Source organism: Gobio gobio, assembly GCF_949357685.1.
Source record: "Gobio gobio genome assembly, chromosome: 15".
NCBI lineage: Eukaryota > Metazoa > Chordata > Actinopteri > Cypriniformes > Gobionidae > Gobio > Gobio gobio.
Window position 1 is genome coordinate 11,185,643 of NC_137108.1, and position 72,089 is coordinate 11,257,731.

At 39.1% G+C, this 72,089-nt stretch overlaps 2 protein-coding genes across 3 annotated transcripts; one reads left to right on the forward strand and one right to left on the reverse strand.

Annotated features, from left to right (window-relative positions):
• Positions 1–1,110: 1,110 nt before the first annotated feature.
• Positions 1,111–34,325, forward strand: LOC307138640 (doublecortin domain-containing protein 2-like; the record flags this gene model as incomplete). The annotated part of the gene is made up of 9 exons (XM_079837107.1): positions 1,111–1,397; positions 4,890–4,941; positions 9,090–9,166; positions 10,270–10,404; positions 10,725–10,874; positions 11,577–11,631; positions 11,713–11,878; positions 31,290–31,342; positions 33,954–34,325. The coding sequence occupies 9 exons, from the start codon at positions 1,111–1,113 to the stop codon at positions 34,323–34,325; spliced, it is 1,347 nt and encodes a 448-aa protein (XP_079693233.1).
• A 26,241-nt stretch (positions 34,326–60,566) lies between these two features.
• Positions 60,567–71,425, reverse strand: nrsn1 (neurensin 1). Of its 2 annotated transcripts, none has more exons than XM_079836847.1 (3): positions 71,337–71,425; positions 68,100–68,306; positions 60,567–62,584 (listed from the first exon to the last, which is right to left on the reverse strand). In XM_079836847.1, exons 2-3 carry the CDS (start codon positions 68,295–68,297, stop codon positions 62,186–62,188), a joined length of 597 nt encoding a protein of 198 aa, XP_079692973.1. In that variant the 5' UTR covers positions 68,298–68,306; positions 71,337–71,425; the 3' UTR covers positions 60,567–62,185. The 2 variants fall into 2 exon arrangements, with proteins under 2 accessions (XP_079692973.1, XP_079692974.1); XM_079836848.1 differs by having other exon boundaries at positions 71,347–71,419.
• Between the last annotated feature and the right edge of the window lie 664 nt (positions 71,426–72,089).

The window sequence follows — 72,089 nt, forward strand, 5'->3', positions numbered from 1 at the left end:
CTACTAACCTATAAAGCCCTAAATGGTTTAGCTCCAGTGTATCTAACGGATCTTCTATCGCGCTACAATCCATCGCGCTCTTTAAGATCACTAAACTCTAGGCTTCTGGTCATTCCTAGGATATCTAAGTCCACTAAAGGAGGGAGGGCATTTTCACATTTAGCTCCTAAACTCTGGAATAGTCTTCCTGATATTGTTCGAGGTTCAGACTCGCTGTCCCAGTTTAAAACAAGATTAAAGACGCATCTCTTTAGCCAAGGATTCACATTATAATTATCTTTAACTACAGTTAAATCGGATCAAACGCATTAACATAATATTCTGAACAGCAGCTACGCTAATTATTTCCCATCTGCTTTTCTGTTGTTATCTCGGGACACTAGTCCCGAGGTAAATAGTTCATCAGCTCCAGTTTGTATCCAGCCTCTCATGGAGACTTCAGATGCCCCAACACCTGTGATGAGACGACTCCACGCCTGTGAAGAGACGACTCAACGCCAGCGTTGTTATGGCCTAAATTAATACACGATTGATTAACTTTTTGGAACATTATTCTTTAACATTGTCTTTCTAACCTAATTTACTGTACATCTATGAAATGCACTTTCTGTAAAGCTGCTTTGAAACAATGTGTATTGTGAAAAGCGCTATCCAAATAAATTTGAATTGAATTGAATTGAATACTATATAGGCTAAATGTTAAAACGGCTTGCCATACACAATCTTGAGTCTCTTGAGTTAGTGCAGTGTGGTATCAGCGGGTTTTAAGATTGTAATGTCACTATAGAAACCGCTGGAAAGAACACAAGAGTTACCATTACCATTGCGGACAGGCGTTTAGTGCGCGAGAGCATCTTTCTGTTTTGTCTGCGCTTATATCTTTATATCATCATGATATGACTTCACGCGTGAAAGTTTTATTTGCGGAAATTCGGAGAATATTTGCCACTTTTGATTGTTGATTTATTGCTGCGTAATCGAATGTTAATTTGTTAATCAAACATATGTCGCTTCGACCATGAGGATGATATGCACTTCAGCGCTACACTGGAGATATAACCGCATTGCGCTATAACTGTTTTCCTTTAGTAACTTTCACCTTTTGTGGCCATGAGTGCGGAGAAGCCAAACTTTCTGTCCCAACCTGAAGTAAAAAATATCTATCTCTATCGGAATGGGGATCCGTATTACGAGCCCAGGCGTTTGGTGATCAATGCAAAGAGGGTTTCGACCTTCGACACGCTGCTGCGGGAGGTGACTGGTGGCGTCCGGGCTCCGTTTGGAGCTGTGAGGAACATCTACACGCCCAAAGCGGGACACCGGGTAGACTCACTGGAGCACCTGAGGAGCGGAGAACAGTATGTGGCTGCTGGACGAGAGAAATTCAAGAAGATAGAGTAAGCATCTATCTATCTATCTATCTATCTATCTATCTATCTATCTATCTATCTATCTATCTATCTATCTATCTATCTATCTATCTATCTATCTATCTATCTATCTGTCTGTCTGTCTGTCTGTCTGTCTGTCTGTCTGTCTGTCTGTCTGTCTGTCTGTCTATCTATCTATCTATCTATCTGTCTGTCTGTCTGTCTGTCTGTCTGTCTGTCTGTCTGTCTGTCTGTCTGTCTGTCTGTGAATGTTCTCAGGATTTAGCTAACGTTAAGGTTCGCTCAAAGTTATCAAACTTTTTCCAGTGACGTGATAGAATGTTCAAAGTTATCTGGTCTTAAATAGCCTAATGTGTTTTCATAACCTTATAAACATTATACATTTATATGGATTTATTTTCTTTCTTTTTGATGAAACTGGACGTTCATAATTTTTTTTATGTTAGGCTACTTGTTTCAGAGAACATTCAACAGTAATATTCCCATAATGTTTGCGAAATTATAAAATGTAATGTTTCCTTAATGCTCGCAAGAAAACAATTTTGTTTTAAACTCGGAAATAACGTTTTCCTAACTTAATATGAACATTAGAAAAACGTTTTTAGGATTGTTGTTTTGTTAGCTGGGGAGGAGGTCCTTACCGTGATCATGGAGGGCGGCAGCCGTTCAAAGCTATCAGGGAACGTTTTCAGAACTTTGGCAAATACTGGTAATGTTCTCTCAACGTTATGAGCAAACATTCTTCCAGTAGCCGTACGTAGCTACGTTAATAATGTTCTCAAAATGCTAGCATAAAAACACTTTTTTATACATCGTTCATGAAACGTTTCTTTCTGAAATGTTTTAGTTGGACTTTCCAATGTTTTTAAAATGTTTCAGAACAAATTAAACAAATGTTATAATTTGTTTCTGTACTTTTCCTTTTGATCCGAGTATCTCAGGTTTACGCCAACGCTTTCAATACGATCGACATTTCATTCGGATTAATTGAGGTATTTTTAACCCTTAAACAGGCACGACAAAATAACAAGCAAAAAAATATTTCATTTCACTTTTTATTTCATCTGGGCTTAAGTAAAAACATATCCAAAGGAATCTTTTAAATATTTGATGTAGTTTGGATTTTATGAGTTTTTTTATGAGTTATGAGCCTGTTTAGGGTATAAAAAAAGGATCATCCACAGCATTGGCAATGAATGGTGTTTCAAGGTAAACTGGGCTCCCTGTACTGGTCATTGCATTATTGCGAATTCCGGGGTGACGAGTGCGTTGTTGGTGGTGGGAGGGCTAGTAGAAATCTTCTCAATCTATGTATTTTGAGTTTTAAAAAAATTTGCAAATGTTTATATTTACATGCAAAACTGATATTATTACTTTTTTGTTGACTACATATTTGCATTTTTAACTACTTGCAGAGATTTTTTTCCCCTTGCAACTCCAACTCCTTGCAAAGCCTTCCAGGAGCAGGGTTGGACACCCATGTTCTACCATAAAATGAGCTGTGTAAAACTCTGCAAGAAAATATCTAGTTAAAACTGCAATGATGTAGTCAACAAAAAGTAATAATATCAGTTTTACATGTGAATATTAACATTTGCTCTTTTTTTTTTTTTTAACTCAAACTACATAGATTGACTAGGGGGACTGTGTACAGTGGGCCCAAAGGCCTGGAGGGCCTATAAGGGTCTTCCCTAGGGGCCCCGGTCCTTGAACGAGATTTCTACTGGCCCTCCCACTACCCACAACCGACCCCGGAATTCACAATAATGCAATGACCATTACAGGGAGCGCAGGTTTACCTTGAAACACCATTCATTGTCAATGTCCTGGATGATACTTTTTTTATACCCTAAACAGCCAGCATAACCTGGGAGTTAAATACCTTTCAAAATGCGGTAAATAACAGCATGAGCAAACAATAATTTAATTTTCTTTTTCAACATCTTAAGACAATGTTCACAATTAATATTAGCAGTTGTTTTGGATCTTTTTCAGAAAAAAAAAATAAGATTAATAAACATTTATTTATCACAAAATTGAAATGTCCTGCACCAATGGTGCCCATGTTTGGTTTAGGACAGGCTGACTAATTGATCACAGAAAACTTGAAACAAATCATTTGACCAGCATACTCAAGACAGACCGGGGGTGCGTTTCCCAAAAGCATCGTTAGCCAACAATGCTCGCACGTTCCGTCGTTATCAACATAGGTCAATGAGTCTGTGTTTCCCGAAACAATCGTCCCGAGTCGACGAACATTTGCAAACAGCATCGCAAAGTTGTGTGGTTGCAACGGCATATCTCAACCTGTGGTTAGAAGCAGAGTTTCTTGTTTGCATGGCATGTGGACTTAATAAATCCTTATCGTGAGAAAATAAGCAAGCTGACATTTAATACAATCTATATCTTTTATTTCGAATACATGTAATTTATGTATTTTAGTTTGTCAAGAGATTTAAAGCACCTTTTTTAAAGAGTGCATGCACGGACGTGCTCTAGTATGTAAGAACGAGCCTATGATTGAATCTGGAAATAAAGCAAAATAACTGAAGAAAAAAATAAGAATTAGTCCTCAGATGCCATGTCCATAATTTATAGCATAAAATCTAGCATGAATTTGATCTCAAACTAATTAATGAAAAGCAGTTATTACTTCTTCCCCACCTGCGTGATATCATTAACCAATGTGGTTGAACGACAGATTTGCGACAATACGTTTTCGGGAAACAGTTGCAACTCTAGTTGATTTCTTCAACGATGCAACGTCCTATGGTAGTTAAGCAGTGAGTATCGCCGTAGTACGGGAAACGCACCCCAGGCAATGATAAAATGATAAAAGGATTTGATGAAAAAATCTTTCTTATGCCCAAAACAAGACACTAAAGAGTATGTAACTCGTGGGTTACATTGCCTGTTTATGAAGCCTTTTCAATCCAACTGAGCCATCCAATTACTAACAGATTATTTAGGTGTATGTTAATGTGTCATACTGTGTCTTAACCTTGCCTCGTCAAACCTAAATATGCCATGAGTACATTTACACTACCTGTCAAACATTTATACACACATCAACTGATTCTTATCTTTATTTTCTATATCTCACAATGATAGCAAAGTTACGAAAACACCACAAATGAAAGTCTGGGAATGATGTAGCGATCAAAGCTCTGACATTTATCAACCAGGTGCATCCTGGGGTGCTTTTTTTTTTTTTAGAAGTTTTCATTTATGGTGTCATCACATGATGATGTTTTGCCTTAAATTTTAGATCCAATTTATTAATTTCAGCAAAATGAAAAAATTGGTTTCAAGTTGTTACAAAAATGCAGATAACTAATTGCACATATTTAAGCATGAACTTTTAGATCAAACACAAATAATTAAACGTTCGACTAGTAGTGTAGCTGTTTAATGGCAACTAGGAACTTCACAAAATCTACAAATAATCTTGTACTTTGCATTGTGAAAGGGGGAAATGTAATTCAGCTTACTTTCTAGTTATTTACAGATAGGAACCAGGAAGAAAAGAATGCTTCCGCTCAATGGAATGGTAAGGACAAATAATTACATTTTATTTGTACAGCAGAAATCTGTGTATGTGTATATATAATGAATACAAGCTCAACTCCTATATAAAACACTGCTGATCATTAATTAAGAACAGTGCACAAACATTCAACTTATAGTCAGTCACTACATTGGTTGTCAATGGAGTCAGCAGGGTATAGGTATATGTTCATCTTTGTGTCCCAGATGACTATGTACCAGAACACTGTAGACCCCAGTAGATTTAGACATTGGCAAACAAAGCAAATTATTTAAGAACATGTTTTTCAAAACCCAATCTCTTTTTCAAGGTATATGTTTAAAGTAACATGCAGATCCCTAGACATGTATGTCTGTACCATTTTCTAGTTCAGCATATCGCACCTGCCTTAGCATTCAAGAAAAACTACCTAAGCGAGGTGTAATGTTTAGACACACACCGTCTGCGTTGTCGTCTGGGAAGAATCACTTTGTTGTCGGCTTATTTGGCAATGAATTATTAACCTGTGAATTATTATCCACCTCCTTGGATGCATATTTAAGTCAATGGCTCTGACCCAGTGTGCAAACAAAGCTCTCCGGAGACAATCTGAATGACACTTCATATACTCCCGCTGTACCCAAGACTAGTTAAAGAAGAGAAGAATGAAAAGAAAGAAAGAAAACGAGCACAGGAACTTTACAACAGTCTTAAAATTTTATGAACTCTCTAAGGCAAAGAGAGTGAGTATCGTCACACTTGCTCAGAGCCCACTTTATTATTGCGGTGAATTAAATGGCTGTTGCCATGGTAATTGGTGATACAATGTCCTAATCATCATTAGGCAAGATTGAACAGGCCAATTTATTTATGATGAGGGCCACACTTTGTTCCTACTGGCTTCTGATTGTCTCAATTAGAGCGGCTGCTTTGGCCTGGCATCGGCCCAAAGACTCACCGTCCCTCTGCTCTTTACACAAGCGCCTGTGGGGTTACCAGGGGATACGGCAGGGGCCTGAGAGACACTGAAACACTAGATGAGAGCAGTTGTCTGTCTGTGTTTGGGTTGAACTGAGCATGGCCCTCGCTTAAACACACTGGTTAATCGAACTCATGTCTGACCCTGACAGCAAGTGAGGAGCTCTCACGTTTCACAGGCTGTGTTTTCTACTGTCTGGAATGCAGTTTCCTATTCATTTTCTTGGATTCATTTTCATTTTGGATTCAAGTTGATTAAGTGTAAAAAAATAAATAAAAAAAAACATGACCTATTAGTTGCAAAATCCGATAAACTAATACAGTTGTGTTTTTGCTGTAATTTATTCAGTTTTTTTTTTCAAAGATTTGGGTAGTGAACTTATTTTTATTTTAACCACCATATGAAACTTGTTAGTAAGTGTGCCTGAAGAAATACAATTTAGCATACTTTTTAAAACTTATTTTCGAAGCCGAGAAGATGGTCCTTCTTGTCCCTCTACCTCCCTGTATGAGGCCTTGGCGGCGAGCATTGAGGGCGATATGAGGGTACCAATGGAAGCATTTCTGCAAGTGTATCTGGGTTTGGCCCAGTGAGCCTCATTGCACAGACAGTGTGCAAGATCAGGGCGAAAGAGGAAAAAGTCCTAATGGTTGGGCCAGTATGGGATTTGGTTCTTGGAGCTCATGCTGATGGCGTCAGCCCCTTCCTGGCAAATTCTCCTGTGGAAGGACCTCCTTTTTTGAGGGACGGGGCACAATTTGTCCATGTCTGGCTCTTGGACGGGACGTGGAAGACTTCAGTGGGCTATCATCAGCAGTGATAGACACTATCTCTCAGGCTAGAGCTCGCTCCACGAGGTGGGCCTATGCTTTGAAGTAGAGTCTGTTCACTAACTGGTGTGCTTCCCGAGGGGAAGACCCACACAGATGCGAAAACTCCATTGTTTGACTGCTACCAGTCGCTGCGTTTGTAGTAGTTCCTTCCTTTTCAGATAGAACCTACCACAGGGACTTACCATGTGTGGTACTTCCCGGGTGTTCCCAGAAGTCCATGTGATGTATTCTCCACATACTACCCTCCCCTTCGGGTAGGATGGGGTCTCTGTAGTGTAACTCCCATCTGGGAAGTAGAGCACTTCCTCAACGCTCTGGTCTGCATCAGCTGTAGATTTTTCCTTGAAAAAAATTAATAACAGAAAAGGTCAGGGAAGTGCACTGTCAGGGCTGTAACCACCACATTGAGGAGGACAAGTCCCCCCAAATAATTAGAAATGGCCAAATTCCACTCGCCAATTCTTATTGGCCTTTTCTGAAGTATCAGAGGTGTTTGGGACTGCCAAGTGAGACCCCTAATGTCAGTACATTGACACAACATCTTGTTCCCTCAGTCAGGCAACGCAGGCTACAATAGTAATCGAGACGTGTTATTTTTATTTAATTTTTTTTTTAACTTTCTTAAGTGTTTAATGTTGCTGTTTGAGCGTGAAAAAGGTCTGCAAAGTTACAAAGCACGAAGTCCAAACTCCAAAGGGTGATTCTCTATATCAATAAGCACTGTTTCTAAACTCCCTTTATGTAGGACTTATGCTATTTCATACTTCTTCTATTGTCTTTGAAATATGCTTAAGGTGTACTGTCGAATATACTGACAAGCATTTATTGTAAACTAAAATATACTTTAATGTCATTTTTATTGAAACTTGTATGTCATGTATTTACATATAATTAATTAATTTACATTTTAATTACACATTTGTAATGATTAAGTTGCAATTTAGTATATTTAAAATATATTAACTTTAAATGTAATATTGAATAAAACACTACAGTTAAATCTTGACACATGGATTAGTATGCAAGTCAACATATCAAAATAAGTGTACTTCTTTAAAGGATTAGTTCACTTCAAAATGAAAATTCCCTGATATTTTACTCACCCCCATTTCATTCAAGATGTTCATGTCTTTCTTTCTTCAGTCGAAAAGAAAATACGTTTTTTGAGGAAAACATTCCAGGATTTTTCTCCAGACCATTGACTTCCATGGCAACCAAAATGTTGAAGGTCCAAATCAATGCAGTTTCAAAGGGCTTTAGAGGCTCTGCATGATCCCAGACGAGGAATAGGGTCTTATCTAGCGAAACAATCAGTCATTTAAAAAAATAAACAAAAATTAATATACTTTTTAACCTAAACTGCTCATCTTGAGCTGCTCTGCGGCTCGCCAGTGATTGCGCAATCACGTCGGAAATGTCACGCTAGACTTAGGCAGAAGTACCGCCCCAAGCGAACGTTTAAGGACTAATACAAACACCCTTTACCAGAAAACACTCCATCTTCAACTTCAAAATAGTTAGACATTGCTGTTTTACCTTTTTCTTTTTTTGCCATCGACGTTTGTATTAGTCTTTGCATGTGTGCTTTGTAAACATGAGGGCGGTACTTCCGCCTACGTCTAGCGTGAACTTTCCGACGTGATCCGACATCATCCGTGGTGTGTCGCAGAGCAGCACAAGATGAGCAATTTAGGTTAAAAAGTATTTATACTTATATATACTCTACTTACATTTTTTTTAAATGACCTATGGTTTTGCTAGATAAGACCCTATTCCTCGTCTGGGATCATGCAAAGCCTCTGAAGCCCTTCGAAGCCCTTTGAAACTGCATTGATTTGGACCCTTCAACACTTTGGTTGCCATGGAAGTCAATGGTGTGGAGAAAAATCCTGGTGTGGAGAAAAATCCAAAAAAATTTAATTTCTTTTTGACTGAAGAAAGAAAGACATCTTGGATGAGATGGGGGTGAGTAAACTATCAGGAAATAAAGTGAAGTGAACTACTATCCATTAAAGCATGACAAAAGATTATTAAAACTATTTAAAAAGATGTAAAAGTAACTTTTAATTTGAAATTACAAAGTGTGCTTTTTAAATGTGTACTTAAGTGTGTTATGAAACATAGTCATGAAAGTGTACTCTCTTTAGGTGCACCTATAAGTGGCCTTTTATTTATCTGTAAGTACAGTTTGTTAATATACTTTTAAGATTTGAAGTACACTACATTACAATTGCGCATTCAATACAATTAAGTACATTTCTTTTTCACAAGGGTAACCAAACATGAGATTCAGAGTACCATGAGTAGATTAAAACGGTTATTGTGTGTACCACACATTAAAGTCTTTTTCCTATGTGCAGTTGAAACCCGTTCCTCAGAGTCGTGTGATAGTGTCTGCCAGATTCCTCAAACCCATCAAAGAACCATGTGCAATATTGTAAGTACTGTTTATTTCCTTTTTTAATAGTCCTGAACTTTAGACACACTTCAACCCATATTTTTTTAGTCAGCATTACTGCAAACCTTTGAAACCTTAGTGTCTAAAAGCAGAATTTGTGTTGTGGTATTTCTTTCCAGATTTAATCAAATATCTTTGTGGTGTACTTAAACATTGGTCTAAGCAGTTCACTCAGAAATGAAAATTCTGCCATTATTTACACTACCTCCTGTTGTTCCAAACCCATTATGCTGTTTTTTTTCCCCCCAGTATATTTGTTTGATGAATTTTGCTGCTTTTGCACCCATATACTGTAAAAAGATGGACAACGCCCTTCATTATCTTCCATCTTCCACAGTAGTGACCTTGGGTCCCGCATCTGCGCAGTAGTGAGCAGGAAGTAGAGCCATGAAATCAAAACCCCGCCCTCACTCCCGCAGTATCTGTTTGCACAGTTTACTGCAGAACAAATCACTATGTCGGAGTGAAATAAACAGTTATGGAAATGAAGAAATTAAAGCTAAAGCTCCAATCTCCTCCCGAAAAAAGTCAGTTGGTGCCTCAGTGACAACTTCGCTCAAATAAATTGTCAATCTCAGCTGTCAATCATGACGTCACACCCAAGTTTTTGTAGCATCAGTAACCACATTAGTCACATTAGTCAAGCTCCGAAAGGGAAAAAACACCAAAAGTAGTAACTGTAAGGAGTCAAACTTTAAGGAGGTTGGATGTTTGGGAAGAATTTTCATTTTGGTGAACTATTCCTTTAAGCCAGTGGTTTTTAAACCTGTCCTGGGGACCCCCAACGAGTGCACATTTTGCATGTCTCCCTCATCTGATACACCTGATTCAAATCATCAGCTCAGTAGAGACTGCAAGACTTGAATTGGGTTTGTCTGGTGAGGGAGACATACAAAATGTGCAGTGGTGAGTGGTCCCCAGGACAGGTTTGAGAACCGCTGCTTTAAGCAGCTAATAAACCAGCATGTATATGTATGTATGAACGAATGTACCGTATTCTTCCATTCTGTTTCTTTGTATACATCTGCATTACAAATGTACATTTGTAATATGAATGTAAATTAGTTTTTCTGTGTCCTCAGGATTGTGGCAAATGGAGACGTCCTGAATCCAGCGGTGAGGCTTCTGATTCCCAGCCGTGTGATTGGGCAGTTTGAGAGGATTCTGGAGATGGTCACAGAGAAAATGGGCCTGCGAATTTTTGGGGGTGTGCGGAGGTACATTATGAATTTAGTTTATATTACTCAGAATTCATGTTCATGCTTCTAAAGGATAGGCTTCTAACCAAGAAACATTTTAAAACGATTAAAAAACTGGATGTTTTGAATGTTCAGATAACATTCAGAAACTTGATGAAAACGTTAGCATAAACCTTCTTAGAACATATTTTTGTTAGATAGACTGTACAAGCCTGAAACACTTTATGAAAAGTCCTTTAGATGATACGTGCCCTTTCCTCTTTTGGGTAAGGAAAGCATTTATATATCATCTGAGCAATATGAATACTTATTTTAACCTTTAACATCTTCTGTTGCAGCCTGTACAACTTTGAAGGGACTCTCGTTGTGGATGGAAAAGAGTTAGAAAATGGACAGTTTTATGTTGCTGTTGGCAGAGAAAAATTTAAAAAGCTTCCATACAGTGACCTCCTGTTCAACAAACCCATAGGCATAAAGCGAGTGAACGGGTAAGAGAAAGATGCAGCATTTTCCCTGCAGATCCCTGTAACACTTTACAATAAGGTCTCATTTTTTAAACATTAGTTCATTTTAAAAATGTATTAGTAACATTAACTAACATTGATAAATGCTGTAGAAGTATTTTTCATTCTTAGTTCATGTTAACTAAAGTAGTTAATTAAATACATAGTTCTGTCATGAAACTCTAGATGGCGCAGGCTGATGGTTCTAACGCAAGCTGATGATAATTACAGCGTTAACTACTTGACACAAGCTGATTGGTCCATGTTGCATCTGCAGCCAATGACCTTATTGCTCAACACATTTAAATGGCTGGTTACATTCACATATAGCACATTGCAGTTTGCAGTGCGCTTCAGAGTTCCTCTAAAACCCCCAACCTTCCCCAGCTCCACCTGTATAGATCTGCTATGGGTTATTGATATATGCTACTTGTGCAGCAGCACTATGTCATACTCGCAGCAGCGTATCTGCGTATGTATTGGCAGTAGCAAGTTCCTGTACTTGCTCTGCAGCAGCAGCAATTCAGCAGCAGATCTATTCCGCCAAGACCACATACATTAACATTGTCATATCCATTACCATGCTAACAATCTTCTGAGAGTTATCATGGTTGAACTAATGTTAATACTGAAACCTAAAAAGTGTTACCATGTTTTCAAAAAGAATGTAATTGAATGTGATTTTAGGTCAAAAGCAGCGTCGCTACCACCTATATACAAATACAGACGACAAAATGGAGATGTGAGTACAAAAACACACAACATTTTTTTTTCATTAGGCATATGTTAAATCGTTGAATATTTCTGTTGTAAGGTGGGGAACCATCATCTCAGTAAGTCTGAGTGTGGACAGGAGAAGAGCAGTCCTCCAGACCAGAACTCCAAAGAACAGCTGTCGTCTATGGTCAGAGAGATCTCTCAGGCCAGACTCATGAACATACGCAAGAAGAGGAGCGAACTTACAGCGTCTCAGGAGGCAGAGGACAATGGTAAGAGACACACGCTTGACCATCAGTAGAAGATCTGAAATCAATGAAAGCACAAACAATGAAAAAAAAAAAATAATAATAATAATATATATATATATATATATATATATATATATATATATATATATATATATATATATATATATATATATATAGTTTTTTAATTTAAAAATATGTATTTATTTATTTATATTTAAATTAGTGCTGCGTCAATCTTGTGCACACATAGAGTTCTCTTTCGCTCTTGAACAAACAATAACAACAACACGGAGAATGTTGCCAAAATGCCAATTTTGTTGAGTTTTCTCATAATAGGAGTCTTAAATTAGTTAAAAAACGTTAAATAACGAGAAAATGTGATGTGCAGGACAGCGCGTGAGATCCACATCATGTTCGGCAGCAGATCTTAAAGTGACAGCAGCACTGATGATGTCTGTCATTAATGTTCATCAAAGAACAACGGGAACAGAGAAAATTGTAGCTTTAATGATGATTAATCTATATTTCATTTATTATTTATGCAGTTAAGAAAGGTGTTGATATCTTTATTCAATTTCTGTGTAGACTATGTCTAACAGGGAAGACCAGGGGTAAATATAACATTTATACATTTTTTTTAAAGCCTAATAAATGTTGAAATTGGGAGCTTTCAGTTATACTGTAATGTAACGTCATTAATGTTTCATAGAGACATCAGTGATACTGGCCTTCATTCATTAAAAGATGCCATTACAACAAATATTTCAAATTTGCTGTCTTTAAATTGTTTCTACATTAATTTGGAGAGTAACTGAAATTAATACAATATCAAAATATTAAAAACTAATTACAGAATAAGAGGACACAGCATGCACAACCACACTAGAATTCTAAAGTTTAGGGTCGGTAAGAAATTTTAAAGTGAAAGAAACCTCTTAAGCTCACCAATGGTTAATTTTTTTTAAACAAAAATACAGTAAAATCAGTAATTTGGTGAAATATTATTACAATTTAAAGTATCTGCTTTTTATGTGAATATTATATTAAAAATCAATTTATTCCTATGATGCAAAGCTGAACTTTCAGCATCATTACTCCAGTCTCCAGTGCCACATGACCCTTCAGAAATCATTCTAATATGCTGATTTGCTGCTCAAGAAACATTTCTTGTTATTATCAATGTTTAAAACAGTTGTTCTGCTTCATATTTTTGTAGAAACCGTGATACATTTTTCTCAAAATTTTTCGATGAATAGAAAGCTTTTGTAACATTATACAGATTTTGTCATTTTTTATCAATTTAATACATCTTTGCTGAATAAAAGTATTAATTTCTATTAAACAAATCTTACTGGCCCTAAATTTGTATAAAAAATAACATAAACAGTAGTACACAACGAATGTATTTTTAAATGTATTTTTATTCTGTTTCATTTCAAGTGCGATGTACTGAATCAATATAAATAGGTTTAACACTGCAAAAGATTTGATGGATGCAGAATCTATCACTATCAAGTTTTTGTTATCTTTGACAACTTTCATCATGTCTTTCTTTGCGTTTTTGTCTGTACCCAAGTGTCTCAGCAGCCACTATTGTCTGGATAACGATGATGTAATTCAGTTATGCTTATATAATGCGCTTCCCTGTGAGTCCAAGAGATGGCACTGGTGCTCTGTTAGTGTGCTGCTCATGCTCTTGCTGTGGCATGAGAGGGATTACATCATCATCATCATCATCATCATGTGTCCTCAGATTGCAGCCGGCGGTGTGCGATCAGCGCCATGCTTGACTGCACGTGTCTCTTTTCAGAACATCTCACCGAATGATGACATTTCAGTGCAAAGAGAGCCCTTGCTGAGATCGCCCGCAAATGCTATTAGTCACGCTCCAGATTATGAACGAAATTTGATTCATACTTAAATTGATGTGGTGAAAATAAAGCTCAGGAATAAGAGGTTTGGTAGTGAGGAGGTGTCACATATTGAGCACCGTCTATAGCTAGTGTAGAAGTGTCTCTCCCTCATTAGCACTCAAGGTCCTGCTGGTACCCAGGTGTCTGAAACAAGCCTATTAAATCTCCATGGCGATGAAGTCAACAAAAGCACATCTTTTCTTCACACTTTCAGGCGAAGCTTCCGTTTCTTGGGCCGAGCAGAATTAATTTCTGTGTGAAAATTGTTCTTTCGTAATCTGTTGCGATTTTACACAGACATTTGTTCCGTTTATTTCATGAATGAAGACTTTAGCCACGACTTTAATGATTTCTAGGAACATATTCACAAAGGTCATTTTAGGTGGTGATTTGAGTGTGTATGACAGATCAAGCCAATAAACAAGTGGTAATAGTGAGTCAGTTCGACCCTATCAAATTGTAAATTTATGAAGTTTCCAATGTCGCAGGATAAATGTTTCAATTGGATTCCTTCATGCAGCATATAGGATTACGGAACCATGGAGTTTAGTTGCCTGATGTAATCATCTTCTGCACTGACTAGTCCCATATTTTAATGGTTCAGGTTATATTAAGTCAGGTAGAGCAAGCATTCTAATCTGCTAATAATTGGTATTCCGGATTTATTATAGTCTGTTATTTGTCATCAGGCAGTGAAAATACAGATCTGTGCTTAAATGTAATGCTGAATCTAATATTAAGGCAAAAGTAAACACCCAAGGTGAAAAAGTCAAAAATCCATTGGTGTCAGAATTGTCTTGACATGGGTTATTTTAGAATAGCAAAATAATTGTAATGGCAACATTGTTACAAATCTGTATAAGAAGCAATGATTTGAATTAAAAGGCAAGAGATCAGAAACACAACATGCTGCTTTTTACACAATGGGGGGCAGAAGTAATTTAAAATAAATATGAAATCAGAATGGACCCTATTCAATATTTATTTTCTTAATACATTTTCCACACAAAGGGCCCTATTATACACCCGGCGCAATGCGACGCCAGATGTGACGCATGTGTTTTTTGCTAGTTTCAGCCGGGCAGTTATCATTTTCACGTACAGCGCCACGTTGTTTAAACAGCAAATGCACTCACGCCCATCTGTTCGCCCATGGGCGTGCTGGTCTGAAAACGAAGTGTGTTCAGGCGCATTGTTGAGGCAACAGGTGCTATTTTGAGGCAACTGAAAACAACTCTATGCAGTATTTTTTGTGTTATTTAAAGGACGCGTTAGTAATATGCATCCTATAGGTTGGTGCACAACGCGTGTACACTCTGCTTATTACGCACAGCAGTGCACAAAAACTAAGGGTACTCCAAGTGATGTGCCACAACAACAGTTTTATTTTAAATGAATGGCTACAACAATAAATAATAAAATATGTGTGAATATGGGGACTCTATGTGCATATTGTGTTTTTTTGTGCATGCACACGTGTGCGTTTGTGTGTGCATATCTGTACGTGCACATTCATGTAGGTGTGTAGGTGTGTGTGTGTGTGTGTGTGTGTGTGTGTGTGTGTGTGTGTGTGTGTGTGTGTGTGTGTGTGTGTGTGTGTGAGTGAGAGCAAATGAACATAAACATAGGCATTCTGTAGAATTGTTAAAATCACACAAATGTTCTTAGTTGTATGTAAGGGGATGGTTGTAACACTTTCAAAACACGTGTTACATTACAACCTACCCCGCCACTGTCACCCATTGTTTAGCTAGCTGAATTAGCATGGTGCTTTGAAATTAGCAGGAGGTTGATACACCATTCTTTACTAGAGAAACTACAGTTTGACCTGATGTAACTCATACAACATTATCTACAACGGTAGAAGTACTACAAAAAATATTATCTTTTTTTTTATTTACTTTCTTACCTCAGAATTAGATTTTCTGCTGTAGCTTCAGGAGAGATAGCAACACAGACTGGAAAACCTCCATGTGGGATCATAAAGGAAGCCTTAGGAAACTGAAAATGTTACATGAATCCTATCTTATCCCTGATTCGTGGAATTGGTAGTGTCACAACTCTGTACATTTCTTTAGGTTTAAAACGTATAAATGAGGAACAAATTACAGAGTGTGCCTTAATTAATTTAAAATTATTTTTGTTATTATTAAAATGACACCCATTTAAAATGCCAATGAATCGTAAACAGTTTTATTCAGAGTAAACCTCAGTGTTAAAGCGCAGCTCTCAACCCAGGCAAAACATTTTGTATGTCTTGCACTGATGAATATCCCTCTTTGATAAATAAACCGTGCATTAGAAGGCAGGAAACTATGTGCTGGAATATAACTCTATGTGCATACATTTGAATATCAATGATTTGTCGAGGATCTGACACCATTAACGAGGGAGTCTAACAGATGGCACAAGTGTTAAGTGAATGTAGGGCAAATTCTCCAATCACATGGCGTAATGAAGGCAGAGAGGGTTCTGGAGGAGAGTGAGGATGTGTGGTTGTGTTTGAGAGAGGGAAGAAGGAATCAGGGGGAAATTGCTGCGGCTTCGTCCCACTCCAGTAATGACAGGGAGGGATCAGAGGAGTGTGGAGATGTACAAGAGCCGCTGATGGCTTTCACAGTTCAGTATCTCAGGGCTCCTGGTGACAATCCATCCACAATACTGTAATAATGCTGAAATAGGCCATTAAGGAGCCTCTCTCTGTGCCTCACTTCACTGATCAGAACGTGTGTGTGTGTGTGTGTGTGTGTGTGTGTGTGTGTGTGTGTGTGTCTGAGGTCTTTCAGCACCTCCGAACAGACTGAGATGTGACAAGTGCTAAAGTCTTGCTCGTTTCTAATTAGATCATGGCCTGCAGTGATGGCAGTAATGCAATATCTGAACCAGAGGTGAGAGACAAGAGAATAAAAGAGGATTTGGAAGAGGGAGTCAGATGCTTCTTTAAATGTAGAAATGTAATTTTCTTGTCACACTGTCTTTTCCTCTTGTGTCCTTACCAGCGTGATCTCATTAGTATTAGATGTACCAGAACATAAACTGTGGTAGTGCAGTACCTATTTTTATGTGAATAATATAATATTAATCAATAATAACCGCTTCTAAAACAGTATGAATGTGCAGCTATTGAGATGCACAATTAATGGAAATGAAATCTTTTATGTTTTTTTGTTGTTTTTTTGTAAAATGCTTAGTCCTATCCTACCTTAATATTCAGAGACATCTATTAGCAAGAAACTAAAACTCTGTTTTTATATTGTGCATCCCAATCAGCCCAAATTTGACAACAGAGTGAGTTTGGAGCAGGGATAACAATTGTTTGACCATGTTGATGACAAGGAAAGTGTTCAGGAAAACCTGTTGTTAGAAATGACTATACATTTCATTAATTTAAATTCTGTCATACAAATAGTTCATGTTATTACTTTAAGTAAACATGTTTAAAGCACTTATATTCTTGAAAAAATGCATAATCTCTTAGTGGGTACTTTTAAATAAGTAATTTCTTCAGACCATTATAAAGTATGTTTTACAGTACATGCTGGTATGAATGTGTGTAGTATGAATGTAATCCGCATGTACTACATTCGTCTGGTCGTCATTGTCATGTGACCTATTGCACCACTGCATTTCACAACTCCTCCCCTGTGGCCTCGGATAGTAAAGTGTCCATCGCATGCGCACTTATGTTGCCTTCACGTGCTATCGGAAATGTCATAATTCCCACTTCAGAAGTCGTGATTACAAGCTTGTTGCATTCAAGTGCTTTGTTGTCGGAATGAACAGGAATCATGGACACCAGGTTTATTCTTGCCTATTTATTGGGAAAATCTTATTAAAACCAAAATGATATGTAGTTGCACACGCACTGACAACCATTTAAACATTTACGATGCTATCCAGTCTGCTTTCTGCCAATTCTGTAATTTTGGTCAAAAATATGCTATTTTCGATGTATATAAAACATTAATGCATCAAATGATTACTCGTATATGTAAATATGCACTACATTAATGACAAGACAAGACGATCTAGCTTTTTTGGGGGGGGGAAACTAATCAATCATACCTGCCACAGCAGTAGTCACCGCCACCATGTTTAACCCCTAGGAGTCTGAGCTGTTTTGGGGCCCTTTAGAAGTTTTGACATGCTCTGATATTTGTGCATTTTTCAGTTGCTTATAAACAAATTAATGGCAAAAGTGTAAATACACTGTATTCAGCACAAACTGGACTACCATAATATGTGAGCAACATGTACGGTGAGGAAAATAAGTATTTGAACACCCTGCTATTTTGCAAGTTCTCCCACTTAGAAATCATGGAGGGGTCTGAAATTGTCATCGTAGGTGCATGTCCACTGTGAGAGACATAATCTAAAAAAAAAAAATCCAGAAATCACAATGTATGATTTTTTAACTATTTCTTTGTATGATACAGCTGCAAATAAGTATTTGAACACCTGAGAAAATCAATGTTAATATTTGGTATAGTAGCCTTTGTTTGCAATTACAGAGGTCAAACGTTTCCTGTAGTTTTTCACCAGGTTTGCACACACTGCAGGAGGGATTTTGGCCCACTCCTCCACACAGATCTTCTCTAGATCAGTCAGGTTTCTGGCCTGTCGCTGAGAAACACGGAGTTTGAGCTCCCTCCAAAGATTCTCTATTGGGTTTAGGTCTGGAGACTGGCTAGGCCAGTACCTTGATATGCTTCTTACAGAGCCACTCCTTTGTTATCCTGGCTGTGTGCTTCGGGTCATTGTCATGTTGGAAGACCCATCCTCGACCCATCTTCAATGCTCTAACTGAGGGAAGGAGGTTGTTCCCCAAAATCTCGCAATACATGGCCCCAGTCATCCTCTCCTTAATACAGTGCAGTTGCCCTGTCCCATGTGCAGAAAAACACCCCCAAAGCATGATGCTACCACCCCCATGCTTCACAGTAGGGATTGTGTTCTTGGGATGGTACTCATCATTCTTCTTCCTCCAAACACGTTTTGTGGAATTATGACCAAAAAGTTCTATTTTGGTCTCATCTGACCACATGACTTTCTCCCATGACTCCTCTGAATCATTCAAATGGTCATTGGCAAACTTAAGACGGGCCTGGACATGTGCTGGTTTAAGCAGGGGAACCTTCCGTGCCATGCATGATTTCAAACCATGGCGTCTTAGTGTATTACCAACAGTAACCTTGGAACGGTGGTCCCAGCTCTTTTCAGGTCATTGACCAGCTCCTCCCATGTAGTTCTGGGCTGATTTCTTACCTTTCTTAGGATCATTGAGACCCCACGAGGTGAGATCTTGCATGGAGCCCCAGTCCGAGGGAGGTTGACAGTCATTTTTAGCTTCTTCCATTTTCTAATGATTGCTCCAACAGTGGACCTTTTTTCACCAAGCTGCTTGGCAATTTCCCTATAGCCCTTTCCAGCCTTGTGGAGGTGTACAATTTTGTCTCTAGTGTCTTTGGACAGCTCTTTGGTCTTGGCCATGTTAGTAGTTGGATTCTTACTGATTGTATGGGGTGGACAGGTGTCTTTATGCAGCTAACGACCTCAAACAGGTGCATCTAATTTAGGATAATAAATGGAGTGGAGGTGGACATTTTAAAGGCAGACTAACAGGTCTTAGAGGGTCAGAATTCTAGCTGATAGACAGGTGTTCAAATATTTATTTGCAGCTGTATCATACAAATAAATAGTGAAAAAATCATACATTGTGATTTCTGGATTTTTTTTAGATTATGTCTCTCACAGTGGACATGCACCTACGATGACAAATTCAGACCCCTCCATGATTTCTAAGTGGGAGAACTTGCAAAATAGCAGGGTGTTCAAATACTTATTTTCCTCACTGTATGTACATGCTTGTATTTTTGAGAGAATAATGTTTATGCATAATTTAAAAAAATTTTTTTTTTAAAAATTTAAAACGAAGGCTTCAAAACACAATATATGTTCACAAGACCTTTGATTATTGGGTGTTTTTGCATTGAGTTTGTGCTTCAAAATGATGTGAGAATCATTGAGCCTACTCATTCACATAAAGCAATTTATTAATTTACATTTTATAAAACACTTTTTCTTTACTCAGGCCTTATGCGAGTAGGCGGGAACAACCCATGAATAAAATGTGATCACTCCTGAGAAACAAAAGACCTGCATAATAATGAGCTGCATAATGAATGAGCTTCAGGTAGGCCTACTAGATTTTAGGTTTACTAGATAAGTACAGTAACAGTAAAAAAAAAAAAAGTTTTCTGGGGGAAAAATCTAAATGTTTTTTACTTAAAGTTTTTACTTAAAGCAAGCTAAATTTTCTGCCAAAAAAAGAAAAAAGATTTCAATCAGAAATGTTTTTGAAAGAAGAGCTAAAAAAACAATTCAATATTCAGTAAATACAAATAACTGAATAATTGGTAATGATGAATGTTATAAGTTAAATATTTGGGATTTAAAACAACATAATGCAATACAATTATGATTTCAAATAGTATCTGGTGACTTTAGGTTGATTGGGACATTTCAATGGCAAATATTTTCTGAATCATTTGTAAACTATCAAATACACACAATACTCAAATATCATTTCGAGCTTCAGTCAGAAACACGTGAAATGCATGAGCCAGCGCTAAGGCTATTGTCTGCTATATTGGGATCAAATATACTAATATATTTATTATACCAGTCTGTTATATTATATCAAATATATTAAAAACATTGATCAAAATTAAGATACAATTTATACAAAACGAAATTCAGTTTAAAGAAAGCAATTAACTTTCTAAAAAAACAAACAAAAAAACAACAACATAGGGTATAATATTTAAACATCAATATGAAGCAAAATTCGTTTTAAAAACATTAATTAAAATTAAGATACAATTTATACAAAACGAAAACAGGCCAAATAAATCTTGAAAAACAAGATTGCGTCATGTTGCATCAGGATTTATATTTAAACGGTCTTTTTGCGTTTAATATTCACAGATGCTGACGGAATAAACTTCAGTTTTCACAATCAGCCCTGAATCAGCTTTCCGTGAGGAGAATTATTCCAGGATTATTACTCAAAGCCTTGTATCTGAACCATAGCTTCACTAGTTGTGTTTGTATGAGTTGATGTGTGTGTGGGCGTCGATGCATGGATTGCCTGTATTTGAATCTGAATGAGCGCGCGGTCCGTGGGCGTGGCCGCATTAGCAGATAATGAGTCAGTAATGAGTCAACTGATATCTCCCACTTTTCACACAGATTACATAAACACAGAATATTTGTTTTTCGTTTTGATTTACATGACTTAAAACCTGACATTTCAACGTTTCTTTGGACATATGTCTCATGTTTGTATGTCAAGGTTTCACTAAGCTAGGGCTGCACGATTCTTGCTAAAATGTGAATCACGATTTTTCTCCATGGGAATTGAGATCACGATTCTCTTACACGATTCTCATTTTTTCTTATACTTTAAAAAAAATGAATCAATTTTAAATAAAAGTAATTAGTTACAATTAAATTAAAATGTAGAAACAACACACGTAGACAGACTAGATGTAAATATATGCTTATTACTGTTTATTTCTATTTTTATGATTATTTAATATTTTGCCTTGTGGAGAGAGGGTTTTTGTTGTCTTATTTCGTTGTTTCATTTTGTTTTTGCGTTTTTGTAAAAAATGAAAACTATAAATAAAATATTTTTTAAAAAATGTTATAAGAAAACGCTTAACGTGGCTTAATGTAGCCTACTAAGACAGTGTTACAGACATCCCAACCTGAAAAAAGTCATTTCAGGGAGGTACGCCCCCCCCGCAAAAAAAAAAAACATGAAAGGAGGAAAAGTATCCCGAATTTCACCACAGAACATGACTTTACTTGTATATTATAATATAATATATCATTAATATATAATTTCTATAGGCCTATGCAATTATTTGTAAAAAAAAATATGTAAAATTATGTAGATCACTTTTACTATTTACATAAGCTGCTTATACTATTTATGTAAACTGCTTTTATTTATATTTCATTGCAACTTTAAACAGGTCTAAGGAGTTTGTTGTTTTCATGTAGCCTTGGCAACAAATGAAACTTGTTTAACTCAAACATAACATGTCAGTAACAAACTGTACAGCGTGCAAGATTGTCATTATGTTTATACTTTATACTTTCGTTTTTTGGGGCACTCTCCCTCTGCCATGGCGCTCCAGTTTCTAGATACACTGAACTGATTAATTCGGTTTGGGAGAAGAGATAAAAGCCCGCCCACACTGACAATTGATTGGTTGACTTACCGAAACAAGCCAATCAGGATGCTCTCCGTCTTACATGCGCTTCATTAGGTGCACACCAGCACACACACGCAAGGTCTCTCGCTCTCTCTCCCTCTCTGCCGTGCGCGTGTGCACAGTTTGCGGTTAATTTTTACCTCTTACCGCTACAAATCTGACTCCGTTTAGGTCTGCTCTGCCGTCTTGTTACACGTCAGTAACAGCGAAACATGGCCAATGAGGGAGAGGAGAGAAGTGGAGATGTATGATTGATTGGTTAGTGTTTTGTTATTGTGTGAGTGTGATAAGCTGGTGTGACCAATAACGCGTGAACGCAGCATGATCTGAGGGAAATTCACGGAAGTGAATCGCCAACATTAAGAAATGAGATCGCATTTATGTTTGAATCGAGATCGTGATTTTTTTTCGATTAATCGTGCAGCCCTAGCTAGAGGTAATTTTCTGAAGATAATCAGATTAGACATTGAGAGAGCAAATCTTGTTTGTTTCCCTTATTTTGCAAAAAGCACAACAATTTGTTTTTATTGTGACTGTACACAAAAAAAAATTAAACTTAACAGAATATAATGATGTATATCACTAACATGAATGATAAAAAACAGTTATTTGAGTCTCTTTGGCACTGATAGGAAAAAAAGAGCCGATCACGCCGATGTGACCACCGACTCGAGGGGGTTAAAGTTTATGGCACGCCCATCTTGGTAATTTGGTTATCAAAATTATTTTCGAACTTTCCAGTGGTAAACACGACATCAGAGGACATTCATGTGCAATTTTTACCTAGGAAATACAGTACCTACGATAATTCCGATAGCACGTGCAGGCAGCATAAAGAATCTCGTCAGAAGTATTAGGTCATTCAGGTACATATCTACGGAGCCCCTTAAGGGACAGTGATGTTTTTGCATTCTCTCGCAAATGTTTTGCATTTCCCGAGAAACTTTGTGTTCACTCAAAAGTTCTTTGCGAGCAAGTGCAAAGTTTATTCAGGGAATGCAAAAATGTAAAAAAATATTTTTGCACCGCCATGTTCCTTTTAGGGGCTCCGCACATTTCATCTAATGTTTTACACTGAAATGGTGTAGGACAGTGGCGGATGCAGAAAGTCGATGATGGCTGGACCTCTAAAAGTGTGGGTGGGCCGAAATAATTCATTTCACCCTAATGTTTTTCAACCAGCTTTTAATTTGGAAAACGGACTGGTCCCTGTGGGGCACTATAAACGGCCATGACTTAAAGGTATGTAAGATAAATATTAAATAGGTCATGACAGGACTGTAAAAAAAAATTATCGAAACCAAAATTCAGAACCTCTAACCGACGTATTTTACCCATGTCGGTTATTTCGGTTTTAGTCACGTGACTCCGCCCCATCAGTCACATCAAGTGCAGTTTGCAGGCACACAGAGAGATCCAGGAGCTGTTATCTTTGTTCAAAGATGCCCAGAATCACTATAGTAACTGCATGTTTTACACAGTTTATACAGGTCAGTTAATTGCCGTTCTTCTTATAGCCTACGCGCTGCGACACACACACACAGACGGCGCATGCAAGCCCCGAAGCCAGATCGCTTTCACTTTCGTCCTCATAAAGTTTGTCAAGTAAATGCGTTTAAAGGCTTGAACATTTAAAGCGATTGTGCACTATTCAAAAACAACAATACGGAAAACTTATCCGTTCAGTGCTCAGCTTTTTTCTGTGACACACTGAGAGCCGAGTTGTGTCGCGTCTCTGACAACGCGCGCCCTGAAGGCACAAAGCTTTGTCATTTGTATGTGTTTTAAGGCCTACCAATTTGAACAGTAAAGCGATTTTAGACCATCAGATGTGTATTATGTTGAACTAATGCCTGATATTGTGACAAACGAGCACTCAGACAGAAGCTCGCACATCACATGAAGATTGCGCGCAGAGAGCAGCGCAGAAACCTAGTGTTAAAGCTGTCCTGTGACTAAAGTAAAGTCACTAAAGTAGCTTAGAAACTCAACCAGTATAGGTATATATTTTAATACCTTTGAAGTACAAACCACAGCTTCATAATGAATAGAGACAGTATGAGTAATTCACACACACAATCACTCTCATTAATGCATTCAAATAAATGTAATGTAGGCCTACTGTGCTAATTTATCTGTATCTGATGTACAACAAGCAGAAATCTGCTCCATAGACAATAACTGCTGAAAGTGAACCGTATTTTAAAATCACAAAGAAATGCACTTTTTCATTAGAAAAAAAATTCCACCTTTAATAGTAGAAAATATTTACAGTAAAAACCTTATCAGGAACTTACTCAAAAACCTTATGAGGGCAAAAAATGGAAAGCAAAAAAAAAAAAAAAAAAAACTTAATTGTAAAGTTCATGTACACGCATGACACATAGCAACACAGCTATAAAGTATTCCTCATATGTTGGACCTTTTATTGTTTATTTTCTTTTAATATAGTCTCACAAATATTAAATTCAGATATTGCATAACCATGCCACGACTCTAAACCTACCCATAGCTTACCTTGTATGGCTGATGTCTGTTCTAAACAAGTCGGAATCAGCTGGGTTTTGAATTTAAGATGTCCGTAATATTGTTGTAATTCTAATTATCTGTTAGTTCTTGTTCAAAAGACAAAAGTGTCAAGTTGTTACGGCATCTTGTCATCTTTGTCTAGACATGTTTCTTTCTTAATGTGTCATAGATAGGTTTAAATATGGTTTAGCCATTTTTGTAATAACATTAAAAAGGGCGCTGCTAGTTTGAATCCAGATTTTGGCATGAAGAAGAACATAACATTACTACTGCCATGATGTAATTGAAGAGACAAATTAGCATATTCGTATTAATATTAGGATAGAGTTCTAATGCATGACAAAACAAATCACATTTAAAAATAATTATTGAAGAATTATGAAATGTTAGAAAATTTTATTATTTAAAAAAATGAATAATGGTTTTCCCTGGATCTGACCTGGTGTAGGATTTCCACTCAGAAATTGCTAGTAATTTTCACAAATAATTTGCAAGTGAAATTGTGTTTTCTTGTAAAACATACTCAAATAATCTTTGTTTTATTTACAGCTTTGAATATATATATACTGTGAATTCAGACTTACTACACTTTTCACATAGTTTTCACCTACAATATAGTAGGGAAATATGCATATTTTGGATGCTGCTTCAGTCTTGAATGAATCGGTTGAATGAATGATTCAGCGACTCACTCATAAAGACTCATAAAGTCATTTGTTGCCACCCACTACTGTAACTGTATCTGCAGAAATGTTCACTATAAAATAACCACCACTGACCCAGAGACTGACAGTCCATCTGGATCAAACACAGACAAGCGAGTGATGATGCAAACAGTGAAAATAAATTTTAGAGCTCAATCAGATTCCAGGACAGGAGCAAACAATGTCAGTTTATCCATCTTTACATCCAGTCCTTACAGCAGCGGGTGACGGACTCACTCCTCACTGTCTGCTGACTAAATAACAAAACATATTTTTCTTTAAATAATGTATGAAATATTCATGTTTACAATAAGGCCTTGGGCTGAGTTAGTGTGGGATTTTGAATCAGCCCCCTGGATGTATGATGCTTTGGAGGAACCTTTTTTTTAACTGTCTGTTGAAATTCTTCTGAAAGAGGCTGTCTTACATGATTGGCCGAGGTTGTGGCCCTTGTAACAGTTGCTGGGTGGAGCTTGGACAATTGCCTCCGTGGGTTTGCTGCTCGCTGGTAACAGCGCTCTTATAGGGGTCTCCTGTCTGCCTCTGACAAATCAACAGGAATGCAAAAAAAACACTCCAGCGAATGAAAGTCGGTACTGATTAACCCGCCCACGGTTTTTGTACGCACTTAGACAAGGAGGAGGTGGTAATCAGTGTGATTTTACACAGTCCTCCCACCAAAAGCATGGTGATTTATTTTTGTCAGACGTGGCAATTTGCTTTCCACCAAAACTGTGTCTTAAAATATTCCCAATTAAGCCCCATTGCGGAATGATTCATACAGATTAGGCAGTGTTAAAGCCATTAACATCCCAGCAGTGACTTCTATTGTGAGTTATACCAGCTTCACGTCACTATTATAGGTGAATAAATTAATGGGGTGTATGCTAAGACTGTGAATATAACATGTGCTGCTGTTTGAGGTTAGTGGTCTGTTCTAAAGATTGTTATATATAGAGAACAAATCTACAGAGATATTAGCACTTTTACTTTGGTTCTAAGCAACTATCACTCACATTTTCGTCAGGATAATGCAATTAATCACAGTATTGTACAAAACTGGGAATGTTTGCACAATTAAGAGCCACAGACCATCAGTGTGTTTTTTGCCCTTGTGCTTTATCAAGGCGTAACAAAACACAGCATATTGAATAGGTCTCTTTCATCGTGCACATACCTAATCTGTAAGGGCTGCCAATAGACTGAAGGTTACATGTGTCTTTTTATTGGTACCATAGAAGCTCTAGTACATTGGTTGGCGGACATAATCAAGCAAAAATGCATTGCTACACTGCCAGGTGTCAGGTTTACTTAAAATGCTTTTTAACGATTGGACATGATCAGCTGGGAATGATAAAACTGTCATTTGGGTCATTGTTGCATTTCAAGGCTTTCACCTATTAAGAAATCATGTTTTCTCAGTATTGCCTTCTTTTATTCCTCCTGTTTGTACAATATTCTTTAACCTTGTGAAAGCAATTTGGTGCCATCAACATTATGTAATGAAATGAAAAGCCCCTTTAGCTGGTAAATTTCATCTCCGCAAGGTCAGTCGCAGCTGAAGGTTGTTTGGTTGGTCTCTCATCTTAATTTGTTGTAGAGGACAGCGTTACAGCAATGTGTGTTTACGACTCTGCCACTGCCTGTGATTACAAGCGCACTCATTAATCTGGCTATCAGCGTGTTAAAAGCTGCTTTTATAAGCAAACAACAAGATTTAATATTTCCCCCCGGCTCTGATAGAAAAAGGTGACGCTGCCAAAGCGAATTAGCCAATCAGTACATCTTCTTAATGCTTCCCAGCAGTCTTCACTTATGAGGGAAAACAAATGCTGGAGCTGCACGTCTGAGCAGACAGGTCTATCTGTAAGCGAGCGTGTCTGAGCGTTGTGCTGTTTTCGTGTCACTTCCTCATGAATTGCCATAAAAAAATATTACATCCTTATCCTGCATGCCAACCGTCTTGTTTTATGATCCTTTGAAGCAGGCTTATTGGATTAGGAGAAAGAAATAATATTTTGTCGTTTTAGTCCGTAGACTAAATGTGGAGCATGTTGAGAAAACCATTTCTGCACATTTATAGAGTTGCACTTGACCTGAGAGATTAACAGCTTTGAGGGGTTGATGTGTGCAATATCATTATTATTCTGCCACTGTTCCTGCATTATAAACTCCATTAATGCCATTAGAACAAAAGATCAAATTAGATTTTAACGTTTTTCTGAAGACAATAATGGTCTGTTTGTGGGTGGTTTCCAGGGTGATGCTGTGCTGTTGCCTGTTGCTAAGGTGCTCAGGGTGGTTTAGGGTGATGCTAGGTGTTTTCTTCTTGTCTGGTGTAAAAAGAGTCTCTGTGATCGTTTGGTCTGTAGATATGGCTCAGATCTCTGCTTAAAGGGGTCTGCTCAACTGGTTTTTTATATTTTTTTATACTGTTGTCTGAGGTCAACTTATGACATTTGCATGGTTTTTACTTTTAAAAAAAATCCTAATGAATAAGTAATAATAGCGTATAAATAAGTATTTTCATGAGATCAGGCTGGTATATCAGTTAGCTAACAATGTATTATTTTAAGGCAGAAAAAATGAGCTCATTTAAGTAATTATTACGAGTCGTGAACATAATGATTACAATATATGGAAAATTTTGAATGGTGCATGTTGATTCAGAATCATCTGAAGTCCTCACAGGAGTTTTTCAGGGCAAGACTAAATCGAAAAAACAACATGCAATTTTTACCTTCCCATTTATTTAGCTAAAATTATTATCATTTTGCAGATTCTGCATGGTGTATGCAAACTTTTGACCTGTAAATTCTTAATACAATAAATAGTTTAAATACATGTTTAATATTTTATACACACCCAAAGAATCTCAAGTGCACAGCAACCTCAATTTGTAAAAGTGAAATTTTATCATCTGTGATTAAACTGTTTCTGTCATACATATTTCATACACTATCAGTTTTGATGAGGTTATGAATGTGATTGGTTGCCTCTGGAGCAGCACTTTTTTTTTTTTGTCCTTGTTTGCATAAGAGCAAAATCATCCAACGCTTTTGATGCCAGGTGCATGCATACCAATTGCATTTGCACATTTTATTACCATATTCTCATGTTTGGCTCAATCGCTTCTGCTGTAATTGATTTGCATCAGATATGCATCACGTGGTCTAACGAAAGTAAAGCTTGTCACAAACAGAGATGTAAAGCCGAATTCATGACGGCAGAGCAGCTCTGATGCTCCGTCTCATAGGTTGTGTAGTTTGCTTGGTAACGTGTAGATGAGAGAAAGCTATAGAGCCTTGGGAGGTCTTTATTAAAATAATCTATAAATACCTCATCTATAGTGTGTAAACAGCAGGACTCGTTCTTCTCCGGCCCGCGGGAGTTAAAAAGATTGGCCGAGTGCCTAGCAACCAATGACTGCCTTAACAGCTTCACATGTGTGAGTTCTTCACATCACCGCTGGAGCTCTCGGCCCTTTGTGTGAAATCGGCCGAAAAGTGCTGAACACCTGACACGGGTCTTTCAAACACACATCTCACTTCATAAGTGAAGTGCTGCTTTGTTTACTTTTCACCATTTGTGTCTTTTGTGAAAGTCTTCATTTCTAGCTATAAATGGAGTAGATGATGTTCTTCAATCATTTTTGCTCAGTTTGTTCTAAACCTCTAACACTAAGTGTTAAAACTTCTGTGGTTGATTCTGCCTGAACGGCTGAGACTTTGTATTGTAGATCATTTCAGTTATGGTTATGTATGCTTTAGATTACTGATTTTTTTGTGAACCTTGTTCTTTTTAGTAAATTTAAGGCAAGACACCTGAGGCAAAAACGTGTTATTTTTTCATGCACTGGTAAATTTTGAGATTTTGACCTATTTGGCTTTTCATAACGGGGTGTTTTTCTTTTCTTTCTTTTTTTCAGACTAGTGGAAAGGAAACATCTAAAATACACTTTTAAAGAGTTAGTTCCCCCAAAAATTAAAATTAGCCCATGATTTACTCACCCTCAAGTCATCCTAGGTGTATATGACATTCTTCTTTCAGACGAATACAATAGGAGTTATGTTAAAAAATATCCTGGCTCTTCCAAGCTTTATAATGGCAGACTTGTTGGTTCATTTTTGAAGTCCATAAAAGTGCACATAATCCATCACAAAAGTGCTCCACACGGCTCCGGGAGGTTAATAAAAGCCTTATGAAGCGAAGTGATGCAGTGGTAGAGATATCTAAATTCCCCCCTATAAAAACCTTTCAGCCCCTAATATGACAACAAAATTAAACTAGAATTTTTAACCTGGCTTCATCCAATGTTGAGATTTCAGTTTTGGAAATGTACCGTATGCAAATTAGTGCTTATTTAATTAGATAATGCATCATTTGCTTATTTAAATTTAACATTTCAGAAAACTTAAGGGATGGTTCACCCAAAACTTTTGTTATCATTTACCCTCATGTTGTTCCAAACCTGTATGCGTTTCTTTCTTCCGCTGAACACAAAAGAAGATATTTTGAAGAATGTCAGTAACCAGACAGTTGATGGTATCCATTGACTTCTATAGTGTTTTTTTCCTACTATGGAAGAAAAAAGGCTACCGTCAACTGTTTGATTACCAACATTCTTTAAAATATCTTCTTTTGTGTACAACAGAACACAGAAACTCATATAGGTTTGGAACAACTTGAGGGTGAGTAAACAATGACAATTTTCATTTTTGGGTGAACTATCCCAGGATAATGTAACCAATCAACTGCGGAAGAATGTTGATACCCTGGAGTATGTTGCCGTAACATTTAAGTTTGACTGTCTCCTCATCTTAACGTAATATTTGTATACTGGATTGTGTCTCAATTAGTCTTTGCTTTTCTTTAACAATGCATAGCTGTCTTTACACTACACAGTGACTTACAGTAATTCTTATGCCCAAACGGCAGAAAGCAAGACTGAAGAGAAAGACTCATTTAATTTACAGAGAAATCAAACCTAATCAAAACTAACAGCAGTTGTGTTGAAAATGAAGGCTTAAAAACAGGCTGCAAAACTTGCGTCATTCGAGTCAGGCTTTATACCCATCCCCCATCCAACGGCCTTTAATGAAGGCAGGTTTTAAAATGTTATTTAATTTGATTTAGCATTTTTATGAGACGAGCCCTTCTCTCAATCACATTTAACTGTTTATTGTTACATTAGCGGTCCTGCTTACAGTCTGGGTTTTGGACTACAGTTAATAAATGTGAGCGATTTCCATAAAATATTCAAAGAAGCCCATTATTGCTACGCCGGCTCATCTCAGCTGCTAAACTTCAATCAGTTTTGCATTTGAAACGCATTAAATGCCTGGGTGAAATGCTATCATCTGCACAGCAATATTTTTATAGCTGCTATTGGGGAAAGCGTGAACTTATATGAGGTGCATTAATTCTGCTGTTTAATTATTTAGAGTATATTGATTTCACACACAATGTTTGGATTTATTGCTCATTAAGTATTTAAAACACTCGTGTAATTTTCTTGTTTACTAGAGAGTACAATGGTATGACTGTAAATCTTGCAAAAATAATTACACAGAACCGTCGAAAGCTAATGGTCATTTTAAAATCGACTCTGTAATTAATAAATGAGAGGTTTTAATAAGAGTGTGACATAGGCCTATTTCTGTACACGCTTGTTGGAGTTCTGAGGCTAAATCGACCATATCTGAATACGAGTCATTTTAACCATCTGTACCAATAAAATTGAACATTTTCATAAATGAATGTTATATTATTTTATATTAATAGACCTATTTATGGATTTCTTTATTTCATTTTTGGCCTTTTGCTATTTTTATTGATACATTTGAAAATACAAAGCATGAAGGCATGAAAGCCATTTTACTTTTTCATAGAAGAATCCAATTGTAGTAGTAACTATTGACCTGAAGCAATGCCTTTGTAGTTTTAATCCTGGCCAATGGATGGCGCTGCTGCCTTATCTTTTATGTCTGTGTTTGTGCAGATGATGGAGAAGACAGAAGTGCAGAGAATGACAAGTCTTCACCAGTCGAGCAGGTGAGGTGCACTAACCTCATCATGATCTCTAATACTCTTACTAGACTGGCATAAACCAAATCTGCACACACATGGTTCATTTCATAACAGAGTTACTTAGAAATCACTCACCTTTGTGGGTAGTGTAAAGTAGTTTCAGCCTTTGCAAGAATATACGTGTGTATGTATGTGTGTGTGTGTGTGGGACCAAAACATGCTACATAAATGAAAAAAAAAAAAAACTGTTTTGAAGGAGACATATAGGGGAGAGCGGGGCACACCCTACCGTGGGGTTAGTTGTATCACACACGGTTTAAAACGTTCCTCCTTTATTTTATATAAAAAAGTTAATAATTGTATTTTACTGACAAAATATTTTTGTTACTCTTGGATGTTTTTTTATTATATCAGATAACATTTTTAGCTGTCATTTGGTCATGTTACAATGTGCCCCTCACATGTTACAATGTCCCACCTATGGGGTATGTTGTCACATTTCACTTCCATTCTTTCGGGGTAAATCAAGAGAAAAGTGTACACTGTATTATTGAAACAAAACCACATAATTGTACTAGACGTGTAAAATTAATGTGGGAAATAATAAATACTCTGAACCCCAAGTGGTTTTACACAAACTGAGAGAGTCAAAAAGCATTAGGCTGTGCCCTGCTCTCCCCTACATACACATACACGCACACAGGTTTCCATGTTTTATGGGGACATTCCATAGACGTGATGATTTTTATACTGTACAAACTGATATTCTATCCCTTAACACTAACAATCAAAGAAAATGTCCCCACACGGACAAGGATTTTGGATATTGCCATCTTTGTGGGGACATTTTGTCCTCATAACCTGGATACACACACACATGTCTGGTTCACTATCATTGTGGGAACTCTCCATATATATGTAAAGGTTGTATACTGTACAAACTGTATATTCTATATCCCCTTACACTAACCCTACTATGGAAGCTTGTTTCTGCCACAGAATAAAAAAATAAAAAAGGTAATTGCAAATTTTTATCTCACAATTCTGACTTGTAAGTATAAATCTCTCAATTCAGACTTTTTTTCCTCACAATTGCGAGTTTATATCTCTCAATTCAGACTTTTTTTCCTCACAATTGCGAATATATATCTTGCAATTCAGACTTTTTTTTCACAATTGCGAGTTTATATCTCTCAATTCAGACTTTTTTTCCTCACAATTGTGAATATATATCTCGCAATTCTGACTTTTTTTTCACAATTGCGAGTTTATATCTCTCAATTCAGACTTTTTTCCCTCACAATTGCGAATTCATATCTCTCAATTCTGACTTTTTTCCTCACACTTGCAAATATATATCTCGCAATTCAGACTTTTTTTCCTCACAATTGCAAATATATATCTCGCAATTCTGACTTTTTTTTCACAATTGCGAGTTTATATCTCTCAATTCAGACTTTTTCCTCACAATTGCGAATATATATCTCGCAATTCAGACTTTTCCCTCACAATTGCAAATTTATATCTCTCAATTCTGACTTTTTTCCTCACACTTGCAAATATATATCTCGCAATTCAGACTTTTTTTTCCTCACAATTGCGAGTTATATCTCTCAATTCAGACTTTTTTTCTCACAATTGCGAATTCATATCTCTCAATTCAGACTTTTTTTCCTCACAATTGCGAGTTTATATCTCGCAATTCTGACTTTTTTTCTCACAATTGAGGATTTATATCTCGCAATTCTTACTTTTTTCCTCACAATTGTGGATTTATATCTCGCAATTTTTACTTTTTTCCTCACAATTGTGGATTTATATCTCGCAATTTTGACTTTTTTCCCTCATAATTACGAATATATATCTCGCAATTCTGACTTTTTTTTTTCACAATTGCGAGTTTATATCTCTCAATTCAGACTTTTTTTCCCTCACAATTGCGAATATATATCTCGCAATTCAGACTTTTTTCCCTCACAATTGCGAATTTATATCTCTCAATTCTGACTTTTTTTCCTCACTCTTGCAAATATACATCTCGCAATTCAGACTTTTTTTTCCCTCACAATTGCGAATTATATCTCTCAATTCAGACTTTTTTTCTCACAATTGCGAGTTATATCTCTCAATTCAGACTTTTTTTCTCACAATTGCGAATTCATATCTCTCAATTCTGACTTTTTTTCCTCACAATTGCGAGTTTATATCTCGCAATTCTGACTTTTTTTTCTCACAATTGAGGATTTATATCTTGCAATTCTGACTTTTTAACTCGCATTTGCGTGTTTATTTCTCGCAATTCTGACTTTTTTTCTCAGATGTAAACTCACAATTGTGAGATAAAAAGGTTGCAATTATCTTTTAAAATGTTTTATTCTGTGGCAGAAACAAGCTTCCATACCCTACCCCTAAACCTACCCATCAAAGAAAAATTCCTGCATTTTTACATTTTCAATTAAAAAAAAGAAAAAAGTCAGTGTGCATTTAGGTTGAAGTCCTCACCGGGATAGAAAAACATGAACACACACACACACACACACACACGCACACACGCACGCACACACACACACACACACACACACACACACACACACACACACACACACACACTTATTTGTAATGTTGTTTTATTAAGGAGGCAACAGAGACCATCCCAGATATAGATGACTCATCCAAAACAGAAAGTGAACCAGCCCAAAACACAGAAGAATTACCATGTGACGGAGAAGAGGAGGAGAAACAAGAGGATGAAAAAAAAGAAAATGAAGAGGAAGAAGAGAAAGAAGAGGATGGAGAGATAAAGGATGAGGGACAGACATCAGAACCAGAGGCAAATGAACCCAGTGAAGAGAAGGACGAAGAAGCTGATAGAGAGGATGAAGAAGAGAAACAAGTGGAAGGAGCAGAAGTAGAAGAAAACCAGGAGAAAACAGCGAATGAGGAGGTTCCAGAAGAGAAGACCGAAGAGAATCCAGAACCCAGTGAGGAATCTGCAAACACTGACTGAGAGGACGAGAAAACTTAAAGTAGTAGCTCACAGAGAAATGATCATTCTGTAATATATTACTCACCCTCATGCCGTTTCAAACCTGACTTTTATGCGGAATATAAAAGGAGATTTTTTTGTAAAATATCCCGGCTGTTGTTTTCAATATAATGAAAGTAAGATTATTAAAATTATAAACTCCTCATTCACTTACATATTTGGAAAAGAGAGATCAGCACATTCTTCAAAATATCTCAATTTTTGTGTTCCAAAGAAGACAGAAAGTCATACAGGTGTGTCTTGGCTGGTGAGTAAATGATGACAGAATGATAATTTCTCGGTGAACTATTCATTTTAGAGTAATGATTAATGCTTTGATTACTACTAATTTATTCATATTATATTATTAATATTGTATTGAGATTATAATAATGTGAACTGATTGTGAACTGAGATAACATAGCTAACTTAGCCTGTCAGGATTTAGGAAAATATCTATTCTCCATATAACATCATTACTATGTGTAGGCCTAATGTTTGCTAAAGAGATTTATTTTAGACACTTGTTTGTTTTTTTTTGTCAAACAAATCTAAATATATAGATTTCTATTTCATGCCCCATGTTTCTGCATCTCCTTTGTTTATGACATGTGATGTCAAGTTATTCATCATCATTATTATGCTATCATTCAAACCGGTTTAACTTAATTAAATAACATCAGTCCTGAACGATAAGCTACATGCATACTAAAATACATATCTAAATACAGTCGACTATACTTTTACAGACCTGTCTGGAAATCTCCTCCATTAAGTGTGTCTTCTGTCATCAGAGAGTTTGTTCTGTGTTGGTGTGCAGGTAAGTTTGTGTACAGTCAGTTTATTACACTGATGGTTAATGGCTGAGAGTAGCTCACTCGATTTTGTCCATGGGGAATTGATTGGATGGTTGTGGTTTGCTATTGGTCGATCTCATGTGAGTGACCGGTTTTCCCGCCCTTGCGCCAGTAAACACATCAACAGAGAAGAGAAGTTAATGAGGCACATGAACTAAATTAAATAAAAAGAATGTGCACAGATAAATCATTTATTTAAAAAAAATACTGCAGTAATCCATTAAAAACAAGAATTGTTAATTTTGATTTCATGGTAACGTTAAAAGGATATTTCAACAACAACAAAATCTAGCATTTACACACGCTCACGTGGTGTCAAACCCACATTATTATTATTTTGTATTTTATTATTTGCTATTTTACTTAAAGAAACGGAAAGTTATTCGCAATTTTCATTATTAGGTAATTAATTCCTCTAATTCCTCTAATTTGACCAAAATAGACCCCTTTTGAATTTTGAAATTGGGTTATATCTAAGGCTATATTTTTTATAATTATTATTATTTTTAATTGGGTTATAATCCAGAGTAATTAAGAGAGGTTTTCTGTCTGAAAAAAAAAGAGGAATGACAGGTCACCCTATTATAGTCATTTCCATCAATGTTAAACTAACTGATTTGGTGGATTATATCGACTTTTTGTTGACCAAGGCTGAACAATCATATCTCAACATATGTGATAACTTCCACAGACACACACATAGAGCTGACAAGAAATCTAGTAGATGGTGCTGCATTTATGCTGCTTAGGTAAACAGTGTGAGTGAGTCATCTCTTCATCTGAGAGACAGCAGCACATCTTTAGCATGATTCACTGAAATCAACATCTATTTCTAGCCCACTGACTCACTCCCCACACACAGGAAAACAGCGAGACATCACTGTAACACATTTCATACTATGGAAGCTTGTTTCCACCATGTATAAAAAAAATAAATAAAAAAAATGTGTGTCTTTTTATTTCACAATTGCAGGGTATAAACGTATAATTGCGACAAAATTTACATTTGCAATCCTGACTTTGTTCCTCAGAATAAGAGAATATGAAGATACCGTACATCATGACACTTTGCATGCTGGGACAGTTGCGCACTATTGTGAGGATCACTCGTTGCTGCTGTATCTAAAATTGATACAGATACCTGCTTATATTTAGTTTTTGCTTAAATTGTTGAAATTTCAAGGGAGCAGGCTAGTGAAGGTCACAAATAAGTGGCCTTTTTGCAATACATTTTCATCATTTTTATTTTCATATAAAAGCAACAGAACTTAAATTACATTATATTTATTAGCAACACAGCACGAGTGTGTATCATGGGATATCAGTCTTTCATCTCGTAACTGTCTGGTCCACTACGAGAAGTGAAAACTGTCCATCTTGCTTGCACTAATTTCACCACTTCCCTCTCTGCAGCCTCCTACTCTCGTCTAAATTTCAGGAGAGTGATTTGTCAAAAATGTCAAAATAACAGAAATATCATATAGTAGAGTTGTGTGGGGTGGGAGTAAAAGCCTGATCTGCCTGATGTTGAGTAGACCCTTATTAGCTGATGGTTCTGATTATGTTCAAGATGTATACATTTCTACCATAGTTCTCCTCTGAGATAACCTAGCGATCAGGTGTTTTCAGTCTCATCTGAAATGAGCAGTGTTGGGGGTAACGCATTAAAAGTAACATGTATAACGCAATCAGATTATGTTTTGATGTAAGGAGTAAAGTAATGGATTATAAGTAACGTGCATTATGTAATCAGATTCCTTTTTTTGATGTTACTTGTAAAGTAAGGCATTACAAGTAACAATGTTTGCATACAGGGCTGGCGCGTGCCTACAGGCAAACTGCAGCCACCTAGGGTGCCAGCATAGTCATGGCAGCAAGAATAAAATATTTATTTTTTCCATTTAATTTATTTATTTATGTTTTTTGTTTTTTTTGACATTAGTTTGAATTATTGCACTTCCATCATCAAGTTATCACTTCATTAGTTATTCTAAATTTAAATGAACTTTCCTTCATTCTAGTAGCCTACCACGCCCACCAAATTCGTGCCCCACATAAAGAGCCATCACTCTACATGAAAAACTCCCTATGTACATCCAAAAATATCATCAAAATGAGAAAAGAAAAAAAAACCCGTACATCAATACAAAAGATGACTACTTTTACTGCTGGTGATGGTGGCTAATGATTTTAAATCCTGACATGCGCTTCTGAAAGGTAGGCTTAGCCTATGCATGTTTAAGTTAGCTATGTGAGAGAAAGCGGGGGAGAAGAGAAGTTATGTGGCTCATCTTATTGTGTGCGTAATATTTATATATTCCAGCTAACATTTTGACATTTAATGACCGTTGAAAAGACGTCCCTCTGACACGTCCTGTCATGGTTGAAAAATAGTTCCAAAATGAAAGTTGACTGGATGTACGTTGAGCATATCTGAATGCATTTTTTGGAAATGTAATGTCCATTTTTTTTTCTGATTTATGCCGTCCTACAGTGGCTATTTTTGGCCAGAGACACAATGTTGCCACTGGACCAATGTTTGCTGGGATGCCATATTGATAATAATATTTATAACCACTACGAAGAGCTGTGTTCGTGCAGAGACTACCACTGATTTGCCTCTTTCTGTGGGTCATTCATAAAAATGAACAAGAGACTTGTGATTTCCGCATCCCCCTATGTCGAAGTGGTACTGCTGTCAGCCCAATTTATCAGCGGCCCACCGGGAATTCTTCCGAATCTTCCGATGGCTACTCCAGGCCTGTAAATATGCTACTCTTATTATATAATATAAAACTGAATTTACATTTGCAATAGTGGTGCTGATTTGTTTTTAACATTGCAGAATCTGAAAACATGCTTCTGCATGCTTTTATTTTAGTGCAATTTTATCAATTAACAAACTCTCCAGTAGTTTATGTGCATCTCAAAGATCGTCTTTAATTGTGAGTGTGTGGGGGTGGCGTGACAGTGTTTTGCCTAGAGCAGCAGTTGAGCTTGTGCCGGCCCTGATTGCATAATCAGATTAATTTTTGATCTAACGAGTAAAGTAATGCATTAAAAGTAACATGCATTATGTAATCAGATTACTTTTTGATCTAACAAGTAATGAATTGTGCCTGCTGCACCCATGGTACGGCAGCAAAGTTCCTTGATTATTACGCAGGAATGAGAGTATAGTTCCTAGCCATATTGGCCTAGAAAATCACAACTTTTCATTTGCTGTCGGTCTAAGTACACGATGTAACTACAGAAGAGTCAAGTTTTAAATGGGAAAAATATCTAAACTCTTTGGTCATTTTTTGAGCGAGATGCTAACGGTCTAATCAGATTCAATTATCTATGCTAAGCTATGCTAAAAGTGCTACCGCCAGACACGGAGATCGGCTGAATGGATTCAAAAACTGTAAAACTCAACTGCTTAACTCTAGGGAGGGAATGACATACAACGGATTGCCACTTGATGGCAATGTATAGGATGATGCACTAGAGTCCACTGTAGAGGTTGATGTGCAACTATGCCATCAAAACCTATGCATATACAAGAAAATGCTTTTTGAATAGCTGTCCACTGTAGTGACCTCTATGCATGAAAGGGTTAAAGCAGACTTTAGATTGGTTAATATAAGCCATCGATCATTCCCTTTCACTGCACTCCATTGTCACATGACGGAGCTAACAAGCGTGCAAAATGTAAAGAGCTGAAGAAGAGAAGGATTTTTGAAGGGGCAAGTGAAAGAGAATTTTAAACTGGCTGATTAAAACGTCAATAATCAAAATTAACTAGGGAATCACCAAAGCGCGAGAGTGATTCTGATTTTTTTTCATTTAGTGTAAGTGGCAATTGATGGTGGATAATAATGTACGTACTATAATGTTACTGATGGTAACAAGGTTGTGCTGTTGAGTCTCAGGCAGCCTCTCAAGGAGAAATCAAAACAACGGAGTGCAGCACACACAAAGAAACTTAACATACTACAGTTAAAATCCAAAATGCTGAGTTTTTACATTTTTAACATATGATACAATTAAAGGGTTAGTTCACCCAAAAATGATAAAAAAAAATAATTACTTCCCCTCATGTCGTTCGACACCCGTAAGACCTCCGTTCGTCTTCGGAACACAAATTAAGATATTTTAGTTGAAATCTGATGGCTCTGAAAGGCCTCCATTGGCACAATGCACCGTTCACTCTCAAAACCCTTAAAAGGTACTAAAGACGTCGTTACAAAGTCCATCTCACTACAGTGGTTCTACAATAACTTTATGGAGTGACGAGAATAGTTTTTGTGCGCAAAAAACCCTAAATAACGACTTATATAGTGATGCCGATTTCAAAATACGGCATTATGAAGCTTCGAAGCGTTATGAATCAGTGAGTCGAATCATGATTCGGATCGCGTGTCAAACCGCCAAACTGCTGAAATTTGGCGATCCAAACTGCTCATTCGACTCAATGATTAATAATGCTTCAAAGCTTCATGAGGCCGTGTTTTGAAATCGTCATCACTATATAAGTCGTTATTTAGGGTTTTTTTGCGCACAAAAACTATTCTCGCCGATTCATAGTTATTTTAGAACCACTGTAGTGAGATGGAATTTGTAACGACATCTTTAGTACCTTTTAAGGGTCTTGAGAGTGAACGGTGGATTTTGCCAATGGAGGCCTTTCAGAGCCATCAGATTTCAACTAAAATATCTTCATTTGTGTTCCGAAGATGAACGGAGGTCTTACGGGTGTCGAACGACATGAGGGTAAGTAATTAATGACAGAATTTTCATTTTTGGGTGAACTAACCCTTTAAGGCGAGACACTACAGGTGAATAGGGATTTTTTTTTAATTACAAGATATCACTGTGAAACTTCTCCAGTTTATTACTGGCATAAACATAAGAAAAAAATGTATTACAAGTTTTGTGTAAATGAATGTTTTAATATGCAAATGAGGCCTTATATACTTAAATATACGCTCATTTGCATACTTTTCCAAAAACAAAATCTGGAAATTGGAAAGGACCATGTTTAAAATTCTTGGTTCTATTTGTTGACATGTTAGATGAGAGGGCTTTTACAGAGGGAATTCTGGATATCTTATTTTGTGCTTTAGTAAATTAGAGAATACTGACAATAGCCTTAAAAAATAAATTTTCGCCATGTTTTTTGGAGTTAAAGGACCTATAACTCAGGATACCACATGCGACTACTGAATATCATCACGATTGAAAATGTGACATTGATTTCATACAACAGTTCAATAAACAGTTAAAATCAAGTTGCGTACATTTTTTAGGCATTGTTTTGTTTCAGCAGCAAAAATAGTTCCAAACAAAGATCACAGCAGAACCACAATGAGTCTCACAGCAACACTCATCCATTTCTGAATAATTCAGTTGAGTCAAAGATTAAATGAACCATTCATAGGCTGCGTTCCACTCCACTTTAAACGCACTTGCGAACTTCCCTAAGCACTTCCCCTCTGGGGAATCCCTGCCAGTGAAGTGCGTTCCACTTTGTGAAGTGGACAAGGGAAGTTTATATGGACAGACCCTTGCTCCCTCGAATTTGACAGAGGGAGCGAGTCTACTTCATATGTACACTTCGGGCCGCGCATCACCGCATATTCCATTTAATTTACCCCACCACAAACAACTCTATATTAATTATTCTTTTTAAATATATAAAACAACCCAAACACACCTATATACATATAGAATGCTGCAGGGCCGTGCAGAGAGTTCGTCAGGGGCAGGGGCTAAAATGTAAAAAAGGGGCAATATGTAAATATATATATATATATATATTCCCTGTTCGGGCGAACCAGCCTCTTACTGCATTTCGTTGCCTTGTACCTGTACTTGTGTAATGACAATACAGTTGAATCTAATCTAATACACATTATATATATATGTATTGTCACGGGGTGAGGAATCACACGACAAGGCAGGTTGAGTGAAAAGGCCCCGGAGGGTGGATTTATTACAGTGCTCGTGCAAAAAGGGGAAAACAGTCAGTGAGCCGGTGCGTGATGGCTGGTGATCCTTGTGCTCGGTGGTGCTCAATCCTCGTGAAAGTGGGTGTCCAAACGTGCTCCTAGTGAAGTGGGCTGTCGGTCACTCGCTGCTTTCTGGGGGAGAACAACAAAGAGAGGTTAGTCCAGCAGTGCATTCAGCTCGAGACCAGAGTCTGTCTGTCTGCTCAGCCGTAGCTGCTTTTATGTCTCTGCGCTGATGCGGTGCAGCTGTGACCGATCAGCCCATGGTGATGATGTGCAGGTGTGTTGTTGCCAGGGCGACGCTGATTCCTCTGGGTGGACCCGTCACAGTATGTATGCATGTATGTATGTATGTATATATATTAGGGGTGTAACGGTTCGTGTATTCGTACCGAACGGTTCACGGGGTGAGTTCCAAATGGAATCAGTATTCCCTATTTGATCATCCCTATGTGAGCAGGACACACGTGTACCGTATGTAGCAGTTTGGAATGCACTTGGCAAAGGGAGCGGCGTAAATTCCTCATTATCTTCAGCTGGGATGTTCCGGTGACAACGCAGCACAGTGTCCGTCAGCAGATCAGGGTTGCCAGATATTCACAACAAAACCCGCCCAATCGCTACTCAAAACTAGCCCAAAACAAGCCCAGTCTCTTTTCAGTGGGGTTTTTTTGGTAAAAATCTCTTATGGGGGGTAAAATATATGTCTTTTTGGCAGGGTTTCCTGCTGAAATACGCATTCCCGGTGCTAAATATCACACAATTGGGGTCGCTTCAACCTGCGGACATGTATGAACTTGGCAACACTGCAGCAGATGTCGCAGTTTTATCTGCATCATTTTCTTTTTTTTAGCCTAACTGTTGCAAATAAAAATAAACATTTTTTATTTTAAAATGTTTATAAAAATATGCTTTGTAATACTGTATATAAAAAGTAATATAACTCTTAAAAATATGAATTGTATATTTATTTATGCCGGCGCTGCGTTGTCACGGGAACATCCCAGCTGAAGATAATGAGGAAATTACGCCGCTCCCTTTGCCAAGTGCATTCCAAACTGCTACATACGGCACACGCGTGTCCTGCTCACATAGGGATGATCAAATAGGGAATACTGATTCCATTTGGAACTCATCCCGTGAACCGTTCGGTACGAATACGCGAACCGTTACACCCCTAATATATATGTATGTATATATATCCTTATGCTCATCAAGCCTGCATTTATTTAATCAAAAATACAGAAAAAACAGTAGCCTAATATTGTGAAATATTATTACATTGTATTCTTTTTAACTTTTTATTAATCAAAGAATCTTGAAAAGAGTATCACAGTTTCCATCATTGACATTAAATCCTCATATTAGAATGATTTCTGAATGATCATGTGACACTGAAGAGTGGAGCAATGATGCTGAAAATCCAGCTGTGATCACAGGAATAAATTATATTTTAAATGATTTTAAAATGAAAACCATTATTTGAATATATTTCGCAATATTGCTGTTTTTTATCAAATACATGCAGGCTTGATGAACATAAGAGACTTCTTTCATAATGCTGCATAATATAAAAAAATGGTAATATAATAAAGTCCTTTCATGTAACCATTTTGCCAGCTTACACTTCACATAATAGGCCTGTAGGAGCCGCTGGCACTTGGGTTTTGTTAACTTTGATAGTGTCATGAAATAGTAAACGGTGTATCAATATACATAAATACAAGTGAATTTAACACTACTTACCATTAATGCAACTTTTGCTGCTGTGGTTTTGTGCAGGGATTTGTTTGTTGTCAGTTAAAATCCATTTTGTCAGTGATGCAATTTATAAAATGAGACAAACCGCAGGAAATCGTTCCACAAACGTTAGTTCGTCTGTCCATGTAATTTTCAACCGATTTATGAATAAGAACAGAAAATTACCGTTTCACATCGCCCAATGGACTTTGAACTTGCTTTGCCAGATCACGATTGGTTGGTGTATATACATGACAAACGAGCATTGGTGAATTGTGTAATACTTTAAAATATATATAGCTAATATATAGATTTTTTATTAAATCAACACATTAGCTCTGATTATGGATGAAAAAAAAAAAATATTGGTTTACTTTTTTCCCGCGAGGCCACACACTCTCTGAAAGGACCATATTTGGCTCGAGAGCCGTTTCCGAACAGTGGAAAATCAGCTGTCAATCAAAACGCACGCGACCCATAGCAACGCGTTATGGCAACGCCTCAACAGAAATTGTCCGACTTTTGAGCCTTTCGTTACTATTATATGCATTGTCATGTTATAATAATCACATTTATTTAGTTTTATTGACCACGATATTATCATTGATATTTGTCTGAGAGGGGCACTTTTGATTCATTTTGAAAAAGGGCAGGGGCTCGAGCACCCAAAGCCCCCCCCTCTGCACGTGCCTGGAATGCTGCATTAAACAATTATGTTAGGGAAAAAATAAATAATAAATCAACTCCACAGTGGATTCCAAGTGATCGAGGGCTTAGGACGTTCCAATTCAGCCCATTGCAAAGTTTCCGCCAGTAGTGGGCAGTCATACAGCAATCATACAGCAATGACGCACATCCGAGTGAACGAGACGGAGGGAAGTTAGCAAGTAAAGGGCATAATAAAAAAAAAAAATTGTTTATGCAGCCATAACTGCCTCATTCTTGAATGAATCAGCGGTTTGAACTAATCGTTTGAAACAATGACTCAATGACTCACTCATTGAGATGGTCACTTGCCACCACCTTCTGGCAGTTTAGTTTCATGTTTAAAACTATCATTCTTTTCAACATTTCTTATTTGTATATTCAAAATATGGACCCAGTTTATATTAGGTGGCCTTAACTACTATGTACTAACATGTAAATTAATAATTTGATACAAATCACTTATTGTGCATATACATGTTTTTACATTGTACTTATATTTTAAAAAATTACCTGCATGTAATTACATATGTAATTGATTTCTGTAGATACATTTATAATTACACTGTTGACACTTCCCTTATACCTAACCCTACCCTTAAACATACCTATACCACCACACCTGTCTCTCACTTTACTCGTATCCCTCAATATCAGCAAACGTGTTTTGCAATACAATATGAACACATTAAGTACAAAGTACTTATTTTTTTGATGTAAGTACATAGTAGTTAAGAGCACCTAATATAAAGTGGGACCCAAAATATATTTAAAACAATCTCATAACCTTATTCAATGCGACTGTAATTTTTCAGTGTAAATTATTTAATTTGATTGGCAACAGCCCTTGTCACATGTTTAGTCTGGTTCTGTTGTGTTTTTGCATTTGTCACATGTTTCTTTGTCTTATAGTTTCCCGCCACTTGTGTGTTTGCTTGATTACCCTCGTTAGTCTAATTCTGTTCAGCTGTGTTTACTTGGTCATCATCTGTATCACATTTATCAGTCATCTGTGTTTGCATTTAAGTTCCTCCCTTTTCATTCATTCTTTGTCTGGTCACCGTTATGAACCGTTATGTTTTGTAGTGTTGTTGCCTTTTTGCCTGGCTTTGGTTTTTTGAGTATTAAACCATGTTTGAATTGCATCTCCTGCGTCTTCTGCCTGTTCCTGAGCATACACCCATAACAGCCCTATAGTGTCCTATTATTCTAATTTAATTTATTGAAAAAAATTAAGCATACATTTAATAAGATTAGAGAAAAATGCCCTCTGGGTAAATATCACAAATATGCAGATTTAAATATGATAGAACAGAACAGGTGAGAATATTGCTTCAGAATAAATTATATTTACAACACAAAAATCTTTTTTTTTTTCAGACAAGCAGCTTTTTTATTCTGACAATTGAATGACCGATTTACTTGCACACAGGGCCGTGCAGAGAGTTCTTCAGAGGCAGGGGCTCAAATGTAAAAAAGGGGCAATATGTACATAATATATGTACAATATATATATATCCTTATGCTCATCAAGCCTGCATTTATTTAATCAAAAATACAGAAAAAACAGTAGCCTAATATTGTGAAATTTTATTACATTATGTTCTTTTTAACTTTTTATTAATCAAAGAATCTTGAAAATAGTATCACAGTTTCCATAATTGACATTAAATCCTCATATTAGAATGATTTCTGAATGATCATGTGACACTGAAGAGTGGAGTAATGATGCTGAAAATCCAGCTGTGATCACAGGACAGGAATAGATTATATTTTAAATTATTTTAAAATAGAAAACCATTATTTTAATAATATTTCACAATATTGCTGTTTTTTATCAAATAAATGCTTGATTAACATAAGAGACTTTCATAATGCTGCATAATATTCAAAAATGGTAATATAATAAAGTCCTTTCACGTAACCATTTCGCCACCTTCACATAATAGGCCTGTAGGTGCCGGTGGCACTTGGTTTTTGTTAACTTTGATAGTTTCATGAAATAGTAAACGATGTATCAATATACATAAATACAAGTGAATTTAACACTTACCATTAATGCGACTTTTGCTGCTGCTGCATGGTTTTGTGCAGGGATTTGTTTGTTAAAATCCATTTTGTCAGTGATGTAATGTAATGTATAAACAATTTAAAGACAGCATATTTTAAATATGTGTTGTATTGTCATGTTTTTATGAATGAAGGCCAGTGTCACTGATACTAAAGTCTCTATGAAACATTAATGACGTTACATTACAGTATAACTGAAAGCTCCCAATTTCAACATTTATTAGGCTTTAAAAAAACCACTTTTAATTTAAGTGAACTTAAAACAATCTTTACATAAACCCAAAATAATAAATGTTATATTTACCCTGTTAGACATACAGAAATGTAATAGTTATCAAACACCTTTCTTAACTGCATAAATAATAAATGAAATATAGATTTATCATCATTAAAGCTACAATTTTCTCTGTTCCCGTTGTTCTGTGATGAACATTAATGACAGGCATCATCAGTGCTCCTGTCACTTTAAGAACAGCCACAGCCGAACATGATGCGGATCTCACGCGCTGTCCTGCGCATCTCATCTCCTCACAACTCTTTAAGTTAATTTAAGACGTTATTTAACTCATTTAAGACTCCTAATATGAGAATACTCCAAATCCTCTGTGTTGTTGTTTGTTCAAGAGCAAAAGAGAACTCGATGTGAGCAGGAAACTGACGCGAGTCTGTCTATGCGTCGAGTGTGTGGTGTGTTTGTGTGTGTCAGTGTTCCTCGATTAGCTGACATGAGACGCAGCCACACAGACAGGACACTGACACACGCACGCACGCACGCACACAGACAGGACATTGGCATACAGCGCGTTCTCTTGTGTCTTGTCGCATTTAAATTAATAACGTTAGGAGCGTGGTCATGTAACGCTAAGCAAAAATGGATATAAAAACGGACGCTGCGTTATTTGCGTTAAATATTTTTAATGCGTTAAGCTGAAAAAAATAATCGCCGCGTTAACACGTTAATTTGCCCAACCCTAAAATCAACACATTAGCTCTGATTATGGATGAAAAAAAATATTGGTTTACTTTTTTCCCGTGAGGCCTCACACTCTCTGAAAGGACCATATTTGGCTCGAGAGCCGCTTCCGAACCGAGGAAAATCAGCAATCAATCAAAACGCACCCAACCCATAGCAACGCGTTATGGCAACGCCTCAACAGAAATTGTCCGACTTTTGAGCCGTTCGTTACTATTGTATACATTGTCATCAATGTCATGTTATAATAATCACATTTATTTAGTTTTATTGACCATGATATTATCATTGATATTTGTCTGAGAGGGGCACTTTTGATTCATTTTGAAAAAGGGCAGGGGCTCGAGCACCCAAAGCCCCCCCCCCCCCCCCCCCCCTCTGCACGTGCCTGCTTGCACATGACACACACACACACACACACACACTGTCACAGACACGTCAGGTTACACCCTTCACCAATCACAGCGCACTCCATCCCCAGAGTACTGATCACTATCACCTGTACCTCATCATGGCACTCATCACCAGCACTATAAGAAGCACACGCACACAGCACTCCACGTCCGGTCTCGTTCGCATATACTGCTACCTATGCTTACCTCAAGGACTCTCCTATCGATACTACCTGTCTCCAGCGAGTATCCCTCCTTCCGTGTTTCCTGTCTGCTGTGTGGGTGTGTTCCTGTCCGTCCCTCTGACCTCCAGTGATCTCCAGTCTCCAGCGATCTCCAGTCTCCAGCAATCTCCAGTCTCCAGCAATCTCCAGGCTCCAGCAATCTCCAGGCTCCAGCGTCATTCTACCTTCTATGCAAAAGACAGTAACTCTCTCACTCATATCACCTTCCTAACTACCATCAACCGCTTAACTCACCTGCTCCACTTCCCATGCTCTACTGTGGTCAATAAACTACCATTCCTGTTAACACCTGTGTCTGCCTCCTGTCTACATGTAACAGAAGACCGGACCATAACCGAGACCCAGTATGAGCCAACCGGATCCCTTCCAGGAATTGGTAGATGCGCACATTTCCTCCACAACCCACTCCAGTTACTGTCCATTCACCTGCACCAGCGAACACCAACCCATCTGTCAACAACCCTCCTTCACTACCTCCGTATGCTAGTCCCATGGCCAAACCGGCGCCCTACTCAGGATCGGCGGAGAATTGCAGTGGTTTCCTGCTGCAATGCACACTGGTCCTGGAGATGCAGCCGCACTTGTACCCGAGCGACACTTCCAAGATAGCCTTCATTATCTCTCAGCTCAGCGGCAAAGCATTGATGTGGGCCGATTCCATCTGGTCACAACAGGGTGCGGTAAAGCAATCATATACAGCGTTCATTTCCCACTTCCGGGAGGTGTTTGGGAAGCCTATCACAGATTCGTCAGCTGGTGAGAAACTTTATAATTTGAAACAGGGATCCCTGTCTATTTACGATTATGCTTTGCAATTCAGAACGCTTGCAGCAGTCAGCGGATGGAATGAACAGGCGCTGATAACTACATTTCAGCAAGGATTGGAACCTCGGGTACGGCTGCATCTCGCTGCATGCGAGGACTCCATCGGCCTTGAGAAGTTCATCCAGCATTCCATTCGCTGTGCCACTCGCATGCAGGCGTGCATCCAAGAGCACCAGGACCAGTATCTGGCTGACCCTACGTCTCTGTCTGTATTGTGGTGAACCTGGGCGTGTCATAGCTGCATGCCCCACCCGACCTCCGCGACCCATGGTGAGTGCCATTATTCCTGCTGATCATAAAATGAAACCACTCACCACTGTCGTCACCCTTACTGCCGCCAATGTCTCCCTTTCAGTGGTCGCGCTCCTCGACTCGGGGTCAGCCGGCAACTTCCTCTCCGGTGCCATCTGCCGCCAGTTATGCCTCAAGACCACTCCGTCTCCGACCACCTACAGGATCAGCTCAATAACCGGAAGACCCCTTAGTCGCAAGCACGTCCGTACCGTGGCTGGACCAGTCACTCTCCAGGTTGGGCTTTTACATCGGGAAGAGGCTCACATGCTGGTTCTGGAGGATTCCACCGCTGACGTGGTTCTGGGGCGCCCCTGGTTGGAGCAGCACAACCCTACCATCTCCTGGAAAACGGGCGAAATCCTGAAGTGGGGCGACACTTGCTTCTCACAATGTCTGACTGAACTTCCTCTTCCATCCTCATCTCTGCCTGATCTGACTCTTTGTGCCACATCCATCGAAAGTCCAGTTGAACAACGCTCTGTTGATGTTCCTAAGTGTTACGCCCCCTTCAGCGATTGTCTTCTGCCCGCAATGGGCTTCCAAGCTGCCTCCACACCGGCCATGGGATTGTGCCATCGACCTGCTTCCGGGTGAACCAGTACCAAGGGGTAAGATATACCCACTATCCATCCCGGGGGAGAAGGCCATGGAGGAATACATCCAGGAAACCCTCGACCAAGGTTACATCAGGCCGTCTACTTCCCCTGCTGCGTCCAGCTTCTTCTTCGTGGCAAAATAGGACGGAGGCTTGCGGCCATGCATCGATTATCGTTCCCTCAACAAGATCACAGTTAAGTTCAGATATCCCCTTCCTCTCGTCCCAGCAGCCCTCGAACACCTCCGTGGTGCCACTGTGTTCACCAAGTTGGACCTCCGCAGCGCGTATAACCTCATCCGGATACGTGAGGGGGACGAGTGGAAGACTGCCTTCATTACCCCTACTGGTCACTATGAATACCTCGTCATGCCGTATGGATTGGTAAACGCCCCCTCCGTATTCCAGGATTTCATCCATGAGGTGCTCCGGGAGTTTCTCCATCAATTCGTCCTAGTCTACATCGACGACATCCTCATCTACTCCCGGAGCCAGGCCGAACATCGCCAACATGTTGCGGAGGTCCTCAACCGTCTACGTCAGTACCATCTATTCCTCAAGGCCGAAAAGTGTTCTTTCCACCAATCTTCAGTTTCCTTCCTGGGATACCACATTGATCACAGTGGCATCCGGATGGACGAGAGGAAGGTGGAATCCATCACAACCTGGCCAGAACCCACCACTATAAAAGAACTCCAGCGCTTCCTAGGTTTCTCCAATTTCTATCGACGATTCATCAAAGGTTACAGTTCCATCACTCATCCACTCACCAGTATGTTACGCAACAAGCCCAAGTCTCTGTCCTGGACCCCGGCAGCCACCAACGCCTTCTGCCACCTTAAGAAAGCCTTCACCACCGCTCCCCTCCTAGTCCATCCAGACCCGGAAAAGCCCTTTGTCGTGGAGGTGGACGCCTCCACAACCGGAGTGGGAGCGGTGTTGTCTCAGCAGCAGGGGACGCCAAGTAGACTCCACCCATGCGCCTTCTTCTCCCGCAAGCTCAGCCCGGCGGAGGTCAACTACTCCATCGGTGACAGGGAACTTCTCGCAGTCAAGCTTGCCTTGGAAGAGTGGAGGCATTGGTTGGAGGGAGCCAAACATGCATTCCTGGTGCTTACTGATCACAAAAACCTTGAGTATCTTCGATCAGCCAAGAGACTAAACCCCAGACAAGCCCGTTGGGCCCTGTTCTTCTCCTGCTTCAATTACACCATCTCCTATCGTCCCGGTACCAAGAATCTTAAAGCTGATGCTCTCTCCTGTCTTCATGCCCCTGACGAACAGATCGAAGAACCAGAACCCATTATTCCAAGCTCCCTCATTGTAAGTCCTATTACCTGGTCCGAAGAAACCATTCCCTCCTCCAATGCCTCCACGACGCACTCCCACCATTCACTCGGCTCACACGTCACTCGGTACTGGTCACCCGGGGGTCAATGAAACCCTCTCGTTGCTAAAAGAACGCTTCTGGTGGCCAGGGATGGCAAAGGATGTCAGAAGGTACGTGCAGGGCTGTAGGGAGTGTGCCATTTCCAAGTCTCCACGTCATCTTCCAGCTGGTAAGCTCCTTCCTCTGCCCGTTCCAGAACGCCCATGGTCACACCTAGGAGTAGATTTCATCACTGACCTGCCGGTCTCAGACGGTAATACCACCATCCTAGTGGTAGTAGATCGGTTCTCCAAGTCATGTCGTCTGATCCCACTCCCAGGTCTGCCTACTGCCATGGAAACAGCTGAAACTCTCTTCAATCAGGTTTTTAGATACTTCGGAGTACCTGAAGATATTGTATCTGACCGAGGTCCCCAGTTCATATCCCGAGTATGGAGATCGTTCTTCTCGCTCCTAGGTGTGGCCGTTAGCCTGACGTCGGGGTACCATCCACAGTTGAACGGGCAGACAGAAAGGAAGGTACAGGAAATTGGCCGCTTCCTACGTACCTTCTGTCATGACCACCAGGACTCTTGGAACCAGTTCCTAGGTTGGGCCGAGTACGCCCAAAACTCCCTGAAGCAGTCGACCACTGGACTCACCCCATTCCAATGCGTACTCGGCTTCCAACCTCCACTGTTCCCCTGGGATGGGGAACCCTCCGACGTTCCTGCTGTGGACTACTGGTTCCGAGAGAGCGAGAGGGTCTGGGACTCAGCTCACCATCAGTTGCAGCGGGCCCTGCGCAGACGCAGGATGGTCGCAGACCTTCGGCGTTCTGACACCCCCGTCTTCCAACCTGGTCAGTTGGTGTGGCTTTCTACCCGAGACATCAGAATGCGTCTGCCTTGCAAAAAGCTGAGTCCCAGGTTCATTGGCCCGTTCCCCATCATCAAGCAGGTCAACCCGGTCACATATCAACTCCGTCTGCCACAAGGGTATCGTATTCATCCTACTTTCCATGTTTCACTACTCAAAGCTCACCATCCCTCTCTTTCCCCCACAGGACCTGACGTAGTTCCCGCCGAACCCCCCCTTCCACTCATCCTGGAGGACGGTACAGCCTACAAGGTCAATGAGATCTTGAACTCCCGACGTCGCTGGGGTCAGCTGGAATATCTTGTGGATTGGGAAGTATATGGTCCCGAGGAACGCTCCTGGGTCCCAAGGAACGACATTTTAGATCCCAGTTTACTCCAGACATTCCACGACAGTCATCCTGAGAAGCCAGCTCCGCGGGGTAGAGGATGACCACCACGGCGTCGGGGTTCTTGGCCCTCTGGAGCGGGCCGTGGAGGGGGGGGTACTGTCACAGACACGTCAGGTTCCACCCTTCACCAATCACAGCGCACTCCATCCCCAGAGTACTGATCACTATCACCTGCACCTCATCATGGCACTCATCACCAGCACTATAAGAAGCACACGCACACAGCACTCCACGTCCGGTCTCGTTCGCATATACTGCTACCTATGCTTACCTCAAGGACTCTCCTATCGATACTACCTGTCTCCAGCGTGTATCCCTCCTTCCGTGTTTCCTGTCTGCTGTGTGGGTGTGTTCCTGTCCGTCCCTCTGACCTCCAGCGATCTCCAGTCTCCAGCGATCTCCAGTCTCCAGCAATCTCCAGGCTCCAGCGTCATTCTACCTTCTATGCAAAAGACAGTAACTCTCTCACTCATATCACCTTCCTAACTACCATCAACTGCTTAACTCACCTGCTCCACTTCCCATGCTCTACTGTGGTCAATAAACTACCATTCCTGTTAACACCTGTGTCTGCCTCCTGTCTACATGTAACACACACATTATATAATATAATATATAAACCTTTTAGTTGTGGTGCTCCTAAATTTTTGCTGGTGCTCCTAACTTTTTAAAGTTGGGAGCACCAGTGCTACCAAGTAAAAAAGTTAATTTTAAGCTCTGAATGGCCATTAAAACAAAATTCCCTAAATTTGGGAGCACAGTAGATGAAGACCCAATAGCTTATCTGGAGAAATGTGCAGAGTATTTAGCTATGCGACCCATGAGTGATGCTGAGATATATAGCAACTCTGCCACTGGTACTGACACATAGCCTACAGCAAAGGATTGGTGGGTGAGGATCATGAGTTTGAAGGGGAAAGGAGGTTAAGAGAGAGAAACCTAAGGTGCGCACAGAAACCTTGGTAGAACAGGACATTTCAGAGGAAATGGCCTTATAGAAGCAACGTCGGGCTGAACAAACCTCCAGAAGAGGGTTCCAGGATAAATCCAGCAGAGGTAAGCCCAGAAGCCACAGCATGGCATTATTGACAAAGAGGTACTATCAAGCTTCTAACCTTGTCTATAACTTTGCTTAACCAACCTTGTGAACTCATTGTAGATACAGGCAGCTCATACGCTCATACTTATTAATCCAGTCATTGTGGAGGAGACGGAAGGATGAGACCGAGTCTTGGCGGTCAAGTCAAGGACAGACATTTGCCATTGCCAACGGCAATGTCCAGAGAGCGTCAGGTGAAGTAACTTGGAAGTGTACCCTGCAAGAATGCACAACCCTGTTGCGACTGTTCATCATGAGAGATGAAGACCTAGCTTTTCTGCTTATCTTAGGCCTTGAGTTCCTTTTTTTTACACCTCCACCCACCATTACACCCTTCCTCTTGTTATAACCAACCACCCTCAGTTAACATACACACTGCCAATAGTCCAAGTATCCAGTGACACCGTAGTTGCCATCAAGACACATTTTAGTCTGGCAATAGTTCAACTAGTAAAATGTGTTCAAGCTTATGTAACAATAACACATTAAATAATGTAAGTGAGAATATATTACTTACCTCTGCTGGATCAATCACCTTCTTATTCTTCTGAGATAAATGCGAGGCTTATTCCAAACTTGATGAAAAGTAAATTAATTTGATGGAGCTTGATGTGTTGTTTAACTTTAACACTGTTATTTTAACTCTCTCTCTCTCTCTCTCTCTCTCTCTCTCTCTCTCTCTCTCTCTCTCTCTCTCTCTCTCTCTCTCTCTCTCTATATATATATATATATATATATATATATATATATATATATATATATATATATATATATATATACATACATACATATGCAGTATATATAAAAGGCTAATAATAAAATTATTATATTATAATAATTATATAGATTTAAAAGGCTGTGAGATGGGATGGATAAACTTAATTTGAATGCTCTCTGTCTATAGGCACCATTGCGCGCAATACAATATAATAGGCAATATGTTAATCTACTAATCATTCTGCAACTATCACTTTGATGCGTCAAAAAGTTCATAAAGAGATTGTAAAATTAATGCATACGAATTGGGTGGTTTAGTCCAAGTTTTCTGAAGAGACACGATCACTTTATATGGTGAACAGATTTGTAGTTGCATAGCTGTCAATGGAGAGTAGCAGAACGGGCTCAGATTTTATCAAAAATATCTTCAGTTATGTTCCGAAAAAATGAACGAAAGTCTTACGGGTTTGGAACAACACAAAGGTGAGTTATTTTTGGGTGAACTAACCCTTTAAAGTGTTGTTAACAAAGAAAAGGTGTGCATTCCAAGAGGGCAACCTCCCAGATTTCTACAGGCTAAAAAAGGAAGGTTAATTGATATAATGAAACCAAAGGAGCATTATAAGGGTAAGATTGAGAGGGAGCTGGTGGATAACAATTTAGACTCTGCCTGGAAAGGTATGAAAACTATTGCCGGCATAAAGAACGATAGGATCTCTAAGGTGATACTTGAAGGTTATAGATGTGACAACCAGCTTGCACAAGAGCTTAATACGTTTGAAACCCATAATTTTAAAAATGTAATTTCATAGAGAAAATCTCACAATGGTTCTGCTCCATTTGATGAACGTGATGTGGTGATATGTTTGAACACTCTAAAGATAGAAAAGCCCTGGTCTTGACAATATATGTAGCCGTTTGCTTATCTCTTGTGCAGATAAGGCCAAATGTTTTATTATATTTTTCAGTTGTCCCTGAATCATCAGTGTGCTGAAAATCTGGAAACAATCTATAGTTATTCCAGTGGCCAAACATAATCCTCCTCAGGCACTAAATGATTTTAGGCCAGTTGCCTTGACCTTTTTAGTCATGAAGGGTTTCGAAAGAAGCTCGTAATAAAAAAAAGGAAATTATCTCAATCCCTTACAGTTTGCATACAGGGCTAGACGGGGAGTAGAAGATGCTACTGCCACTGTGCTAAACCTGATATTTAAACATTTGGAAGGTTAAACACATGGCAGGATTTTATTTGTGGATTTTTCATCTGCTTTTAATACAATTCAACCTATATTTTAGCTGATCAGCTCTTAACTTGTTGGTCTTGATTTTAATAGAGTTTACTGGATTCTTAATTTCTTAATGGACAGACCACAAAGCGTAAGAGTGAACGGGTGTTTGTCTGAGGAGAAGTCATCATCCACAGGTTCTACTCAGGGGTGTGTTCTTTCACCACTTTATATTCTTTAAACTGATGATTGTGTCACAGGTCGGAGCGGACCGCGTGAGTCCCGCTCCTCCCTTATTTTTCACCTCGGGGAGGTTCCCAGTGATACCCCAGACGGCCAGACACACGAGGACACTGGAGTAAAGTTTAAAATTACAAGTCTTTATTAATTTACTTAAAATTGGGGGGAAGGGGAAGTGAGTGGGCTAAAATCCAAGAGGACTGGAGAGTGAGGACGCCGCCTCAGAGCTCGCCGGCTCTCTCCGCAGGAGAACCTCAGATAAGTCGTTTCGTCCTTTTTCTCAATGTTTGGCTTCCATGTCCTGCTATGTGCTCACTTGTCTCTTTCTTTCTTTTTCCCAGGGCGGACCTTTCGGGGGATTTACGCCACGGCTTGCTCCTTCTCCTGAACACAGGGGTAGAACGGGTAAGTACAGGGGAACGGGGCGACAGGGGTACCTCTCTCTCTCGGGCGTGCTCCGACGGCTTCCTTTCAGAATGGATCAAGGGGCCGGTGTCATAGAAGTTTGTACCTCCGGGGCATACGCTGGATCTGGGTCAATACTGGGACTTTTGTTTGGCATACAGGTTAGTATAACTTCGCTCAAAGGATATCACTCACAGACTCTGTAGACACGGTTCATCAGTTTCTCTCTCCTTTTTCCAGGCTCTGTGATAGCGGTGGCTCAGGGGGCTTGACCACGGCGGTGGTGCTGGATCGGGCGCTTCTCTAGATGGCTTCACACAGGTAAGTGCAGGTAAGTATGACTTTGCTCAATGGATATCACTCACAGACTCCGTAGACACGATTCATCCGTTTCTCTCTCCTTGCTCCAGGCTCCGTGATAGCGGTGGCTCAAGGGGGCTTGACCACGACGGTGGTGCTGGATCGGACGCTTCTCCAGGTGGTTTCACATAGGTAAGTGCAGGTAAGTATGACTTTGCTCCGGGAGTATGTAGCGTTCCCCTCTCCTCTCCTCGGGCCCTGCACACGCTGAAGCGCTGGTATAGCGAAGAACCAACGAGAAGGACGTTGCTGCTACACCACCCCGGCGGCTTTCACTCTCCGCCGTCTCTGGCTCTCCCACGCTCACTCTCCGCGGTGGGGCCACTCGTTTTCCTAGTTTCAACGTCACAAGGCTCACAGATGATAAACTTCCGATGAATTTGTTACTGTATACGTTTCTCAGGGTACTCACACATTGATCAACCCGTGTGCTCGTCTTGTTCTCTCTTCCAGTGTCTGGCTCGCGTCCTGACCGCTGTGCTCTCTCCCCCGAAGGGATTTGCTCATTAGCACTTCCGGCAACTGTCCTGCATGTAACTTCTCAGAATCGGACACACACTTGACACTTGAATCACAATGCAAAACTCAGTCTGTATTATACTCAGCCTCGTCTCTTTTCTTCTCTTTATAGCTCTCCGGATCTTTGATCGCTCAGTCCACAATATCCACCTTGTGTTATCCTTTGTTATCCCAGATGCCCAGATCCTCTCGCCGCAACGGCTGGAAGCGGCTACCACCACGCTCAGCTTGAGCCCGACCCGGAACTAACAGCTGCGGCTGTGTGTGACCGCTGCAACGACTGACCCGACTGACTTCTGGAGGCCCTCTTTGTACTCCTCCTACCTCCCCTTCACCCAATCCGGAGATCGCGCTGTTTATTGGAACACCTGCCGCCGATTCTCTATGATTTTTGGCGCGGGGACGGGAACCCGGAAGTAGTGGTGTTTGATCCGGGCGGAACAAATCTCTGCCACTATGGTTCCGCCCCAGGAAAAGTAGTCAGAATGACAACAGATATATTTTTAAATTAGCAGATTATTCTGCTATTGTCAGTCTTCTCCACTTTGTTAAAAAATGATCACAGTCCCATCATTGATGACTTTGTAAATTGGTGTGACAGAGCATTTCTGCAACTAAATGTGGCAAAGAAAAGAAATGCTTATTGATTTTAGACACAAGCCCTTTGTTCCTCAGGGTACTAATATTAAGGGACAGGTGGTTGAAGTTGTGGGAAAGTATGTAGATATGGCAATCTTAGTACCAAGGCTAAAAATGCTCTGTCCTAGCCTAGAAATCTAGACGCACCCTAGCGGCAGAAAATGAGCAACTCTCTAGCAACTCTCGGTAGACCTGAGAGCTGGAAAAACCAAACTCTGGTCAGGCCAATCACAGCGTGTGTAGAGTCGGTGGGTGGGCTTAACATGACGGCACATCATGGCAGAGTTGCGGAGGTTCTGCGTGCTACTCGTAAACAAAGAAGCTGACGAACAGCGGTCTTTTGAATCGGCTTTGGTCTCTGGAAGACTTGGAGTTCAGCTTTTCTTTGTGAAAAGAACAAAGAACGGCACTGAAGTCATTCTTAAGAAAAGAAGATATGTTCAAAGTTTTGCCTACCGGATACGGCGAAAGTCTATGAACTAACGTTAGCTCGGCTTCTTCTTCTTTGCTCTTCTTTGTTGGTTGTGGTGCTCATGGCGCTATCCAATTGCGTGCAGAGGGAATTTGAAAGACAACCGTTTATCCCGCCCCTTGGATTGAGCCCTGTCAATGGTGAGTTTCCAGACCCAACATCTTGATGTGGGTCTGGCTTGTCAGGCTAGCTCTGTCCAATAGTGAAGGTCAGAAGTAAAATCATAGGTGTTGAGCAAATTAATCTTACTGACCTGTACAATAGACAGGTGGTGTGAAAAGCGAAATCTATTTTATCAGTTAATGCCCACCCCTTTACCAGTTCGAGATTTTACCCTCTGGCTTGTGGTTTACATTTCCTTCAGTTAAGAGTAATAGATATAGATATTCGGTTATTCCCACAGCCATTTCCCTTCTAAATTTAGGTAATGAAGGTGAGTTAGGGTCAGCAGTGTTTTGATGTTGTTTATATTCCACATTTTTGTGGTATTTATGTATTGGTTTTGTATTGAAAGACTTTGAAAATTTGCATAACTCCATATTGTCTGGCGAAAGATAATTACTTACTGAGAAGACACTTTTCGCAGTCGACGTCCCACTGAGTGAATCAACTGAGAATGGCTTTAATTTACATGTGTTTCTTTTTACCTGAAACTTCCCCCACACTCCTGATTCTCTCTCCTGGGAGATCACCCAAATATACCCAAAATCTATTGGATTTAATGTCAATTCTCACTATACAGTATCATATGTTTTTGATATCGTTTGAAACGTCTCAGTGCGAATGGTACAAAAATCTCATCCCCACAGAAATACACAAGAGTTAATAAGAGTTTTTAGAGCTTAGAGATATTTTACTCATGACGGTGGGTGTGGCTTTTGGAGCCATTTGGTCTCTTCTTCCAATCCAGACAAATGGGAACTCGATTCCATTTAAATTCCATTTGTTATCATGTATTTCCATTTGAAAAAGGTTTCGGTCTGGTCTGGGTTATTTAAAGCGATGTAGTAGTGAGAACGGGGCGCAATACTATTAACAAGATTGGCCCGTAACACAGAAAACGCTCTGTGTTACGTAATATTCAAAAAGTCAGGAAATCTTTCACTCTTTAGACTATTTCGGAATATTTAATGTTATGTATGAATTATCTTTGAATTGATTATGTAATTGCCATTATATATTTACCTGACTGTTAATAAAATTGTTACATTTTGATCCTTTCTGAATTACTCTGTAATTATTAACTATCTCCAGAACGGAACGATATAATTGCAACAAAAGGTTAAAACGAAATGATTAAGGGCCCTATCTTGCACCCAGCGCAATTGACTTTGTACACCGACGCATGTGTCATTCCTATTTTGCACCCGCGCAAAGCGCGCTTTTCCCTCCACAGAAGCACGTCGCTAAACTAGTGAATGAACTTGCGCTACCTGGGCGGTTCAGCGCAAAAAAGGAGGCGTGTGCCGGCGCAAACAATCCCTGGTGCTATTTTGCTGTTCCATTAAACAATTGCGCCACTGACCAGAAAAAACCTAGTCTAAAGTCAGTGGCGCGTTGCGCGTTGTTCATTATGCTATTTTAAGGGCGCATGCTTGACCATAATGTATAGCGTGCACAACGCGCATACACTTTGCTCATGTAATCTACACAGATGCAACAGTTATTTTTGCAAATCATAAATTGCTACACTAAAAAATATTAACACATGAGATGACGGAAATCATTGTGGTGTGCCACGAAGATGTGAAAAAATAGGCATAAATCTAGCTTACAAATTATTCAGGCTAATTGTAGTCTAATAATTAAGGAGACCTGTTTCTGGCAAGACATATATGTATATAAGGACATCTAACAAATTGGTTTGTCCGTCAAGAACCAGGAAAAAAAATCGGTGAGGGTGGACGCAGCGATGTCCTCTGCTGGCGTCAGGTCCTGAGTAGAGGCAGATCCACCTCCCGTTACACGGCGTGCCCGATTGATGCTGGCAAGCTTGGACTTTCCCCGTCTTCTGATGTCATTGTAGCGCTTGCGGCACTGGTGCGACGTCCTGGGGATGCCAGCTGATGAAACAATTGTGGCTATTTCCTCCCATGCCTGTTTAACCGACGCTATTTTGGGTGGGTTTCTCCCATCCCCATACAACACAACTTCTCTGTCTTTCACTGCTCTTACAAGAACATCAGTCTCCTCGGCTGTGAACCGCTCCTGGCGTGCGCCTGGTAAATACGCCATAATAATAGCAATCCATAATGGAACTTGCGCACCTGCTTTTACAGGGAATGTTGGATGACGCTCTGATTGGTTTATTCACGTTACGCCCAAACCACACCTATGAATAATGAAGCTACTTCAGACCAACCCATTTTAGATTTGCGCCGGGCGCAAGAGCCATTTATCCCGCCGGGAAAATAGCAACAGCGCCGAGACCCGCCCACAAAGTTAGTTGCGCTTCGCGCTTTGACACTTGCGTTTCAGATCGTTAAAATAGGGCCCTATATGTGTGACTACCTATCATATATAAATGACCAAACAACCAATTGGCATTCTATCCTAAATTCGACAATATGATAAATGGAGTCAGATAAAGAATATTATAATTAAATCAATTTTGCCCAGTAGAAACACAACGTAGAACGGCCTTCAGTCGCAGCTCGTTACCTTCCTTGGAACGAGATTTTAGCGGCCTTACAGTATTATGTATTTTAGGGTCTGTCTGTCCGTAAAAGAAATTGCCCCTTGGGGGACATAAGTAAAGTTGAAACTGAAGTAGTCATCTTATCTTAATCAGTGATATTATTTGAGTGTGGCTATTATTAGATTATTCTACAGACTGAGAATATAACGATATTTGCCATGCCGTGATTGGTTGTGAGCAACGTGAAAACCAATAGCAATCAGTGTCATTGATATTCTCACTATTCTTATATTCAATTATTACATTCTCACACTTTCGTAAGTGTGGTCATTATTATACTTGAAATGGACTCATCTTTATTGTTGTTTGGCAATTTTTCGCAGATGAAATCTTGTAATTTCAATAGGAATCCTTCCCTAATATGACCACACTTGTATACTGTTATGACAATGAGCTATAATCAATATTATGCAATTAATGAATGCATTACATGAATAATGGAAACTTTTGACTATACTGTGATTAATTGATATCTCTTAAATGATAATGTAAATTCAGAGCAAACAAGAAAAACAGACAATCACGGTAACAAACAGTTATTTTTATTCTGTTTGCTGAAAAACAGACATGTTCCAAGAGTAAGAATAGCTCTGATACCTTCTCCTTCCCAATAGCAGATTGCTCAAACCAAACCAAAAGCTTTGATAGTTTGAGAAGATTACCAGTAATCTACACACCTCTTCAAAGTCACAATGTCACATACAGTCATTTTATTTTAAACAAGTACCAATTCTTGAAGCAGCTTATATTATAAACGTTATATGTCAATATCATTTAGGCCTGTCTGAGAGATTAGATTATTAAATATCCTGTGATTAGTTTGAGTTTGTTAGCATTTTTTGTCATTTTTAAATAACTCAATGCATATGCAATATGTTTAACAATAATTCATAATCTATAAATAACACAAAATATTACACTCACAGAAGCAGTTATGTTTTTTCATTCTTATCAACCTTCTTGAAAGTAGTTTACCATGTTAAATCAAAGGGAATAATATGACAATAAAAAAATTAAATGCCTGCACAAAATAATCAGGGTTTTTTTAGGAATGAGTGTCACAAACGCTTGAAATGAAACTATGCAACAGCAGTGAAGCTACCATGAAGCCAAACAGCAACACAAAAGAAAACCGGGGCAGAAAGAAAAAGTGGCGTTATCTCCAGAACATTAGCGGAAGCACATGGAAAGTCCTAATGGGCTCCGCTCCAATGAGTGTAATTACCTACAGACAGTGACTGCGCTTAATGTACTCTTGAGAAAACAGAGGCTGAAGCAAGAATGATGTGCTACACAATGAGAGGATATTACATAATCCCACAGGCGTATCTTGACGTTAATCTATTTTCGCCCCTTGATATCGCAAGCAATGATGTATTTGAGTAGAACGGATGCGTGGTATTGAGATGCTGCCGCATGATGTGAAATTGTGGCTTCAGCTGTCTGGAACGCATTGAATTCTGTCAACTAACTATTGATTGACTGTAGCAATAGAGCATGAAGCGTTCGCTTGGAGAGATTTGGAGAAAAATTGCACCTTAGGTGACGGCAATGAACCAATGTGAAGGTTTTTGAATGAGCAATAACAAATCACTGTAGTTTCCGTTGACAATATTAGTAAGGCAGCAATGATAAATTATCCAGTAACACGCACAGCCTTCTTTCTGCTTGTTTATGAGTGACTCTGACTAGCTACATCTCATATATCACAATGAAAATAAAAGAGGCTGCGAAGATTTTTCGGGTTCATTGCAAGATTTGAGTGTAATGGAGAAAGTATTCTTACTTATTCAGTATTAATATGCACATGCCTTGACGCCGCTGAAGAATATGTTGCTCTTTGGAACAGCTGCCTAAAGGTGTTCTGATTCCTAGCTGTTGTTATCATTATAGCACGCAAGTATATTTGTGCTGTTTGTCTATTCAGGAGCACCAGTGTTGTGGCATGATGATCTACAGGGTACGCTTACGTTAATCACCATAAATACTCTCTGTACTCTTGGTCAATATAGACGAATGATATGCGCCAGAGAAAGTGCAGTGTTATCTATCTCTACTGTTCCTGGAACTGTTGTTTTGTTTTACACGAAACCATTGGAATCCTGATTTGCTGACATTTAACTGTGGGGAGGGCTGAGGTCAGGTTTCTGCCCCGGGTTGGACATTCTGCACCTTGGAGAGTGTCACGGGCACCTTGCCCTCTCCCGGGGTGGGTGCGCGAGTGACGGGCTGAACGGAGGCCTGGATCTCAGCGAGCCGCTCTTTGAAACGCTGCTGCAGATGGAGCTCTTCCTTCGAGCTGCCCTGAGAGCAGGCAGCCAGCAGCAGCCCCACTGCCATCCCGCTGCCGCCCACGCAGAACAGCACGGCTCCGGCCAGCTTACAGGCGTCCAGTGCCCGGTTAAAACGCACGGCGCGTCCGTCCACGAAGAGCAGCTCGTCTTCTCCGAATGCCTCGAGCCGAGGCGGTGTGGCGTAGCCCACCAGCAGCACAGATAACCCAGCTACCAGAATCAGAGCTCCCAGCGCGAGACAGACCTGACAAAGAGCGACAGAAAAAGCATATTACTATATTCAACAGCAGTGGATTTAGCAGGATGACTGTACTGGCATCTGCTGCATAAGTTCATTTATGATTCAACCTTAAACTGACCTGACATCTGATGAATACACACATAAAAAGAATGAACTAGCCGAAAACTTTTGAGCCAGTACATAACCAGCCAGTGTTCAAAACTATCTCCTTACCGTAGGCCCGATTCACAACGGTAAGCCTGTAATAATGTGTTATGATTTGAGTGGTACTGATGGATTTCTGCTGGGAATTCGAGCATGTCTTTGCGTCATTACGTCATGTCTCACACGAGACGACGATATGGCGCAACCAAACTTTATACAGTTACATGATTGGCTGTTAGCCTGTCACTCCCTACGTTGCTAGGTTACCAGAGAGTGCGTGCCCTTGTTCATGCAACCAAACTTGCTTTGCAACTTCTGGTTTCTTCCGACGGAGAAAAAAAAATATTGAACGTTTTATCGAACGCATTTCTTATTGATATGAATTACTTTTCTGTCGCGATACATATCGTTATTGTTTTATCGCCTAGCCCTAGTTGTAAGTCAGGCATACAATGTCCAACCTGTCCCAAACATTACATGTTTGATAAGAGACCTGATAAGAGACCAGACCTGAAGACATCTACTTGCCAATATGCAGTTAGTCATAGCGCCACCAGCAACAGGAAATGGCATGCTTTACACTGTAATTCACTCCCAGAAACACATTTAAATATACCATGAAGTACCAAACATGCTAGAAACACAGTAAATCATGCAACACTTGGCTAAGTGCTGATGTATGTGATTAACGCCATGAAACAGGAAGTTGTTGTAACTCAAGCATACAATGTCCGATCTGCCATAAACTTCACGTTTGATATAAGTCCTGACCTGAAGACATCTACACAGCAATATTCAGTTATAGTCAAAGTGCCACCTGCTGTTTTTTTTGCAAATTTTACATTTACATTTACATTTAGTCATTTAGCAGACGCTTTTATCCAAAGCGACTTACAAATGAGAGCAAAAGAAGCAACTAGAACAGTCAAGGGCAACAGAATGCAAGTGCTGTAACAAGTCTCAGTTAATCTAACATAGAACACACAGGACAGTTTTTTTTATAATTTTTTTTTTATAAATAAATTAGACAGACAGAAAATGAATAGAATGATAAGTACTATTCTTGATTGGTCAGGTGTTGCTGGAAGAGATGTGTCTTTAGGTGTTTTTTGAAAATGGCTACATTCTCGGCCGCACAAATTGAGATAGGCAGGTCATTCCACCAGGTGGGAACGGTCCAGGAAAAGGTCAGTGAGAGCGATTTCATGCCTCTCTGGTATGGCACCACAAGGCGTCGTTCACTGGCAGAACGTAAGTTCCTGGTGGGTGTGTAAGTCTGAACGAGCGAGTTATTGGTGCAGAGCCAGTGGTTGCTTTGAAGGCGAGCACCAGTGCCTTGAATTTGATGCGAGCGGCTATTGGCAGCCAGTGCAGACTGATGAAGAGAGGCGTGACGGCTCGTTAAAGACCACCCTCGCCGCTGCATTCTGGATCAGTTGCAAGGGTTTGATAGTGCATGTCGGAAGGCCCGCTAGAAGAGCATTACAGTAGTCCAGTCTGGAGAGAACAAGAGCTTGGACCAGTAGTTGTGTGGCGTGCTCTGATAGGAAGGGTCTAATCTTCCTAATGTTGTATAATGCAAATCTGCAGGACCGGGTTGTTGCAGTGATTTTAGCCACTTGAATGCATGTCGCCCACTATTTACTGTTTTCCTGGGGCCACAAGAGCCCTTTCATTGCTGCTTGCAGTTTTAATTAACATTTGTAATTATGCTGTAAACGTTACCCCTACAATGACCCAACCATTACCACAAAACCTAATTCTAACGCTATTAATCATAACCCTACCTTTACTCCTAAACCTAAACATAACTCAAACTCATTAGCAATTAATGTGGGAATTTTCCAGAATAACATGTAGTTACACTGTAAATATATAGTCTTGTGGGTATTTGATGTTAGTACATAGTAGTTAAGGCCACCTAATCTAAAGTGTGAACAATGCAGGCAGTTCTAATCTGAAGCTTTGGACCAGCTGCAAAGGTGATGGAGGGGGATTTGAAATTGTTTCTGGAAATTCTTATAATTGAATAGAACTACATAATTTGTCTAAGGCAGCATCCTAAACTGTAAAATGACCATGAAAGAAATCAAGCATTCTGCGTTAGTTCAGGCTGGCCATGTAGTCGAGCTCCGCTATCAGCTGATTGGAAAAATTCCAACCCCGCCCATATCAGCTGATCCGATTCGAATGCACTCAATTGGCAACTCTCACACAGGGTGCCTTACTTAAGCGTAGCTTCAGTTCAATCTGCCTGCTTGGCTGCTTCTGCTGCACACTGCACACAACGAGGCCACTCCCAAAGCCATGGCTACTGGTTATCACTTGCCCACCATGACACCGCCCCCACTGTGGTTTTGATTTTCATAGTAATAAAATAATTTTGTTCAGTTAGAGAATAGACACTACAATTAAAAACTGAACGTGTCTTTTCAATAAAGTGTGAGTGAGCCGAACGAAAGTCACGGCATAGACGCAACAGGAGTCAGATTTCATTCATCACGAGAGCGAAGAGCTGAGCAGAGCTGAGGTAAGAACGGCAGTCATTCACAACGCGTGTCCAGTCTGGCGCGTTTTTTCAGATCATACCTATGGAAGCTAAACTTTCATAGGAATTCATTGAAAAGTTGAAACACTCACTTTTCTCTGCACCGCTCCGTTATGAATGCCCGAGGCCGAGCCAAGCCCATTTACATTATGTGAGTGAGATCCCTCCCCTATGGGCGGATTGATAACATGCGGAACTAGCTCCTTCTACTGGCTGTATCCTCAGATGATGCAACATCGGAGGATTTTTTCCAGAAATAAAATGCATAATTCTCTCGTCTCAGGGGGACATGAGGGGGGAAAGTATGATAATTCGAATATACTACCGGGTTTCTACTGATACAAAGCTTAATGCTAAATCACTGAAGTGACCCTTTAATCAATGTCATTCTGTTGTCATTGATGCATACTCTGTTCTGAATGGGGGATTTCGCTGCCCTCCCACTTTAAAAAATGGGAGGTTGTCCCCAGAATCTGCTGCTGTTCCCTTTCTTGGTTTTTCATGGAGCTCATGAAAGGATGGGGAATTTAGAACCGAGCCATATCGCCAAATGTAAATCTTTGCAAAATATGCCAATAAAAAGTTGACTAAAAGTTTGTCTATGGTGTTTTTGACTTAAGTGGACCTGACTGAACTACAGTTTAAAGGGTAACTAAACCCCAGCTCAGAGCTTAACTCCACCCACTGGCAATATTTGAAAAATGCTGGAAAAGTGGGCAGAGCCCAGCGGAGACACAGGGGGCGAACCGAGGGCGGAGCTGAGCGGAGGGCCTGCACCTGAGACCCGCAGTGACGGATTGATTGACAGCTGTCTGACTCACGAGTCGCAAAGATGGAGAATGACTGGAATGATGCCAGCTTTGCAACAGAGCGGTCATTCTCCTACCTTCACCTGAAGTGGAGAGGGTGAAGTGTCTGTAGACACAGACCCAGAGCCTTATCAATGCGAGCCGCTGGCTCAAACTGCGTTAACTCCCGATGCCGACGATGATAGTGAAGCAGCAGCGCAAGAGAACTGACCTAATCTATGAACAGTCAAATCCTTTCACTGAATACCACTAAAAATTTATCAGATATCTGATATACATACAATGTATTTTCATTCAAATTAACTGAATCAATAAGCAGCGCAGGACCAATAAGTTCAGACCTAAAAACCTATTATAAACAGATTTTCTCAAATAAGTTAGACTATATGCCTATATGCACGTTACTATATGCACATTACGGTATATTTGTTCTTTACCGCGGCAACCACTTGCGTGTCAGGGTTTGAAAGCGCGTCTCATGTATGATCTTCTGTACACATGACAGGCGGCAATAATATCGCAAGAAAAGTCTGACGTGTACTGACAACTGCATTATTTAACCGTATTTTCTTCATTACAATGTTAAAGCAAGTGTCAAGTAAGTTTAATTCATAATGTTTCTACTTCATGTACCATGACAGTTCATACTGGAGTGAAGCAGTTCATATCATGTGATTGGGGAAATCATTTCTGAGGGCGTGGTGAGCTCATGCCAGGGGCGTGGATAGTGAGCCGTTGGAAGTGCCATCCTACGTCACGATGTACCACAACGTCCAATAGGAAAATTCAACTGCAGTAGCCACCGTTCAACCTTAAGAGGGCAGCACTTTGGCGGTTTTACACCATATTTTATAGAATTAAAACACTTTATACTCAAATGTCAAAACATTTACTCGAATCAATGAACAGCATTAATAAAGCCCCAGTATTACAGATCATTAACTAAAAAAAGTTGGTTTAGGGTTTAGTTACCCTTTAAACAATTTTACAGAGACAAAAATAAATAAATAAAAATTATAAACTTCACATTTTGGCCTAAAAAATGTGCATGTTAAAAGTATGTTATAAATAATTGGCTTGATCAAAAACAGCAGATTTGCAAATTCACTCACTATTAATAAAACAACCGCTGTATTAAAAAATACAGCAGTTACCCCAGTACACAAAGCAGCGCTGTAATTATAAGCACTACATTATAAGCCATCATATGGAGCTAAGATGAAAAGAAAATGCCATCTAAACATTTCTAAATAAAGTCAGTTCCCTTGAGACGTAAATTAAGAGATTTCGCTAAAAGGCGACAAGTTTGCAGGAATGATAATCATGATTATTTTGGTCAATATTGAGATCACGATTACTCACTAACTCTGGAAACATCATCATGCATTAATTAAACTTGAATAATATAAAAATATTAAGTAATTGGTCATTGGTTTGAGCTGAACTAAACATGCCACAGCTTGGCAGAGAGTGCGTTTGGGCTTTTATTAAGAGGTGAAAGCGCATTGCTGTAAAGGAAGTGGGTGTGCTCACTGTGCTGGATTTAGAACACAACACAAAACAAGAGCATCATTGCAGAACTGAATGCAGCACAATAATCGTTTAAAATCAATAATCTTGTGTTCATAATCGTTGAAAGCTACAACAGTAATTAACTTTTTTTTTTTTTGCCCAGCCTTTTATGATCCTCTGTTTACATGACATCTGTGTGTCGGGGTGCACTGGGTTGATACAGCGAGAGCTTTGGAGGAAGAGCCAGGTTTTTGATTCTGCTAATGTTTTCTGTGTTTCATGAACTGAAATTGCTGTCTAATTATTTGAATGTTTTTTTTTTTTTCTGCAACAAGCTGTTTGGTTGCTTTACATATAAGTCAGATGGTCATGTTCAGAATAAGTTGAAAAGTAAAACATATTTTATACTGACAGTCAGAAGTATGGGTACATTCATGCAAACATAAAAACAGTTTTACAGCTGCCACTTATAAATAGCACATGGCCACCCTTCACAAAAGCTCACCTTCCAGAGCACAGAGCTCCAGCGACTAGGCGATCTCTGTGTCTGAAAATCTTCATCACGCTCCCAGATGGAAGCGGTGCACTCCTCGTAAAACTGGTGCAGGTAGGAACGCACCCCGTAACCTTGGTAACCGCTGCTGAGTGCACCATGGCTCTGCTCAGCGTAATCCGACCCACAGATCTCTGAGCAAGAAGTCATCCTTCACATCTGCATGCACGCACAAACAAAACACTGTCATTTAGTTATGCAACACAGACATTTACAAAATGCATTTTATGTTCAAATTAACAATCAGGCAACAAACTTAATCCACAAACAGTTTTCAAATTAAAAGACCAAGTAGTTTTAATAAATAAATTAATAAACAAATAACTAACTAATAATGATTGTTGTGTTATTGCAGAACCAAAATTTGCTAAATCGTCCCTGTCTACCATTGGTCAGGCAAGCATAATCTCCTGTAAATCATCTATGAGAGGTTATTTTTGTGTAGAAGAGCATATTTTAACATTGGAAAAAATGTCACGCTTCAGCTTCAAAGTCACCCTAAAATAAAAATGGACCATTCTTATTTTTAAATAGAATATTGCATTATTTATTATAAATAGGGGTGTAACAATACCCTCATGTCATGATTCGATACATATCACGATACTGACCTCATGATATGATATTATTGCGATACTACAAGACATCTGGTAAAAGGTTAAAAAAATGCCCTGTTGATTAAAATGCTAAATTTGGTTTTACATCAGGGGTGGAAATGAATAGGCTTGGACCTGGTGTTGGTAACCTAAAGCACAGGACAATGGTGACACCAGAATATAAATATTCATGATTCTGAAGCTGAAAATATAGAATTATTTTAGACGAATATGCTTGCACTGTCACTGACTAGATATATGTAAAATGATGTAGGCAACTTTTTACTGGTAACAAACATTTGGCATTATCAGGAGCCACAAATATTACCCCATTGCATTATACATTATATTCAAACATTATTTATAGTAGTTTAATGTACTCCTGACACTTGAATTTTTTCTCACACTGTAGTTTTATTTTGGGTGAACTGTACACAACACAGATTGTCACTATCCACGATACATATTGTTGCATTTTTGCGTTGCGATATATTGTGACATGATATATTGTTACACCCCTAATTATAAATTATTTATCTGTGGAAATCATTGTCATCATCTTGCAGTGACATCTCTTCTCTTCTCTGATGATGTGTTTACTGGTGCAAGGGTGGGACAACCTGTCACTCACATGCGATCGACCAATAGCAAGGGTGGGACAACCTGTCACTCACATGCGATCGACCAATAGCAAACCCCATCCATCCAATCAATTCCCCATAGACAAAATTAAGGCCTGCCCTATTTTTGTTGTTGTTGTTTCAGAAGTCGTTTCACTTGGATAAACGTTATAATAGGGAAGAAAAAAGAAAAAAATCTCAACTTCTGTTTCATGCCGACAGCCGAAAAACAGACTTGATCACTGTGATACTGGATGTGTTCAAACACCACATGGTTTTCAGTGTGAGTTATTGCTGTTGAGGTTCAGATATTAGCATTTCTAAAAGATGGTTTGCGTTGAGAGCACAAGGGGAAATAAGGCTGTTCGCTTCCAGCAGAGCGCTGTAATTAAATCACGACACAGTGTGTACCTGCTGAAACCCATGAGGAAATGACTCAGCTGCCCTTCAGCATAGCTCTCTTCTGACAATAACAGTTGGTTTCATTTGAATGTTTAGGCTTATTTTGTAATTAAAGTTATGTCATGCAGAGATAAAAAAAATAAGCCACATTTACCCATCATCGGTAAAAAAAATTCAATACTTTATAACAACATATGCTGATGTTAGCTTATAGAGGGCATCAGTGCCTGCCCACTTTTTCAGTGATGTGTGTATATATATATATATATATATATATATATATATATATATATATATATATATATATATATATATATATATATATATATATATATATATATAAATAAGAACTTTGAGAGCGTAGGGACACCAACTACATTATGGCCCTGTTCCAAAAGACACCCTAAACTCTTGCAGTCTTTCTATGAGTCTGCACTTTCGTGATGTAACGTCGCTTTGACTTTTGGGAAGAAGTTTGCTGCTGAGCTTTGCAGTGTAGGCTCTGCAAAAGTGCGCATCAAGGACCCGTATATAGACGAGAAAGGAGGCACTCACAAGCACCCTTCTAAAACCTAAAATGACAAGTGGGACACCCTACGGTCTCATGGACATGACGGACACACACACACAGCAGCAGCCATTGTAAGTCCGTAAGTGCATATGAAGTGTGCCATTTTGGGACAGGGCCTATGTCATTAGCAGGATTTCCTTGTCCTGATATCTGATTGGTGAAGATTTATTGGCAGAATCATGAGTAATGTAGTTTCCCACAAGGAATTCCACTGTTAAACATGAATATATAAAAAAAGGAAATAATGTAGGCGTATGGCTTCAACAAAAGCAAATACCATCGATTAACAACCTCGTAGTTCACAGTAGGTCTGCCTTTAACGGTTAAGTTATTGTTTAAAAGTGAATGGGATTTTTACTTCCGGAACCAGACATTTGCCATCCACTTGGAGGAAATTCACATGATCATGTTTTCTTGATAAGACACCTAGTCAACCACCGTCTATGGATGAAATAGCCTACCACATGAAAAAAAATCAGCTTTCTTTCAGCTTTCATCATACATATTATTCATTATAAAATATATTATCAGTAACAAATGATAACAATTGACACGAATTTGTGAATGTCTTTGAATTTGGTTTGAGAGCATCTGTGTAACGCTGAAGGTTTTCCTGTGATGATAAAGCAGTAAACGTCACATATGACGTAATTACAAGCTCTTCATGTCATCTGATGTTCCTGAGCAACTGAGACACTCTGTCCTCGACAGTCCCCTCATTAGAGATCTGCAAATATATTAATACCTGCTGGCATGTCCGATGCACCAACGAATGCTTTTTTTTTTTTTTAAAACGTGTCGGTCTTATCCAACAATACAGCACAAAACAGCCTTTTAAACATTTGATTATCACTACTAGCCTATATTATCCATCCAGCAGTCACAGTCCTATCAAATGTGTCCTTCGTGACGGACATAACAACGATGATATCTGCTATAAAAGCTGTCGAAGAGGGTTCGACAGATCAGTGTTTGTATAAAAGAATAACAGTAAATATACCTGTCATTACCGGGCTGGAGCGCGATCGCAGCTCTTCTTCACCCTGCACAGCCGACGATGCGTTCGACTCACAGCGACGCACTGCGCATGCGTCACATCCACAGAGGTGGGAGTCTATCCTGATCAGATGCTTCTCTGAGTCACCTGAAAACAAGTGCGATGAATTTTTAATGAGATTTAAATACCTTATCAAATGAAAGAAGCTACTCTGTCCTTGCTCATATGTTCCTTGTCTGAATACTAAATCATATCATCACTATTTATTTATGTTATTTTCATCCATAATTAAATATCTAAGAAGGTGGGCTATTTTGCATTGTGATTGAACCCATTTAAGCTTTTAAAAATGTGTAATTACACCATCACCATCTCCAAGACAAACACAAATATTTGTTGTCAATAAAATACAATTAATAACCTTTTCAAGTGAAATAATGACATTTTTTAATAATTAAAAATCAAAAAACGTTTTAGTTTGACAACAAACACACAGCAAAACACAGCTATACAGTAAAATAATTAATAATTTCTGATTATTTACTCTCAGACTTTATTCACCTTTTTCTCATGGTTTCTCAATAGAATTAATAAAAGTATAGAATAGAATAGCTAATAGGGGCACATTTTAACACAGTGTTACATCATGTCCAACATGGGATTTAAAACCAGCTAGTGTTTTCTGCACTGTAAAATCCAACAGTTGTTCTTACTAAGACTTTTTTAGTAAACTTTACTTAATGTCCAATAATTTGT

Excerpts from the sequence above, each read along its gene's own strand:
- nrsn1 (XM_079836847.1), bottom strand. The coding sequence starts at position 68,297 with ATGACTTCTTGCTCAGAGATCTGTGGGTCGGATTACGCTGAGCAGAGC. Across the intron at positions 62,585-68,099 it reads GGAGCTCTGTGCTCTGGAAG|GTCTGTCTCGCGCTGGGAGC; the intron begins GTGAGCTTTTGT and ends GCTCTTTGTCAG.